Source organism: Oncorhynchus tshawytscha, linkage group LG18 (genome assembly GCF_018296145.1).
Source record: "Oncorhynchus tshawytscha isolate Ot180627B linkage group LG18, Otsh_v2.0, whole genome shotgun sequence".
Classification (NCBI taxonomy): Eukaryota; Metazoa; Chordata; class Actinopteri; order Salmoniformes; family Salmonidae; genus Oncorhynchus; species Oncorhynchus tshawytscha.
The window spans coordinates 30,421,498-30,493,586 of record NC_056446.1 but is presented as its reverse complement, the minus strand read 5'-3'; positions in this window follow the sequence as shown (position 1 = coordinate 30,493,586).

The following is a 72,089-nucleotide window of genomic DNA, read 5'->3' as shown; positions in this document are numbered from 1 at the left end:
GCCAGCCCCTCTATGTTTGTCCTGTTACACAAGAGTGTAATGGAAATGCTTTTTTACATATCCCAACTCCCCCGCAGAGAAGTGAGGTCATGGCCAGGTCTACTTGCACAGCGACATTATCTTTATCTGCTCCAGGATTCTCAGTTACTAGCCCAACGCTCTAACATCGAGGCTAACTGTCGACTGGGGCAGTTCTGAGGTTCATCAGTCGACTGGGGCAGTTCTGAGGTTCATCAGTCGACTGGGGCAGTTCTGAGGTTCATCAGTCGACTGGGGCAGTTCTGAGGTTCATCAGTCGACTGGGGCCAGTTCTGAGGTTCATCCCTCAACTGGGGCAGTTCGGAGGTTCATCACTCCAGTGGGGCAGTTCTGAGGTTCATCCCTCAACTGGGGCAGTTGGGAGGTTCATCACTCCAGTGGGGCAGTTCTGAGGTCCATCACTCCAGTGGGGCAGTTCTGAGGTTCATCACTCCAGTGGGGCAGTTCTGAGGTTCATCATTCCAGTGGGGCAGTTCTGAGGTTCATCCCTCAACTGGGGCAGTTCTGAGGTTCGTCACTCCAGTGGGGCAGTTCTGAGGTTCATCACTCCAGTGGGGCAGTTCGGAGGTTCATCACTCCAGTGGGGCAGTTCTGAGGTTCATCACTCCAGTGGGGCAGTTCTGAGGTTCATCACTCCAGTGGGGCAATTCTGAGGTTCATCACTCCAGTGGGGAAGTTCTGAGGTTCATCACTCAACTGGGTCAGTTCTGAGGTTCATCATTCCAGTGGGGCAGTTCTGAGGTTCATCCCTCAACTGGGGCAGTTGGGAGGTTCATCACTCCAGTGGGGCAGTTCTGAGGTCCATCACTCCAGTGGGGCAGTTCTGAGGTTCATCACTCCAGTGGGGCAGTTCTGAGGTTCATCATTCCAGTGGGGCAGTTCTGAGGTTCATCCCTCAACTGGGGCAGTTCTGAGGTTCGTCACTCCAGTGGGGCAGTTCTGAGGTTCATCACTCCAGTGGGGCAGTTCTGAGGATCATCACTCCAGTGGGGCAGTTCGGAGGTTCATCACTCCAGTGGGGCAGTTCTGAGGTTCATCACTCCAGTGGGGCAGTTCTGAGGTTCATCACTCCAGTGGGGCAGTTCTGGGGTTCATTACTCCAGTGGGGCAGTTCTGAGGTTCATCACTCCAGTGGGGCAGTTCTTAGGTTCATCCCTCAACTGGGGCAGTTCTGAGGCTCGTCACTCCAGTGGGGCAGTTCTGAGGTTCATCACTCCAGTGGGGCAGTTCTGAGGTTCATCACTCCAGTTGGGCAGTTCGGAGGTTCATCACTCCAGTGGGGCAGTTCTGAGGTTCATCACTCCAGTGGGGCAGTTCTGAGGTTCATCACTCCAGTGGGGCAGTTCTGGGGTTCATTACTCCAGTGGGGCAGTTCTGAGGTTCATCACTCCAGTGGGGCAGTTCTTAGGTTCATCCCTCAACTGGGGCAGTTCTGAGGTTCGTCACTCCAGTGGGGCAGTTCTGAGGTTCATCACTCCAGTGGGGCAGTTCTGAGGTTCATCACTCCAGTGGGTCAGTTCGGAGGTTCCTCACTCCAGAGGGGCAGTTCTGAGGTTCATCACTCCAGTGGGGCAGTTCTGAGGTTCATCACTCCAGTGGGGCAGTTCTGAGGTTCATCACTCCAGTGGGGAAGTTCTGAGGTTCATCACTCCAGTGGGGCAGTTCTGAGATTCATCACTCCAGTGGGGCAGTTCTGAGGTTCATCACTCCAGTGGGGCAGTTCTGAGGTTCATTACTCCAGTGGGGCAGTTCTGAGGTTCATCACTCCAGTGGGTAGTGGGGCAGTTCTGAGGTTCATCACTCCAGTGGGGCAGTTCTGAGGTTCATCACTCCAGTGGGGCAGTTCTGAGGTTCATCACTCCAGTGGGGCAGTTCGGAGGTTCATCACTCCAGTGGGGCAGTTCTGAGGTTCATCACTCCAGTGGGGCAGTTCTGAGGTTCATCACTCCAGTGGGGCAGTTCTGAGGTTCATCACTCAACTGGGGCAGTTCTGAGGTTCATCACTCCAGTGGGGCAGTTCTGAGGTTCATCACTCCAGTGGGGAAGTTCTGAGGTTCATCACTCCAGTGGGGCAGTTCTGAGATTCATCACTCCAGTGGGGCAGTTTTGAGGTTCATCACTCCAGTGGGGCAGTTCTGAGTTTCATTACTCCAGTGGGGCAGTTCTGAGGTTCATCACTCCAGTGGGTAGTGGGGCAGTTCTGAGGTTCATTACTCCAGTGGGGCAGTTCTGAGGTTCATCACTCCAGTGGGGCGGTTCTGAGGTTCATCACTCCAGTGGGGCAGTTCTGAGGTTCATCACTCCAGTGGGGCAGTTCTGAGGTTCATCACTCAACTGGGGCAGTTCTGAGGTTTGTAGCTCCAGTGGGTAGAGGGGCAGTTCTGAGGTGCATTACTCCAGTGGGGCAGTATTGAGGTTCATCATTCCAGTGGGGCAGTTCTGAGGTTCATCACTCCAGTGGGGCAGTTCTGAGGTTCATCACTCCAGTGGGTAGTGGGGCAGTTCTGAGGTTCATTACTCCAGTGGGGCAGTTCTGAGGTTCATCACTCCAGTGGGGCAGTTCTGATGTTCATCACTCAACTGGGGCAGTTCTGAGGTTTATCACTCCAGTGGGGCAGTTCTGAGGTTCATCCCTCCAGTGGGGCAGTTCTGAGGTCCATCACTCCAGTGGGGCAGTTCTGAGGTCCATCACTCCAGTGGGGCAGTTCTGGGGTTCATTACTCCAGTGGGGCAGTTCTGAGGTTCATCACTCCAGTGGGGCAGTTCTTAGGTTCATCCCTCAACTGGGGCAGTTCTGAGGTTCGTCACTCCAGTGGGGCAGTTCTGAGGTTCATCACTCCAGTGGGGCAGTTCTGAGGTTCATCACTCCAGTTGGGCAGTTCGGAGGTTCATCACTCCAGTGGGGCAGTTCTGAGGTTCATCACTCCAGTGGGGCAGTTCTGAGGTTCATCACTCCAGTGGGGCAGTTCTTAGGTTCATCCCTCCAGTGGGGCAGTTCTGAGGTTCATCACTCCAGTGGGGCAGTTCTGAGGTTCATCACTCCAGTGGGGCAGTTCTGAGGTTCATCACTCCAGTGGGTCAGTTCGGAGGTTCCTCACTCCAGAGGGGCAGTTCTGAGGTTCATCACTCCAGTGGGGCAGTTCTGAGGTTCATCACTCCAGTGGGGCAGTTCTGAGGTTCATCACTCCAGTGGGGCAGTTCTGAGGTTCATCACTCCAACTGGGGCAGTTCTGAGGTTCATCACTCCAGTGGGGCAGTTCTGAGGTTCATCACTCCAGTGGGGAAGTTCTGAGGTTCATCACTCCAGTGGGGCAGTTTGAGATTCATCACTCCAGTGGGGCAGTTTTGAGGTTCATCACTCCAGTGGTGCAGTTCTGAGTTTCATTACTCCAGTGGGGCAGTTCTGAGGTTCATCACTCCAGTGGGTAGTGGGGCAGTTCTGAGGTTCATTACTCCAGTGGGGCAGTTCTGAGGTTCATCACTCCAGTGGGGCGGTTCTGAGGTTCATCACTCCAGTGGGGCAGTTCTGAGGTTCATCACTCCAGTGGGGCAGTTCTGAGATTCATCACTCCAGTGGGGCAGTTCTGAGGTTCATCACTCCAGTGGGGCAGTTCTGAGGTTCATCACTCCAGTGGGTAGTGGGGCAGTTCTGAGGTTCATCACTCCAGTGGGGCAGTTCTGAGGTTCATCACTCAACTGGGGCAGTTCTGAGGTTCATCACTCCAGTGGGGCAGTTCTGAGGTTCATCACTCAACTGGGGCAGTTCTGAGGTTCATCACTCCAGTGGGTAGAGGGGCAGTTCTGAGGTGCATTACTCGAGTGGGGCAGTTCTGAGGTTCATCATTCCAGTGGGGCAGTTTTGAGGTTCATCACTCCAGTGGGGCAGTTCTGAGTTTCATTACTCCAGTGGGGCAGTTCTGAGGTTCATCACTCCAGTGGGTAGTGGGGCAGTTCTGAGGTTCATCACTCCAGTGGGGCAGTTCTGAGGTTCATCACTCAACTGGGGCAGTTCTGAGGTTCATCACTCCAGTGGGGCAGTTCTGAGGTTCATCCCTCCAGTGGGGCAGTTCTGAGGTCCATCACTCCAGTGGGGCAGTTCTGAGGTCCATCACTCCAGTGGGGCAGTTCTGAGGTTCATCACTCCAGTGGGGCAGTTCTGAGGTTCATCACTCCAGTGGGGCAGTTCTGAGATGCATCACTCCAGTGGGGCAGTTCTGGGGTTCATTACTCCAGTGGGGCAGTTCTGAGGTCCATCACTCCAGTGGGGCAGTTCTGAGGTTCATCACTCCAGTGGGGCAGTTCTGAGGTTCATCATTCCAGTGGGGCAGTTCTGAGGTTCATCCCTCAACTGGGGCAGTTCTGAGGTTCGTCACTCCAGTGGGGCAGTTCTGAGGTTCATCACTCCAGTGGGGCAGTTCTGAGGTTCATCACTCCAGTTGGGCAGTTCGGAGGTTCATCACTCCAGTGGGGCAGTTCTGAGGTTCATCACTCCAGTGGGGCAGTTCTGAGGTTCATCACTCAAGTGGGGCAGTTCTGGGGTTCATTACTCCAGTGGGGCAGTTCTGAGGTTCATCACTCCAGTGGGGCAGTTCTTAGGTTCATCCCTCAACTGGGGCAGTTCTGAGGTTCATCACTCCAGTTGGGCAGTTCGGAGGTTCATCACTCCAGTGGGGCAGTTCTGAGGTTCATCACTCCAGTGGGGCAGTTCTGAGGTTCATCACTCAAGTGGGGCAGTTCTGGGGTTCATTACTCCAGTGGGGCAGTTCTGAGGTTCATCACTCCAGTGGGGCAGTTCTGAGGTTCATCACTCCAGTGGGGCAGTTCTGAGGTTCATCACTCCAAGTGGGGAAGTTCTGAGGTTCATCACTCCAGTGGGGCAGTTCTGAGAACCATCACTCCAGTGGGGCAGTTCTGAGGTTCATCACTCCAGTGGGGCAGTTCTGAGGTTCATTACTCCAGTGGGGCAGTTCTGAGGTTCATCACTCCAGTGGGTAGTGGGGCAGTTCTGAGGTTCATCACTCCAGTGGGGCAGTTCGGAGGTTCATCACTCCAGTGGGGCAGTTCTGAGGTTCATCACTCCAGTGGGGCAGTTCTGAGGTTCATCACTCCAGTGAGGCAGTTCTGAGGTTCATCACTCCAGTGGGGCAGTTCTTAGGTTCATCCCTCAACTGGGGCAGTTCTGAGGTTCATCACTCCAGTGGGGCAGTTCTGAGGTTCATTACTCCAGTGGGGCAGTTCTGAGGTTCATCACTCCAGTGGGGCAGTTCTTAGGTTCATCCCTCAACTGGGGCAGTTCTGAGGTTCGTCACTCCAGTGGGGCAGTTCTGAGGTTCATCACTCCAGTGGGGCAGTTCTGAGGTTCATCACTCCAGTGGGTCAGTTCGGAGGTTCCTCACTCCAGAGGGGCAGTTCTGAGGTTCATCACTCCAGTGGGGCAGTTCTGAGGTTCATCACTCCAGTGGGGCAGTTCTGAGGTTCATCACTCCAGTGGGGAAGTTCTGAGGTTCATCACTCCAGTGGGGCAGTTCTGAGATTCATCACTCCAGTGGGGCAGTTCTGAGGTTCATCACTCCAGTGGGGCAGTTCTGAGGTTCATTACTCCAGTGGGGCAGTTCTGAGGTTCATCACTCCAGTGGGTAGTGGGGCAGTTCTGAGGTTCATCACTCCAGTGGGGCAGTTCTGAGGTTCATCACTCAACTGGGGCAGTATTGAGGTTCATCATTCCAGTGGGGCAGTTCTGAGGTTCATTACTCCAGTGGGGCAGTTATTGAGGTTCATCATTCCAGTGGGGCAGTTCTGAGGTTCATTACTCCAGTGGGGCAGTTCTGAGGTTCATCACTCCAGTGGGGCAGTTCTGAGGTTCATCACTCCAGTGGGGCAGTTCTGAGGTTCATCCCTCCAGTGGGGCAGTTCTGAGGTTCATCCCTCCAGTGGGGCAGTTCTGAGGTTCATCACTCCAGTGGGGCAGTTCTGAGGTCCATCACTCCAGTGGGGCAGTTCTGGGGTTCATTACTCCAGTGGGGCAGTTCTGAGGTTCATCACTCCAGTGGGGCAGTTCTGAGGTTCATCCCTCCAGTGGGGCAGTTCTGAGGTTCATCACTCCAGTGGGGCAGTTCTGAGGTTCATCACTCCCAGTGGGGCAGTTCTGAGGTTCATCACTCCAGTGGGGCAGTTCTGAGGTTCATCACTCCAGTGGGGCAGTTCTGAGGTTCATCACTCCAGTGGGGCAGTTCTGAGGTTCATCACTCCAGTGGGGCAGTTCTGAGGTTCATCACTCCAGTGGGGCAGTTCTTAGGTTCATCCCTCAACTGGGGCAGTTCTGAGGTTCATCACTCCAGTGGGGCAGTTCTGAGGTTCATCACTCCAGTGGGGCAGTTCTGAGGTTCATCACTCCAGTGGGGCAGTTCTGAGGTTCATCCCTCAACTGGGGCAGTTCTGAGGTTCATCACTCCAGTGGGGCAGTTCTGAGGTTCATCACTCCAGTGGGGCAGTTCTGAGGTTCATCACTCCAGGGGCAGTTCTGAGGTTCATCACTCCCAGTTCTGAGGTTCATCACTCCAGTGGGGCAGTTCTGAGGTTCATCACTCCAGTGGGGCAGTTCTGAGGTTCATCACTCCAGTGGGGCAGTTCTGAGGTTCATCACTCCAGTGGGGCAGTTCTGAGGTTCATCACTCCAGTGGGGCAGTTCTGAGGTTCATCACAGTGGGGCAGTTCTGAGGTTCCAGTGGGGCAGTTCTGAGGTTCATCACTCCAGTGGGGCAGTTCTGAGGTTCATCACTCCAGTGGGGCAGTTCTGAGGTTCATCACTCCAGTGGGTCCAGTGGGGCAGTTCTGAGGTTCATCACTCCAGTGGGGCAGTTCTGAGGTTCATCACTCAACTGGGGCAGTTCTGAGGTTCATCACTCCAGTGGGGCAGTTCTGAGGTTCATCACTCCAGTGGGGCAGTTCTGAGGTTCATCACTCCAGTGGGGCAGTTCTGAGGTTCATCACTCCAGTGGGGCAGTTCTGAGGTTCACTCCAGTCAGGTTCTCCAGTGGGGCAGTTCTGAGGTTCATCACTCCAGTGGGGCAGTTCTGAGGTTCATCACTCCAGTGGGGCAGTTCTGAGGTTCATCACTCCAGTGGGGCAGTTCTGAGGTTCATCACTCCAGTGGGGCAGTTCTGAGGTTCATCACTCCAGTGGGGCAGTTCTGAGGTTCATCACTCCAGTGGGGCAGTTCTGAGGTTCATCACTCCAGTGGGGCAGTTCTGAGGTTCATCACTCTGGGGCAGTTCTGAGGTTCATCACTCCAGTGGGGCAGTTCTGAGGTTCATCACTCCAGTGGGGCAGTTCTGAGGTTCATCACTCCAGTGGGGCAGTTCTGAGGTTCATCACTCCAGTGGGGCAGTTCTGAGGTTCATCACTCCAGTGGGGCAGTTCTGAGGTTCATTCCAGTGGGGCAGTTCTGAGGTTCATCACTCCAGTGGGGCAGTTCTGAGGTTCATCACTCCAGTGGGGCAGTTCTGAGGTTCATCACTCCAGTGGGGCAGTTCTGAGGTTCATCACTCCAGTGGGGCAGTTCTGAGGTTCATCACTCCAGTGGGGCAGTTCTGAGGTTCATCACTCCAGTGGGGCAGTTCTGAGGTTCATCACTCCAGTGGGGCAGTTCTAGGACTGGGGCAGTTCTGATCACTCCAGTGGGGCAGTTCTGAGGTTCATCACTCCAGTGGGGCAGTTCTGAGGTTCATCACTCCAGTGGGGCAGTTCTGAGGTTCATCACTCCAGTGGGGCAGTTCTGAGGTTCATCACTCCAGTGGGGCAGTTCTGAGGTTCATCACTCCAGTGGGGCAGTTCTGAGGTTCATCACTCCAGTGGGGCAGTTCTGAGGTTCATCACTCCAGTGGGGCAGTTCTGGTTCATCACTCCAGTGGGGCAGTTCTGAGGTTCATCACTCCAGTGGGGCAGTTCTGAGGTTCATCACTCCAGTGGGGCAGTTCTGAGGTTCATCACTCCAGTGGGGCAGTTCTGAGGTTCATCCCTCACTGGGGCAGTTCTGAGGTTCATCACTCCAGTGGGGCAGTTCTGAGGTTCATCACTCCAGTGGGGCAGTTCTGAGGTTCATCACTCCAGTGGGCAGTTCTGAGGTTCCTCACTCCAGTGGGGCAGTTCTGAGGTTCATCACTCCAGTGGGGCAGTTCTGAGGTTCATCACTCCAGTGGGGCAGTTCTGAGGTTCATCACTCCAGTGGGGCAGTTCTGAGGTTCATCACTCAACTGGGGCAGTTCTGAGGTTCATCACTCCAGTGGGGCAGTTCTGAGGTTCATCACTCCAGTGGGGAAGTTCTGAGGTTCATCACTCCAGTGGGGCAGTTTTGAGATTCATCACTCCAGTGGGGCAGTTTTGAGGTTCATCACTCCAGTGGTGCAGTTCTGAGTTTCATTACTCCAGTGGGGCAGTTCTGAGGTTCATCACTCCAGTGGGTAGTGGGGCAGTTCTGAGGTTCATTACTCCAGTGGGGCAGTTCTGAGGTTCATCACTCCAGTGGGGCGGTTCTGAGGTTCATCACTCCAGTGGGGCAGTTCTGAGGTTCATCACTCCAGTGGGGCAGTTCTGAGATTCATCACTCCAGTGGGGCAGTTCTGAGGTTCATCACTCCAGTGGGGCAGTTCTGAGGTTCATCACTCCAGTGGGTAGTGGGGCAGTTCTGAGGTTCATCACTCCAGTGGGGCAGTTCTGAGGTTCATCACTCCACTGGGGCAGTTCTGAGGTTCATCACTCCAGTGGGGCAGTTCTGAGGTTCATCACTCACTGGGGCAGTTCTGAGGTTCATCACTCCAGTGGGTAGAGGGGCAGTTCTGAGGTGCATTACTCCAGTGGGGCAGTCCAGTGGGGCAGTGGGGCAGTTCTGAGGTTCATCATTCCAGTGGGGCAGTTTTGAGGTTCATCACTCCAGTGGGGCAGTTCTGAGGTTCATTACTCCAGTGGGGCAGTTCTGAGGTTCATCACTCCAGTGGGTAGTGGGGCAGTTCTGAGGTTCATCACTCCAGTGGGGCAGTTCTGAGGTTCATCACTCAACTGGGGCAGTTCTGAGGTTCATCACTCCAGTGGGGCAGTTCTGAGGTTCATCCCTCCAGTGGGGCAGTTCTGAGGTTCATCACTCCAGTGGGGCAGTTCTGAGGTTCCATCACTCCAGTGGGGCAGTTCTGAGGTTCATCACTCCAGTGGGGCAGTTCTGAGGTTCATCACTCCAGTGGGGCAGTTCTGAGATGCATCACTCCAGTGGGGCAGTTCTGGGGTTCATTACTCCAGTGGGGCAGTTCTGAGGTCCATCACTCCAGTGGGGCAGTTCTGAGGTTCATCACTCCAGTGGGGCAGTTCTGAGGTTCATCATTCCAGTGGGGCAGTTCTGAGGTTCATCCCTCAACTGGGGCAGTTCTGAGGTTCGTCACTCCAGTGGGGCAGTTCTGAGGTTCATCACTCCAGTGGGGCAGTTCTGAGGTTCATCACTCCAGTTGGGCAGTTCGGAGGTTCATCACTCCAGTGGGGCAGTTCTGAGGTTCATCACTCCAGTGGGGCAGTTCTGAGGTTCATCACTCAAGTGGGGCAGTTCTGGGGTTCATTACTCCAGTGGGGCAGTTCTGAGGTTCATCACTCCAGTGGGGCAGTTCTTAGGTTCATCCCTCAACTGGGGCAGTTCTGAGGTTCATCACTCCAGTTGGGCAGTTCGGAGGTTCATCACTCCAGTGGGGCAGTTCTGAGGTTCATCACTCCAGTGGGGCAGTTCTGAGGTTCATCACTCCAGTGGGGCAGTTCTGGGGTTCATTACTCCAGTGGGGCAGTTCTGAGGTTCATCACTCCAGTGGGGCAGTTCTGAGGTTCATCACTCCAGTGGGGCAGTTCTGAGGTTCATCACTCCAGTGGGGAAGTTCTGAGGTTCATCACTCCAGTGGGGCAGTTCTGAGAACCATCACTCCAGTGGGGCAGTTCTGAGGTTCATCACTCCAGTGGGGCAGTTCTGAGGTTCATTACTCCAGTGGGGCAGTTCTGAGGTTCATCACTCCAGTGGGTAGTGGGGCAGTTCTGAGGTTCATCACTCCAGTGGGGCAGTTCGGAGGTTCATCACTCCAGTGGGGCAGTTCTGAGGTTCATCACTCCAGTGGGGCAGTTCTGAGGTTCATCACTCCAGTGAGGCAGTTCTGAGGTTCATCACTCCAGTGGGGCAGTTCTTAGGTTCATCCCTCAACTGGGGCAGTTCTGAGGTTCGTCACTCCAGTGGGGCAGTTCTGAGGTTCATTACTCCAGTGGGGCAGTTCTGAGGTTCATCACTCCAGTGGGGCAGTTCTTAGGTTCATCCCTCAACTGGGGCAGTTCTGAGGTTGAGGTCACTCCAGTGGGGCAGTTCTGAGGTTCATCACTCCAGTGGGGCAGTTCTGAGGTTCATCACTCCAGTGGGTCAGTTCGGAGGTTCCTCACTCCAGTGGGGCAGTTCTGAGGTTCATCACTCCAGTGGGGCAGTTCTGAGGTTCATCACTCCAGTGGGGCAGTTCTGAGGTTCATCACTCCAGTGGGGAAGTTCTGAGGTTCATCACTCCAGTGGGGCAGTTCTGAGATTCATCACTCCAGTGGGGCAGTTCTGAGGTTCATCACTCCAGTGGGGCAGTTCTGAGGTTCATTACTCCAGTGGGGCAGTTCTGAGGTTCATCACTCCAGTGGGTAGTGGGGCAGTTCTGAGGTTCATCACTCCAGTGGGGCAGTTCTGAGGTTCATCACTCAACTGGGGCAGTATTGAGGTTCATCATTCCAGTGGGGCAGTTCTGAGGTGCATTACTCCAGTGGGGCAGTATTGAGGTTCATCATTCCAGTGGGGCAGTTCTGAGGTTCATTACTCCAGTGGGGCAGTTCTGAGGTTTATCACTCCAGTGGGGCAGTTCTGATGTTCATCACTCAACTAGGGCAGTTCTGAGGTTCATCCCTCCAGTGGGGCAGTTCTGAGGTTCATCCCTCCAGTGGGGCAGTTCTGAGGTCCATCACTCCAGTGGGGCAGTTCTGAGGTCCATCACTCCAGTGGGGCAGTTCTGGGGTTCATTACTCCAGTGGGGCAGTTCTGAGGTTCATCACTCCAGTGGGGCAGTTCTTAGGTTCATCCCTCAACTGGGGCAGTTCTGAGGTTCATCACTCCAGTGGGGCAGTTCTGAGGTTCATCACTCCAGTGGGGCAGTTCTGAGGTTCATCACTCCAGTGGGGCAGTTCTGGGGTTCATTACTCCAGTGGGGCAGTTCTGAGGTTCATCACTCCAGTGGGGCAGTTCTTAGGTTCATCACTCAACTGGGGCAGTTCTGAGGTTCATCACTCCAGTGGGGCAGTTCTGAGGTTCATCACTCCAGTGGGGCAGTTCTGAGGTTCATCACTCCAGTGGGGCAGTTCGGAGGTTCATCACTCCAGTGGGGCAGTTCTGAGGTTCATCACTCCAGTGGGGCAGTTCTGAGGTTCATCACTCCAGTGGGGCAGTTCTGAGGTTCATCACTCCAGTGGGGCAGTTCTGAGGTTCATCACTCCAGTGGGGCAGTTCTGAGGTTCATCACTCCAGTGGGGCAGTTCTGAGGTTCAGTTACTCACCAGTGGGGCAGTTCTGAGGTTCATCACTCCACTCTCCAGTGGGGCAGTTCTGAGGTTCATCACTCCAGTGGGGCAGTTCTGAGGTTCATCACTCCAGTGGGGCAGTTCTGAGGTTCATCACTCCAGTGGGGCAGTTCTGAGGTTCATCACTCCAGTGGGGCAGTTCTGAGGTTCATCACTCCAGTGGGGCAGTTCTGAGGTTCATCACTCCAGTGGGGCAGTTCTGAGGTTCATCACTCCAGTGGGGCAGTTCTGAGGTTCATCACTCCAGTGGGGCAGTTCTGAGGTTCATCACTCCAGTGGGGAAGTTCTGAGGTTCATCACTCCAGTGGGGCAGTTCTGAGATTCATCACTCCAGTGGGGCAGTTTTGAGGTTCATCACTCCAGTGGGGCAGTTCTGAGGTTTCATTACTCCAGTGGGGCAGTTCTGAGGTTCATCACTCCAGTGGGTAGTGGGGCAGTTCTGAGGTTCATTACTCCAGTGGGGCAGTTCTGAGGTTCATCACTCCAGTGGGGAGTTCTGAGGTTCATCACTCCAGTGGGGCAGTTCTGAGGTTCATCACTCCAGTGGGGCAGTTCTGAGGTTCATCACTCCAACTGGGGCAGTTCTGAGGTTTGTAGCTCCAGTGGGTAGAGGGGCAGTTCTGAGGTGCATTACTCCAGTGGGGCAGTATTGAGGTTCATCATTCCAGTGGGGCAGTTCTGAGGTTCATCACTCCAGTGGGGCAGTTCTGAGGTTCATCACTCCAGTGGGTAGTGGGGCAGTTCTGAGGTTCATTACTCCAGTGGGGCAGTTCTGAGGTTCATCACTCCAGTGGGGCAGTTCTGATGTTCATCACTCAACTAGGGCAGTTCTGAGGTTTATCACTCCAGTGGGGCAGTTCTGAGGTTCATCGCTCCAGTGGGGCAGTTCTGAGGTCCATCACTCCAGTGGGGCAGTTCTGAGGTCCATCACTCCAGTGGGGCAGTTCTGGGGTTCATTACTCCAGTGGGGCAGTTCTGAGGTTCATCACTCCAGTGGGGCAGTTCTTAGGTTCATCCCTCAACTGGGGCAGTTCTGAGGTTCATCACTCCAGTGGGGCAGTTCTGAGGTTCATCACTCCAGTGAGGGGGCAGTTCTGAGGTTCATCACTCCAGTGGGCAGTTCTGAGGTTCATCACTCCAGTGGGGCAGTTCTGAGGTTCATCACTCCAGTGGGGCAGTTCTGAGGTTCATCACTCCAGTGGGGCAGTTCTGAGGTTCATCACTCCAGTGGGGCAGTTCTGAGGTTCATCACTCCAGTGGGGCAGTTCTGAGGTTCATCACTCCAGTGGGGCAGTTCTGAGGTTCATCACTCCAGTGGGGCAGTTCTGAGGTTCATCACTCCAGTGGGGCAGTTCTGAGGTTCATCACTCCAGTGGGGCAGTTCTGAGGTTCATCACTCCAGTGGGGCAGTTCTGAGGTTCATCACTCCAGTGGGGCAGTTCTGAGGTTCATCACTCCAGTGGGGCAGTTCTGAGGTTCATCACTCCAGTGGGGCAGTTCTGAGGTTCATCACTCCAGTGGGGCAGTTCTGAGGTTCATCACTCCAGTGGGGCAGTTCTGAGGTTCATCACTCCAGTGGGGCAGTTCTGAGGTTCATCACTCCAGTGGGGCAGTTCTGAGGTTCATCACTCCAGTGGGGCAGTTCTGAGGTTCATCACTCCAGTGGGGCAGTTCTGAGGTTCATCACTCCAGTGGGGCAGTTCTGAGGTTCATCACTCCAGTGGGGCAGTTCTGAGGTTCATCACTCCAGTGGGGCAGTTCTGAGGTTCATCACTCCAGTGGGGCAGTTCTGAGGTTCATCACTCCAGTGGGGCAGTTCTGAGGTTCATTCACTCCAGTGGGGCAGTTCTGAGGTTCATCACTCCAGTGGGGCAGTTCTGAGGTTCATCACTCCAGTGGGGCAGTTCTGAGGTTCATCACTCCAGTGGGTAGTGGGGCAGTTCTGAGGTTCATCACTCCAGTGGGGCAGTTCTGAGGTTCATCACTCCAACTGGGGCAGTTCTGAGGTTCATCACTCCAGTGGGGCAGTTCTGAGGTTCATCACTCAACTGGGGCAGTTCTGAGGTTCATCACTCCAGTGGGTAGAGGGGCAGTTCTGAGGTTCATCACTCCAGTGGGGCAGTTCTGAGGTTCATCATTCCAGTGGGGCAGTTTTGAGGTTCATCACTCCAGTGGGGCAGTTCTGAGGTTCATCACTCCAGTGGGGCAGTTCTGAGGTTCATCACTCCAGTGGGTTCTGAGGTTAGTGGGGCAGTTCTGAGGTTCATCACTCCAGTGGGGCAGTTCTGAGGTTCATCACTCCAGTGGGGCAGTTCTGAGGTTCATCACTCCAGTGGGGCAGTTCTGAGGTTCATCACTCCAGTGGGGCAGTTCTGAGGTTCATCACTCCAGTGGGGCAGTTCTGAGGTTCATCACTCCAGTGGGGCAGTTCTGAGATCATCACTCCAGTGGGGGCAGTTCTGGGGTTCATCACTCCAGTGGGGCAGTTCTGAGGTTCATCACTCCAGTGGGGCAGTTCTGAGGTTCATCACTCCAGTGGGGCAGTTCTGAGGTTCATCATTCCAGTGGGGCAGTTCTGAGGTTCATCCCTCAACTGGGGCAGTTCTGAGGTTGATCACTCCAGTGGGGCAGTTCTGAGGTTCATCACTCCAGTGGGGCAGTTCTGGGGTTCATCACTCCAGTGGGGCAGTTCTGAGGTCCATCACTCCAGTGGGGCAGTTCTGAGGTTCATCACTCCAGTGGGCAGTTCTGAGGTTCATCACTCCAGTGGGGCAGTTCTGAGGTTCATCCCTCAACTGGGGCAGTTCTGAGGTTCATCACTCCAGTGGGGCAGTTCTGAGGTTCATCACTCCAGTGGGGCAGTTCTGAGGTTCATCACTCCAGTGGAGGTTCATCACTCCAGTGGGGCAGTTCTGAGGTTCATCACTCCAGTGGGGCAGTTCTGAGGTTCATCACTCCAGTGGGGCAGTTCTGAGGTTCATCACTCCAGTGGGGCAGTTCTGAGGTTCATCACTCCAGTGGGGCAGTTCTTGAGGTTCATCCCTCACTCCAGTGGGGCAGTTCTGAGGTTCATCACTCCAGTGGGGCAGTTCTGAGGTTCATCACTCCAGTGGGGCAGTTCTGAGGTTCATCACTCCAGTGGGGCAGTTCTGGGTCCAGTGGGGCAGTTCTGAGGTTCCTCACTCCAGAGGGGCAGTTCTGAGGTTCATCACTCCAGTGGGGCAGTTCTGAGGTTCATCACTCCAGTGGGGCAGTTCTGAGGTTCATCACTCCAGTGGGGCAGTTCTGAGGTTCATCACTCCAGTGGGGCAGTTCTGAGGTTCATCACTCCAGTGGGGCAGTTCTGAGGTTCATCACTCCAGTGGGGTTCAGTTCTGAGGTTCATCACTCCAGTGGGGCAGTTCTGAGGTTCATCACTCCAGTGGGGCAGTTCTGAGGTTCATCACTCCAGTGGGGCAGTTCTGAGGTTCATCACTCCAGTGGGGCAGTTCTGAGGTTCATCACTCCAGTGGGGCAGTTCTGAGGTTCATCACTCCAGTGGGGCAGTAGGTTCATCCCTCAGGGGCAGTTCTGAGGTTCATCACTCCAGTGGGGCAGTTCTGAGGTTCATCACTCCAGTGGGGCAGTTCTGAGGTTCATCACTCCAGTGGGGCAGTTCTGAGGTTCATCACTCCAGTGGGGCAGTTCTGAGGTTCATCACTCCAGTGGGGCAGTTCTGAGGTTCATCACTCCAGTGGGGCAGTTCTGAGGTTCATCACTCCAGTGGGGAAGTTCTGAGGTTCATCACTCCAGTGGGGCAGTTCTGAGGTTCATCACTCCAGTGGGGCAGTTCTGAGGTTCATCACTCCAGTGGGGCAGTTCTGAGGTTCATTCACTCCAGTGGGGCAGTTCTGAGGTTCATCACTCCAGTGGGTGGGGCAGTTCTGAGGTTCATCACTCCAGTGGGGCAGTTCTGAGGTTCATCACTCCACTGGGGCAGTTCTGAGGTTCATCACTCCAGTGGGGCAGTTCTGAGGTTCATTCAGTGGGGCAGTTCTGAGGTTCATCACTCCAGTGGGGCAGTTCTGAGGTTCATCACTCCAGTGGGGCAGTTCTGAGGTTCATCACTCCAGTGGGGCAGTTCTGAGGTTCATCACTCCAGTGGGGCAGTTCTGAGGTTCATCCCTCCAGTGGGGCAGTTCTGAGGTTCATCACTCCAGTGGGGCAGTTCTGAGGTTCATCACTCCAGTGGGGCAGTTCTGAGGTTCATCACTCCAGTGGGGCAGTTCTGAGGTTCATCACTCCAGTGGGGCAGTTCTGAGGTTCATCACTCCAGTGGGGCAGTTCTGAGGTTCATCACTCCAGTGGGGCAGTTCTGGGGTTCATTACTCCAGTGGGGCAGTTCTGAGGTTCATCACTCCAGTGGGGCAGTTCTTAGGTTCATCCCTCAACTGGGGCAGTTCTGAGGTTCATCACTCCAGTGGGGCAGTTCTGAGGTTCATCACTCCAGTGGGGCAGTTCTGAGGTTCATCACTCCAGTGGGGCAGTTCTGGAGGTTCATCACTCCAGTGGGGCAGTTCTGAGGTTCATCACTCCAGTGGGGCAGTTCTGAGGTTCATCACTCCAGTGGGGCAGTTCTGAGGTTCATCACTCCAGTGGGGCAGTTCTGAGGTTCATCACTCCAGTGGGGCAGTTCTGAGGTTCATCACTCCAGTGGGGCAGTTCTGAGGTTCATCACTCCAGTGGGGCAGTTCTGAGGTTCATTATTCCAGTGGGGCAGTTCTGAGGTTCATCACTCCAGTGGGTGGGGCAGTTCTGAGGTTCATCACTCCAGTGGGGCAGTTCTGAGGTTCATCACTCCAGTGGGGCAGTTCTGAGGTTCATCACTCCAGTGGGGCAGTTCTGAGGTTCATCACTCCAGTGGGGCAGTTCTGGGGTTCATTACTCCAGTGGGGCAGTTCTGAGGTTCATCACTCCAGTGGGGCAGTTCTGAGGTTCATCCCTCCAACTGGGGCAGTTCTGAGGTTCATCACTCCAGTGGGGCAGTTCTGAGGTTCATCACTCCAGTGGGGCAGTTCTCGGAGGTTCATCACTCCAGTGGGGCAGTTCTGAGGTTCATCACTCCAGTGGGGCAGTTCTGAGGTTCATCACTCCAGTGGGGCAGTTCTGAGGTTCATCACTCCAGTGGGGAAGTTCTGAGGTTCATCACTCCAGTGGGGCAGTTCTGAGATTCATCACTCCAGTGGGGCAGTTCTGAGGTTCATCACTCCAGTGGGGCAGTTCTGAGGTTCATTACTCCAGTGGGGCAGTTCTGAGGTTCATCACTCCAGTGGGGCAGTTCTGAGGTTCATCACTCCAGTGGGGCAGTTCTGAGGTTCATCACTCACTGGGGCAGTTCTGAGGTTCATCACTCCAGTGGGGCAGTTCTGAGGTTCATCACTCCAGTGGGGCAGTTCTGAGGTTCATCACTCCAGTGGGGCAGTTCTGAGGTTCATCACTCCAGTGGGGCAGTTTTGAGGTTCATCACTCCAGTGGGGCAGTTCTGAGTTTCATTACTCCAGTGGGGCAGTTCTGAGGTTCATCACTCCAGTGGGTAGGGGCAGTTCTGAGGTTCATTACTCCAGTGGGGCAGTTCTGAGGTTCATCACTCCAGTGGGGCAGTTCTGAGGTTCATCACTCCAGTGGGGCAGTTCTGAGGTTCATCACTCCAGTGGGGCAGTTCTGAGGTTCATCACTCAACTGGGGCAGTTCTGAGGTTTGTAGCTCCAGTGGGTAGAGGGGCAGTTCTGAGGTGCATTACTCCAGTGGGGCAGTATTGAGGTTCATCATTCCAGTGGGGCAGTTCTGAGGTTCATCACTCCAGTGGGGCAGTTCTGAGGTTCATCACTCCAGTGGGGCAGTTCTGAGGTTCATTACTCCAGTGGGGCAGTTCTGAGGTTCATCACTCCAGTGGGGCAGTTCTGATGTTCATCACTCAACTAGGGCAGTTCTGAGGTTTATCACTCCAGTGGGGCAGTTCTGAGGTTCATCCCTCCAGTGGGGCAGTTCTGAGGTCCATCACTCCAGTGGGGCAGTTCTGAGGTCCATCACTCCAGTGGGGCAGTTCTGGGGTTCATTACTCCAGTGGGGCAGTTCTGAGGTTCATCACTCCAGTGGGGCAGTTCTTAGGTTCATCCCTCAACTGGGGCAGTTCTGAGGTTCGTCACTCCAGTGGGGCAGTTCTGAGGTTCATCACTCCAGTGGGGCAGTTCTGAGGTTCATCACTCCAGTTGGGCAGTTCGGAGGTTCATCACTCCAGTGGGGCAGTTCTGAGGTTCATCACTCCAGTGGGGCAGTTCTGAGGTTCATCACTCCAGTGGGGCAGTTCTGGGGTTCATCACTCCAGTGGGGCAGTTCTGAGGTTCATCACTCCAGTGGGGCAGTTCTGAGGTTCATCCCCAGTGGGGCAGTTCTGAGGTTCATCACTCCAGTGGGGCAGTTCTGAGGTTCATCACTCCAGTGGGGCAGTTCTGAGGTTCATCACTCCCAGTGAGGTTCCTCACTCCAGTGGGGCAGTTCTGAGGTTCATCACTCCAGTGGGGCAGTTCTGAGGTTCATCACTCCAGTGGGGCAGTTCTGAGGTTCATCACTCCAGTGGGGAAGTTCTGAGGTTCATCACTCCAGTGGGGCAGTTCTGAGGTTCATCACTCCAGTGGGGCAGTTCTGAGGTTCATCACTCCAGTGGGGCAGTTCTGAGGTTCATCACTCCAGTGGGGCAGTTCTGAGGTTCATCACTCCAGTGGGGCAGTTCTGAGGTTCATCACTCCAGTGGGGCAGTTCTGAGGTTCATCACTCCAGTGGGGCAGTTCTGAGGTTCATTACTCCAGTGGGGCAGTTCTGAGGTTCATCACTCCAGTGGGGCAGTTCTGAGGTTCATTACTCCAGTGGGGCAGTTCTGAGGTTCATCACTCCAGTGGGGGCAGTTCTGAGGTTCATCACTCCAGTGGGGCAGTTCTGAGGTTCATCACTCCAGTGGGGCAGTTCTGAGGTTCATCACTCCAGTGGGGCAGTTCTGAGGTTCATCACTCCAGTGGGGCAGTTCTGAGGTTCATCACTCCAGTGGGGCAGTTCTGAGGTTCATCACTCCAGTGGGGCAGTTCTGAGGTTCATCACTCACTGGGGCAGTTCTGAGGTTCATCACTCCAGTGGGGCAGTTCTGAGGTTCATCACTCAACTGGGGCAGTTCTGAGGTTCATCACTCCAGTGGGTGGGGCAGTTCTGAGGTGCATTACTCAGTGGGGCAGTTCTGAGGTTCATCATTCCAGTGGGGCAGTTTTGAGGTTCATCACTCCAGTGGGGCAGTTCTGAGGTTCATTACTCCAGTGGGGCAGTTCTGAGGTTCATCACTCCAGTGGGTAGTGGGGCAGTTCTGAGGTTCATCACTCCAGTGGGGCAGTTCTGAGGTTCATCACTCCAGTGGGGCAGTTCTGAGGTTCATCCCTCCAGTGGGGCAGTTCTGAGGTCATCACTCCAGTGGGGCAGTTCTGAGGTCCATCACTCCAGTGGGGCAGTTCTGAGGTTCATCACTCCAGTGGGGCAGTTCTGAGGTTCATCACTCCAGTGGGGCAGTTCTGAGATGCATCACTCCAGTGGGGCAGTTCTGGGGTTCATTACTCCAGTGGGGCAGTTCTGAGGTCCATCACTCCAGTGGGGCAGTTCTGAGGTTCATCACTCCAGTGGGGCAGTTCTGAGGTTCATCATTCCAGTGGGGCAGTTCTGAGGTTCATCCCTCAACTGGGGCAGTTCTGAGGTTCGTCACTCCAGTGGGGCAGTTCTGAGGTTCATCACTCCAGTGGGGCAGTTCTGAGGTTCATCACTCCAGTTGGGCAGTTCGGAGGTTCATCACTCCAGTGGGGCAGTTCTGAGGTTCATCACTCCAGTGGGGCAGTTCTGAGGTTCATCACTCCAGTGGGGCAGTTCTGGGGTTCATCACTCCAGTGGGGCAGTTCTGAGGTTCATCACTCCAGTGGGGCAGTTCTTAGGTTCATCCCTCAACTGGGGCAGTTCTGAGGTTCATCACTCCAGTGGGGCAGTTCTGAGGTTCATCACTCCAGTGGGGCAGTTCTGAGGTTCATCACTCCAGTGGGTCAGTTCGGAGGTTCCTCACTCCAGAGGGGCAGTTCTGAGGTTCATCACTCCAGTGGGGCAGTTCTGAGGTTCATCACTCCAGTGGGGCAGTTCTGAGGTTCATCACTCCAGTGGGGAAGTTCTGAGGTTCATCACTCCAGTGGGGCAGTTCTGAGATTCATCACTCCAGTGGGGCAGTTCTGAGGTTCATCACTCCAGTGGGGCAGTTCTGAGGTTCATTACTCCAGTGGGGCAGTTCTGAGGTTCATCACTCCAGTGGGTAGTGGGGCAGTTCTGAGGTTCATCACTCCAGTGGGGCAGTTCTGAGGTTCATCACTCCAACTGGGGCAGTTCTGAGGTTCATCACTCCAGTGGGGCAGTTCTGAGGTTCATCACTCCAGTGGGGCAGTTCTGAGGTTCATCACTCCAGTGGGGCAGTTTTGAGGTTCATCACTCCAGTGGGGCAGTTCTGAGGTTCATTACTCCAGTGGGGCAGTTCTGAGGTTCATCACTCCAGTGGGTAGTGGGGCAGTTCTGAGGTTCATTACTCCAGTGGGGCAGTTCTGAGGTTCATCACTCCAGTGGGGGGTTCTGAGGTTCATCACTCCAGTGGGGCAGTTCTGAGGTTCATCACTCAACTGGGGCAGTTCTGAGGTTTGTAACTCCAGTGGGTAGAGGGGCAGTTCTGAGGTGCATTACTCCAGTGGGGCAGTATTGAGGTTCATCATTCCAGTGGGGCAGTTCTGAGGTTCATCACTCCAGTGGGGCAGTTCTGAGGTTCATCACTCCAGTGGGGCAGTTCTGAGGTTCATCACTCAACTGGGGCAGTTCTGAGGTTTGTAACTCCAGTGGGTAGAGGGGCAGTTCTGAGGTGCATTACTCCAGTGGGGCAGTATTGAGGTTCATCATTCCAGTGGGGCAGTTCTGAGGTTCATCACTCCAGTGGGGCAGTTCTGAGGTTCATCACTCCAGTGGGTAGTGGGGCAGTTCTGAGGTTCATTACTCCAGTGGGGCAGTTCTGAGGTTCATCACTCCAGTGGGGCAGTTCTGATGTTCATCACTCAACTAGGGCAGTTCTGAGGTTTATCACTCCAGTGGGGCAGTTCTGAGGTTCATCCCTCCAGTGGGGCAGTTCTGAGGTCCATCACTCCAGTGGGGCAGTTCTGAGGTCCATCACTCCAGTGGGGCAGTTCTGGGGTTCATTACTCCAGTGGGGCAGTTCTGAGGTTCATCACTCCAGTGGGGCAGTTCTTAGGTTCATCCCTCAACTGGGGCAGTTCTGAGGTTCATCACTCCAGTGGGGCAGTTCTGAGGTTCATCACTCCAGTGGGGCAGTTCTGAGGTTCATCACTCCAGTGGGGCAGTTCTGAGGTTCATCACTCCAGTGGGGCAGTTCTGAGGTTCATCACTCCAGTGGGGCAGTTCTGAGGTTCATCACTCCAGTGGGGCAGTTCTGAGGTTCATTACTCCAGTGGGGCAGTTCTGAGGTTCATCACTCCAGTGGGGAAGTTCTGAGGTTCATCACTCCAGTGGGGCAGTTCTGAGGTTCATCACTCCAGTGGGGCATATCTGAGGTTCATCACTCCAGTGGGGCAGTTCTGAGGTTCATTACTCCAGTGGGGCAGTTCTGAGGTTCATCACTCCAGTGGGTAGTGGGGCAGTTCTGAGGTTCATCACTCCAGTGGGGCAGTTCTGAGGTTCATCACTCAACTGGGGCAGTTCTGAGGTTCATCACTCCAGTGGGGCAGTTCTGAGGTTCATCACTCCAGTGGGGAAGTTCTGAGGTTCATCACTCCAGTGGGGCAGTTCTGAGATTCATCACTCCAGTGGGGCAGTTTTGAGGTTCATCACTCCAGTGGGGCAGTTCTGAGTTTCATTACTCCAGTGGGGCAGTTCTGAGGTTCATCACTCCAGTGGGTAGTGGGGCAGTTCTGAGGTTCATTACTCCAGTGGGGCAGTTCTGAGGTTCATCACTCCAGTGGGGCGGTTCTGAGGTTCATCACTCCAGTGGGGCAGTTCTGAGGTTCATCACTCCAGTGGGGCAGTTCTGAGATTCATCACTCCAGTGGGGCAGTTCTGAGGTTCATCACTCCAGTGGGGCAGTTCTGAGGTTCATCACTCCAGTGGGTAGTGGGGCAGTTCTGAGGTTCATCACTCCAGTGGGGCAGTTCTGAGGTTCATCACTCAACTGGGGCAGTTCTGAGGTTCATCACTCCAGTGGGGCAGTTCTGAGGTTCATCCCTCCAGTGGGGCAGTTCTGAGGTCCATCACTCCAGTGGGGCAGTTCTGAGGTTCATCACTCCAGTGGGGCAGTTCTGAGGTTCATCACTCCAGTGGGGCAGTTCTGAGGTTCATCACTCCAGTGGGGCAGTTCTGAGATTCATCACTCCAGTGGGGCAGTTCTGGGGTTCATTACTCCAGTGGGGCAGTTCTGAGGTTCATCACTCCAGTGGGGCAGTTCTTAGGTTCATCCCTCAACTGGGGCAGTTCTGAGGTTCGTCACTCCAGTGGGGCAGTTCTGAGGTTCATCACTCCAGTGGGGCAGTTCTGAGGTTCATCACTCCAGTGGGGCAGTTCGGAGGTTCATCACTCCAGTGGGGCAGTTCTGAGGTTCATCACTCCAGTGGGGCAGTTCTGAGGTTCATCACTCCAGTGGGGCAGTTCTGAGGTTCATCACTCCAGTGGGGAAGTTCTGAGGTTCATCACTCCAGTGGGGCAGTTCTGAGATTCATCACTCCAGTGGGGCAGTTCTGAGGTTCATCACTCCAATGGGGCAGTTCTGAGGTTCATCACTCCAGTGGGGCAGTTCTGGGGTTCATTACTCCAGTGGGGCAGTTCTGAGGTTCATCACTCCAGTGGGGCAGTTCTTAGGTTCATCCCTCAACTGGGGCAGTTCTGAGATTCATCACTCCAGTGGGGCAGTTCTGAGGTTCATCACTCCAGTGGGGCAGTTCTGAGGTTCATTACTCCAGTGGGGCAGTTCTGAGGTTCATCACTCCAGTGGGGCAGTTCTGATGTTCATCACTCAACTGGGGCAGATCTGAGGTTCATCACTCCAGTGGGGCAGTTCTGAGGTTCATCACTCCAGTGGGGAAGTTCTGAGGTTCATCACTCCAGTGGGGCAGTTCTGAGGTTCATCACTCAACTGGAGCAGTTCTGAGGTTCATCACTCTAGTGGGTAGTGGGGCAGTACTGAGGTTCATCACTCCAGTGGGGTAGTTCTGAGGTTCATCACTCCAGTGGGGTAGTTCTGAGCTGATGCAGAACAGACGTCTCCCCATTACATTTGACTGATCTGGTCCTTTACCATAGCACACACGTCTCTCTCTCTGTCTCTCTCTCTGTCTCTCTTTCTGTCTCTCTCTCTCTCGCTCTCTATCTCTCTCTCTCTCTCCCTCTCTCTCTCTCACACACACACACAACATCACCCTCCTCACACTACCCCCCCATGAGTGATTAGTCCCATATCAGGCGTGAACCAAATATTTCCAAGGGCCATTTGACTTTGTGAAACTCCAACAAGACATTTAACCAGGTGGTAAAGATGAACCAGGGTTGAACACATGTTTGTCTGATGTCTATAGGAGAGTGTAGAAGCTCGGGGCTTGAGGCTGATATTTAGGTTGGCTAACATTAGATTACAATAGAATTGTCTCAGTTGGTGATTGCTACTGAGTACCTCAGATTCCTGGGCATATTCTGCTGCGGTGCACTACCTCTCTCTACTGGCCACATATGGAACTGAGCCAACCACCAACACTATTGCTTAATATTCACAAACAATGCCTCAAATCCTGCAGCATTTAATTCTAGCAACTTTCAGGGAGATGATATATCTATTGTTTAGTAAAATAATCTAATAAAATCACATTATCCAGAACTGATGTGGAGAGGGATAACCTTTGAAATCAAGGTTCTCGACTTGTTTATTTCCCACAAACATGCTGAGTAAACATGATCACATGCACACACAAAGACATGTATGCACACGTGCAAACACACAAACAACTCACACATCACTGAGCGCTTTGAACTTGAAGGACAGTCCTAGAATAATCGTAGTAATGTGGCTTCAGGTCAAAGCGTGAGAAGCCTCTATCCAGTCCTGACCTTAACTGTCAGTAATATGAAAGAAGAGGGATGGAAGGATGATGGGATGAATAAACAAACAGAATAGGTGAATGGAGGTCATCTGAGGACAGCCCCAGAGAGGCCTGTACCGCCAGTGTAATGGGCTATACATTAAACCACAGGGGGGCGTCGCTAATTTGTACTAACAACCAACTAGACGCCAATCATCATAAAGATCTGTGAACATTTGGGTATAAGGGCTTCTCCTGGAAACTGGGCTCTCTAACAAAGACATAGTTGATGAAATTCTAGGTATTACAGACTGTGTATTGTGAAACACGAAAAACCCTGAATGTTTCCTTTGTTCTCTGCTCATAATTAAACCCTGCATGTCTTTTCCCCTTATGCAACGAAAACGGCGTGCAATTACGCAGGCTTCTACAGATCTCACTGAGCTAAGTTACAAGCTGGCTAACAACGCACCACACTACTTTTGGACAGGGATAGATTTATTCATTTGTAACCTATTGAAAATGTGTTCATGTTCAAGTCTCTACTTGCATTCCCTGTTGCTAAGGCCAAAGGCATGAAGCCACATCAGAATAGAAGAGTGGCCTAATCAGAGGCCATTGTGGTGCTTGGTGCAGCTACACAGACCTTTCTTACAACTACGTCAGCTGCTCATTGTGGATTGGACTGATTGAAGAGGGTTGAACAATGAATACTGGAGATTACATGTCTGGTCTGCATGTGGACAGTCAGTGAGTACGTTTACATGCACACTAATGATTTAATATTAAACTGATAATGGCAGTAGGCCGAGTATTGGCATTAGTCATGGAAACACCTGACTCTGTTTATCTTAATCGGCGTCAGGTCATAATCGAAGTAAGCATACGGCGATTAAAACACCTGGTTTTCTGAGCAATGTTTCTAAATATTATGACGTGTAAACAGCTTAATCAGCGTTCCAGTGGTGTATTTGATCTGCACATGTACCAGCACCGGGTAGCTTCCCTCTTATCCATGAGAGAAGTGAGTTCAGAAACACTGAAAGTATGCACCTTGTAAATAGTTTTCACATACACACTTTTATGTCAATACTCAAAAAAAGAAGTCACTTGTAGAAGGTTTATTTTGATTGGTGATTTTCTGCATTTATAAAAAGTCCCATCAGTAGCTAGTAGATGTGTCCATGTAAACAGGATTATTAGGGAAATCATTCTTCTTGCAAAGCATGTAAACATTTTAAACAAACAATAATATTAACTTGACTATCCACAATAATCACATTATTATGTGCATGTAACCATGCTCAATATTATGCCCTCCACAACATTCCAGCCACAGCCTGTCTATGTGTTGTGTGGCTGCTTGAACAGGCTGGCTTTGAACACTGGTTGCCTGTGTGCCACAAGACTGTCAGCTCACTTTGCTTATATACAGATACACAAACTCATCCAAGATCCGTGAATGTCATTTAGATGGTAAGATAGGTCATTATGAATGCCTCCTCTCAGATCACGTTAGGCCAAAAGAAGAAAGAGATAAGAAAATGCCACTGAGATCTTTGACGGACAAGCTGAGCACATGAAACAGCTCAGCCTAGTCAGCGTACTGGCCCTAGGTTGAGATTTCTTTCACTAAGCCAATATTGAATACTCCCCCCAGAGTGAGGCTTTATATCAACCCCAACTGGCATGACTTTGCCAACATTCTTAATCAACGTGTGCCATTTCTGTAAACTGAGAAATAAATATGCTCAGAGTTGTTTCCAAACACCAGCTCTCATCTCCTCCCTCTGCAGTGCAGTAGCAGGCTGTCTAACATCACCATAGAAAATATGAGATAATTTGAGGGGGCTGGGTGGAGACAGACACTTGTTCACATCCGGTTTGAAAAGCTCAATTTTGTTGTCAGAATCAGTCCTTGGTAAGCAGCACTTAGGTCCCCATTCACCCAGTGCTATTTTGGGCGTTCTGCGCTTCCCCGGTGGTGACGTGTGCTGCTGAGTAAATCTGCAGCTCCGACGGCCCCGGCCTGTTACCTCAGATGGCACTGAGAGAATGACAGTCAGGAGAGAGGGATGGGGAGGAGAAGAAACAGTTGTCTGCTTGATTGGGAGACCATGGCTCTGCAGAGGACAAGATGTTGTTTTTAGTTTCCCATAGTTTATATAGCTGTATGTTCACTCAGCTAGCAGGGTTCCACATGACAGACATGATAAATGTTTAACAGATGCTAGTCTGGGCTGAGCGTATGGGGCCAATGAAAAGAGAGCTAGATGTACAGACAACCATATCAGACCCATATCAAGGCAGGTAAATCAGTAGGGCTTCATATCATGTACCTGGTGTCTGTTTGAAGAGTTTCAGAGAAAGATAACAGTGGAAAAAAGAGAGGGAGCTGAGCAAAGACAGAGTGGATCATGAGCCAAGTGGGTCTCATGCCACGGCAGACTTGATGATGTTAGTCCTTCCCACTCGAGAGAGAGAGTGAGAGAGAGAGAGAGAGAGAGAGAGAGAGAGAGAGAGAGAGAGAGAGAGAGAGAGAGAGAGAGAGAGAGAGAGAGAGAGAGAGAGAGAGAGAGAGAGAGAGAGAGAGAGAGAGAGAGAGAGAGAGAGAGAGAGAGATGCACTATGGTTGAGGGTTCAGCTTATAGGTCAGCTACTCACAGATCAGAGAGCATGAATCTGGATCTGCACACATACATGTATACACTGCTCAAAAAAATAAAGGGAACACAATGTAACTCCAAGTCAATCACACTTCTGTGAAATCAAACTGTCCACTTAGGAAGCAACACTGATTGACAATAAATTTCACATGCTGTTGTGCAAATGGAATAGACAACAGGTGGAAATTATAGGCAATTAGCAAGACACCCCCAATAAAGGAGTGGTTCTGCAGGTGATAACCACAGACCACTTCTCAGTTCCTATGCTTCCTGGCTGATGTTTTGGTCACTTTTGAATGCTGGCAGTGCTTTCACTCTAGCGGTAGCATGAGACGGAGTCTACAACCCACACAGGTGGCTCAGGTAGTGCAGCTCATCCAGGATGGCACATCAATGCGAGCTGTGGCAAGAAGGTTTGCTGTGTCTGTCAGCGTAGTGTCCAGAGCATGGAGGCGCTACGAGGAGACAGGCCAGTACATCAGGAGACGTGGAGGAGGCCGTAGGAGGGCAACAACCCAGCAGCAAGTGTGATTGACTTGGACTTACACTGTGTTGTTTAAGTGTTCCCTTTATTTTTTTGAGCAGTGTACATACAGGAGGGGAGAGGTACTCACAGATCAAAGAGCATGAATCTGGATCTGCACACATACAGGAGGGGAGAGGTAGAGGAAGTGTAATATATATAAACCATATGTTAAATAGATTTATACACACCCTATTGAGCCAAGCCAAAAGTTGCTTAACCCTTTAAACATATATTTTCTTATGTGTTTAATACTTTCCTCTGTTATTCTAGATATCTCTGTGTTGTTCATCACATTCTGTCCCTGTTTCGTCTCCCACAGTAGACTCTAGGAGGCTGTCATAGCTGGGTTGCACATTTCTTGGCCACCGCCATATTGGATAATCAGCTATATCATTAAGAGGACATGATGACTGACTCACCATACAGCTCACCATACAGCAGTCCTGTAAACCATTGCTTCTCTATACATTTCTACACTAGTATGACATGTAGTGACTCCCTGACCTCTGGCAGCTTTGATGATGTGAGGATGACACCTGTCAATCATTCACAAGAAGGTAAATAAATACAAGATCTGTGGGCAGAGTTGGTGTGTGTGGTGCATGTGTTGAAGTAGCAGAGGTTGTTCACCTTGCATTGCCTGTGAGGAGAAAACCTGGTAAGTAACCCACTCCCCCCTCTGTGAAAGGTCAGGGTTGAGGTTGGGTTTGTGTGTGCATGTTCCCTTCCCACAGATACAGCTCGCTACCCGCTCTGCCCTCTACTCCACGTGGTGCTGTTCCAACTGTTCCAATGCAGGGGACAAACGAGGACAGCACTTGGGAGAGGAGAGGACATCAAGGGTGTATTAACCCCCACTTCTGGACCCATATGAACCTGCATACACATGCCTGCAGCACAGCATCTCTGCTCTGTATCAAACTTCCTCAATGGTACAGTTAAAATGATAAATGAATCATGATTATCCCATTTAGCAGATGCTTTTATCCAAAGTGACTTTCAGTAGTACGTGCATACATACGTGCATACATACGTGCATACATTTCCGTATGGGTGAACCCAGCGGGAAAATAACCTGTTTCCATGTGACCTGACCAGGAAAAATTGTCTTTCCAAATGGGACTTCCTAAAAACACAGCACTTAGAAACATCTATGACTGGAAGTGACTTTTCCATAGCAGGTTAGGAGAGCATTTTCGCTAACTCTAACCCAAACCCTTTTCCTAACCTTAACCTAATTATCATAACCTGCTATGTTAATTCTCCTAAAATGCCTCTTAAGTTCTCCAAACCTGCTACGAAAAAAAGTCATTTCCAGTCATCTATCTCAAGGCCATCAGACTGTAAACAGCCACCACTAACATTGAGTGGCTGCTGCCAACACACTGACTCAACTCCAGCCACTTTAATAATGGGAATTGATGGGAAATGATGTCAAATGTATCACTAGCCACTTTAAACAATGCTACCTAATATAATGTTTACATACCCTACATTATTCATCTCATATGTATATGTATATACTATACTCTATATCATCTACTGCATCTTTATGTAATACATGTATCACTAGCCACTTTAACTATGCCACTTTGTTTACATACTCATCTCATATGTATATACTGCACTCAATACCATCTACTGTATCTTGCCTATGCCGTTCTGTACCATCACTCATTTATATATCTTTATGTACATATTCTTTATCCCCTTACACTTGTGTCTATAAGGTAGTAGTTTTGGAATTGTGAGCTAGATTACTTGTTGGTTATTAACACATTGTCGGAACTAGAAGCACAAGCATTTCGCTACACTCGCATTAACATCTGCTAACCATGTGTATGTGACAAATAAAATTTGATTTGATTTTTAGCTGTATCAAGGTGTTTTTTTATCCTTTCCAAACTGCTGCCTGGGCTCAACACTCTAACAGGCATTGAAGAGAAACAACTGTCCCTGCTCCACCTTGCACAATTTCATGTCCATATTACCACAGGATTTGGAGCAAATTGGAACATTGGAACATAACGTTTACATTTTTTTCTCAAAGGGCTTATAGGGTTGAATGTTATAGGGTTAGAGTTTATGGCTTCAAACATGATGCACTGTCACTCATCGATGTGCTCTGGGGGAAAAAAAAGTGTACACATCTTCAGAGAGAAATGAAAGATCTACTAGTGCTTCAGAAGACATGAGTGTCTTATTTTCTGTTGGTCAAATCTTTTGAAGGATAACTTTGTTCCTCCCCCGACGATGGAGTTTCTTTTATCCACCTCCATAGCCTCTGGGGGACAATTGCAAATTGTAAAAGCTGACTGTAAAACATGTCACTGTTGAAACAGATTGGCTTATAAGGTCAAATTTTACAGAGGAAAAAAGGGTCTGTGGCCTCTCTCCTCCAAAGCATTTGCACAACAGTTCTGAGGGCTCACATGAGAAAAACACGCGGAACTATACATTTTCATGCACATTTCCCATTGACATCATTGCATAATTGTTGTCGGAGAAATGGTGATGATGCTGTAATAAAATCTAACGTGTTCTTGAACTTAATCACGGACTTGAACTTGAAACAGAACTATCGTGTGTGTGTGTGTGTGCGTGTGCGTGCGTGTATGTGTGTGCCCCCTGTCTACTTGTTCACAGTATATGTTATTGACCTGAGGACAGTGTTTGAGACATGTGTTGAACGTTTTATTTGGGAATTTGTTGGAAAAACAAAATCACGATGCAGCAGGTCTTCTATAAACTTTAAAACGAACATTGGGCTGTGCACATACGGCATCCCATAGGATAAACCATTGGCTGTTTGAGGACTAGCCCACATTAGCAAACTATTCCAACTGTTCCAGTCAGATACAACATACAGGACATGTGAGGTGGCCTGCCCTGCATCCTGTGTGGAAAGCATAGCCAGTACTTATGTATCACCAGGTAGTAGTAATAATAATATTGATAAATATAGCACCGAGCAGCAATGAACAGGGTGCACAAGATGATTTAAAGGACACAAGATAAGTAGGATAACAAAGCAAGCACTCTAGCACTCTATCATACAGTATATGATGTATGATATTTGACATTGTTCATCTGCATAATAATTTACATGAAACGAAGTCCACAAGATCAATAGATATTGCACCATAGTATCCTATGGTGCCACTGGTGCCAATGACATCTAAAGTGCCACCAACTGGTCTGGTGACCAGTGGTGAAGATGGTGAAGATTTTAGAGGTATTTGTAGCATATTTTTACACATTAGTGTATATTCTAATATGCATCTTTTGGTATGTTTGACCATCTTTGAATGCATCAAACGTATTACCTCAAACTCTTTAGGGACTATTGTGATGAGTCTAAATACGGAATTTAGAGTGTGTGACTTTTAGTCCATCAGAAGAAGATATTTTCGGATTATTTTAAGCATTAGCGTTACATACTCCAAAAAGTTCCTTTTTAATATAGTTTCCTTATTTTTTAAGATATCTTTGCCAAACTTAAAATGGTTCATCATGGTAATCTCTTTGATGAGCCTAAATAGTTGTGGAGTGGATTTACGAAAGATTTAAATGGACACATTCAAATCTGATTTCCTGATGTATCAATAACTCAGCCATCTCTTAACCAATCCCTTTTGGACATACAGTTCATGAGAAGAAGCTTTTCAAAGGTTTTAAAAAATGTCCAAGATCTATCCTGATGGCCTTGAGGCAAATTTGTTCAGCATGAGGAAAGACAGGTCTCTAGGTCAAATGGGGTGATGGATCTTCAGGACGTTTCGCTAATGTAGGCTAATGCGATTAGCATGAGGTTGTAAGTTACACAAACATTTCCCAGGACATAGACATATTTGATATTGGCAGAAAGCTTAAATTCTTGTTAATCTAGCTGCACTGTCCAATTTACAGTAGCTATTACAGTGAAATAATACCATGCTATTGTTTGAGGAGAGTGCACAGTTTTGAACATGAAAAGTTATTAATAAACAAATTAGGCACATTTGGGCAGTCTTGATACAACATTTTGAAAATTTCAGCTGGGCTGGAATAATACATGATGGCCTTTCTCTTGCATTTCAAAGATGATGATACCAAAAAAAATACAAAAGAATGGTTGGTTTTTTCTTTGTATCATCTTTTACCAGATCTATTGTGTTATATTCTCTTACATTCATTTCACATTTCCACAAACTTCATAGTGTTTCCTTTCAAATGGTACCAAGAATATGCATATCCCTTGCTTCAGGGCCTGACCTACAGGCAGTTAGATATGGGTATATAATTTTAGGTGAAAATTGAAAAAAAGGGTCCTATCCTAAAGAGTGAGAATGTCACGGTCTTCCTCCTCTTCATCTGAAGAGGAGAGGCGAGAAGGATCGGAGGACCAAAATGCGGCGTGGTATGTATTCATGATGAATATTTAATTAAAGAAAGTACTGAACACTGAATACAAAAACAATAAACCAATAACGACCGTGAAGCTATAAATGAGACCTGTGCTGACACAAGCAACTAACATAGACAATCACCCACCAACAAACAGTGCAACCCAGGATACCTAAGTATGATTCTCAATCAGAGACAACTAATGACACCTGACTCTGATTGAGAACCATACTAGGCCAAAACATAGAAATCCCAAAATCATAGAAAAACAAACATAGACTGCCCACCCCAACTCATGCCCTGACCATACTAAATAATGACAAAACAAAGGAAATAAAGGTCAGAACGTGACAGAGAATGCTAATAACAGTGCCTCCTATTGGCCAATCAGTGGCATTATGTTTGTCTAAGTCACTCATGGTCTCTAGTAACTGTTCAAATGTGAAAAAAGTTATCAATCTATGCTTGAGTTATTTTACCATGTCAAGGAAAAAAATAAACAATTTGGTGAGTGCTTATACCGTGCATTCAGGAAAGTATTGAGACAGTATTTTCAACATTACAGCCTTAATCTACAGTAGCTATTACAGTGAAAGAATACCATGCTATTGTTTTTATCTTTATTTTACTAGGCAAGTCAGTTAAGAACAAATTCTTATTTTCAATGACGGCCTAGGAACAGTGGGTTAACTGCCTGTTCAGGGGCAGAACGACAGATTTGTACCTTGTCAGCTTGGGGATTTGAACTTGCAACCTTTTGGTTACTAGACCAACACTCTAACCACTAGGCTACCCTGCCGTTTGAGGAGAGTGCACAGCTTTGAACATGAAAAGTTAATTAATAAACCACCAAGACTCTTCTTAGAGCTGGCCGCCTGGCCAAACAGAACAATCGGGGTAGAAGGGCCTTGGTCAATCCGATGGTCAATCTGCTCCAGAGTTCCTCTGTGGAGATGGGATAACCTTCCAGAAGGGCAACCATCTCTGCAGCACTCCAACAATCAGGCCTTATGGCAGAGTGGCCAGACGGAAGCCACTCCTCAGTAAAAGGCACATGACAGCCTACTTGGAGTTTGCCATAAGGCACCTGAATGACTCTCAGACCATGAGAAACAAGATTCTCTGGTCTGATGAAACCAAGATTGAACTCTTTGACCTGAATGCCAAGCATCACGTCTGGAGGAAACCTGGCACCATCCCTACGGTAAAGCATGCGGGTGGCAGCATCATGATGTGGGGATGTTTTTCAGTGGCAGGAACTGGGAGACTAGTCAGGATCGAGGGAAAGATGATTGGAGCAAAGTCCAGAGAGATTCTGCTCCAGAACTCTCAGACTGGGGCTTAGGTTCACCTTCCATCAGGACTAAAACCCTAAGCACACAGCCAAGACAATGCAGGACTGGCTTTGGGACAAGTCTCTGAATGTACATGAGTGGCCCAGCCAGATCCCGTACTTGAACCCGATCGAACATCTCAGGAGAGACCTGAAAATATCTGTGCAGCGACACTCCCCAATCAACCTGACAGAGCTTGAGGGGATCTGCAGAGATGATTGGGAGAAACTCCCCAAATACCTGTACATGTGCACCAAGCTTGTAGCGTCATACCCAAGAAGTCACACGGCTGTGATCGCTGCCAAAGGTGCTTCAACAAACTACTGAGTAAATGGTCTGATATTTCCGTTAAAAAAAAAAATCAATTTGCAAACATTTCTAAAAACCTGTTTTTGCCTTGTCATTATGGGTTATTGTGTGTAGATTGATGAGGAACCTTTTTTTAAAATCAATTTTAGAATAAGGCTGTAATGTAACAAAATGTGGAGAAAGTCAAGGGGTCTGAATATTTTCCAAAAGCACTGTATTTGTCCTATTTCACACATGTACAAGTGTGTATTATACAAACGTATGAATTGGAAATATATGTGTTTTTTTGTCCATATACCAACTCCCCCTGAGACACACTTGGAGAGTGGGGTCACGGCAGGGGTAACCATTATCAACGGCGACGTGACCTGACCCCTGTGAGATGTTCATTCATAGCAGCTTTCATCACAAGATAAGAAGCTCAATGCATCTGAGGACAGTCAGGAGGAAGAGCAGTAAATAGACTCACTGACGGAGGCATGAGGGCCTTTGGACAAGGTGGCAAATTAACTTAGAGAGACACACCGTCAGAACTGGTAACTGGGTGTGTTCAGAAGGGAGGGAGATGTGCATTGAGGTACTGTAAATCTCAGGTTATGGTTAGGTCTGGTCAAAGGAGTGCTCTTACCACACTTCAAGATGGCGCCGATACACATGAAAGCTCTGCATCTACCTCCTAAACTACTTTGCAGTATTTAGTTTTTTTGTATGTTACTTCTAACATTATGAGCCCACAAAGTTTTTGTGTTATTACATACAGTTGGAATCAGTTGGAATACAGTTGGAATCAGAGCAACAATAAGCATTACGACCAGGAATACGACTTTCCCGAATTGGATCCTTTGTTCGTACCCCCCACATGCATTGTAGCTGGGGATTTTAACAAATCAAATTGGAGGAAAACACTACTGAAGTTATATCAACTCATTGACTGTAGTACTCACGCTGCTAAAACACTCAACCACTGCTACTCCAACTTCCGGGATGGCCCTCCCCTGCCCTTCCATAGGCAAATCAGATCATGACTCTATTTTGCTCATTCCTTCCTATAGGCAGAAACTCAAACAGGAAGTACCCGTTCTATGGTCTATTCAACGCTGGTCTGACCAATCGGAATCCAACCTTCAAGATTATTTTGATAACGCTGACTAGGATATGTTCCGGGTAGCTTCTGAGAATAACATCGACATATACACTGACACAGTGACTGGATGTGTATAGCGGATGTGTAGCGGCTGTTGGTGAAAGAAGGTGAGGAACAAGGTGCAGCGTGATACGTGTTCATCCTTTTTTATTTGAACTGAACACTGAATAACAAAAAAACAAAGAGAATGAACGAAATCAAAACAGTTCTGTTTGGTGCAGACACAAAAACAGATAACAACTTCGCACAAAACCCAGGTGGGAAAAGGCTACATAAGTATGGTTCTCAATCAGAGACAACAATAGACAGCTGCCTTTGATTGAGAACCACACCCGGCCAAACAACTAAGAAATCCAAAACATAGAAAATGAACATAGAATGCTCACCCTAGTCACACCCTGGCCTAACCAAAATTAGAGAATAAAAGCCTCTCTATGGCCAGGGCGTAACAGGATGTTATTCCCACTGTGACTATTAAAACCTAGCCAAATTAGAAACCATGGATAGATGGCAGGTGACTTAACTATGGCACGGTGACTGGGAATATGGTTGAATACAAACAGTGTAGTTATTCCCTCCGTAAGGCAATCAAACAGGAAAAACGTCAGTTCAGTCACAATTCAATGGCTCAGACATGAGACGTGGGTGGCAGGGTCTACAGACAATCATGATTACAAAGGGAAAACCAGCCACATCGCAGACACCGACGACTTGCACCCGGAGAAGCTAAACACCTTCTTCGCCCTCCACACTACCTGACACCCTAGACCCACTCCAATTTGCTTACCGCACAAATAGGTCCACAGACGATGCAATCTCAACCACACTGCACACTGCCCTAACCCATCTGGACAAGAGGAATAGCTATGTGAGAATGCTGTTCATCGACTACAGCTCGGCATTCAACACCATAGTACTCTCCAAGCTCGTCATCAAGCTCGAGACCCTGGGTCTCGACCCCGCCCTGTGCAACTGGGTACTGGACTTCCTGACGGGCCGCCCCCAGGTGGTGAGGGTAGGCAACAACATCTCCTCCCCGCTGATCCTCAACACTGGGGCCCCACAAGGGTGCGTTCTGAGCCCTCTCCTGTACTCCCTGTTCACCCACGACTGCGTGGCCACGCACGCCTCCAACTCAATCATCAAGTTTGCGGACGACACAACAGTGGTAGGCTTGATTACCAATAACAACGAGACGGCCTACAGGGAGGAGGTGAGGGCCCTCGGAGTGTGGTGTCAGGAAAATAACCTCACACTCAACGTCAACAAAACTAAGGAGATGATTGTGGACTTCAGGAAACAGCAGAGGGAACACCCCCCTATCCACATCGATGGAACAGTAGTGGAGAGGGTAGCAAGTTTTAAGTTCCTCGGCATACACATCACAGACAAACTGAATTGGTCCACTCACACAGACAGCATCGTGAAGAAGGCGCAGCAGCGCCTCTTCAACCTCAGGAGGCTGAAGAAATTCGGCTTGTCACCAAAAGCACTCACAAACTTCTACAGATGCACAATCGAGAGCATCCTGGCGGGCTGTATCACCGCCTGGTACGGCAACTGCTCCGCCCTCAACCGTAAGGTTCTCCAGAGGGTAGTGAGGTCTGCACAACGCATCACCGGGGGCAAACTACCTGCCCTCCAGGACACCTACACCTCCCGATGTTACAGGAAGGCCATAAAGATCATCAAGGACATCAACCACCCGAGCCACTGCATGTTCACCCCGCTATCATCCAGAAGGCGAGGTCAGTACAGGTGCATCAAAGCTGGGACCGAGAGACTGAAAAACAGCTTCTATCTCAAGGCCATCAGACTGTTAAACAGCCACCACTAACATTGAGTGGCTGCTGCCAACACACTGACACTGACACTGACTCAACTCCAGCCACTTTAATAATGGGAATTAATGGGAAATGATGTAAATATATCACTAGCCACTTTAAACAATGCTACCTTATATAATGTTACTTACCCTACATTATTCATCTCATATGCATACGTATATACTGTACTCTATCATTGACTGCATCCTTATGTAATACATGTATCACTAGCCACTTTAACTATGCCACTTTGTTTACATACTCATCTCATATGTATATACTGTACTCAATACCATCTACTGTATCTTGCCTATGCTGCTCTGTACCATCACTCATTCATATATCCTTATGTACATATTCTTTATCCCCTTACACTGTGTATAAGACAGTAGTTTTGGAATTGTTAGTTAGATTACTTGTTGGTTATTACTGCATTGTCGGAACTAGAAGCACAAGCATTTCGCTACACTCGCATTAACATCTGCTAACCATGTGTATGTGACAAATAACATTTCATTTGATTTGATTTTGATTTGATTTTGATGTGATTTGAGGATGCCACCGATGCGGCCCGCTCCCAAGGACTGTGGGCTCTCGTTCTCCGGGGCCGATGTGAGTAAGACATTTATACGTGTTAAGCCTCGCAAGGCTGCCGGCGCAGACCAGCTTGCTGGAGTGGTTACGGACATATTCAATCTCTCCCTATCCCAGTCTTTGGTCCCCATTTGCTTCAAGATGTCAACCATTGTTCCTGTACCTAAGAAAGCAAAGGTAAATGAACTGAGTGACTATCGCCCATAGTCATCCTGAAGTGCTTTGAGAGACTAGTCAAGGATAATATCACCTCTATCTTACCTGACACCCTAGACCCACTTCAATTTGCATACCTCCCCAATAGATCCACAGACGATGCAATTGCCATCGCACTGCACGCTGCCCTATCACATCTGGACAACAGGAATACCTATGTAAGAATGCTGTTCATTGACTATAGCTCAGCCTTCAACACAATAGTACCCTCCAAGCTCATCATTAAGCTTGGGTCTGAACCCCGCCCTTTGCAACTGGGTCCTGTACTTCCTGATGGGCCGCCCCCAGGTGGTGAAGGTAGGAAACAACACATCCACTTCGCTGATCCTTAACACAGGTGCCCCACAAGGTTGCGTGCTCAGCCTCCTCCTGTACTCCCTGTTCACCCAGGACTGCGTGGCAACGCATGCCTCCAACTCAATCATCAAGTTGAAGACGACACAACAGTTGTAAGCCTGATTACCAACAATGATGAGATACAGAGAGGAGGTGAGGACCCTGGGGGAGGGGTGCCAGGAAAATAACAAAATGAAGGAGCTGATTGTGGACTTCAGGAAACAGCAGAGAGAGCATGCCCCTAACCAAATCACAGATGATCTGAAATGTTCCACCCACACAGACAGTGTTGTGAAGAAAGCGCAACACTGTCACTTCAACCTCAGGAGGCTGAAGAAATTTGTTTTGGCCCCTAAGACCCTCACAAACTTTTACAGATGCACAATTGAGAGCATCCTCTTGGGCTGTATCACCGCCTGGTACGGCAAATGCACTGCCCGCAACAGCAAGGCTCTCCAGAGGGTGGTGCGGTCCGCCCAATGCTTCACCGGGGGCACACTGCTGCCCTCCAGGACACCTACTGCACCCGATGTCACAGGAAGGCCAAAAAGATCATCACGGACATCCACCACCCGAGCCACGGCCTGTTCACCACGCTACCATCCAGACTGTATCACATCCAGCCGTGATTGGGAGTCCCATAGGGAGGCACACAATTGGCCCAGCTTCGTTTGGCCCAATTAGCCCAGACCCGGTTACTCAACCCTGCACCTTAGAGGCTGCTTCCCTATATACATAGACATGGAATCACTGGTCACTTTAATAATGGAATACTAGTCACTTTAATAATGTTTATATACTGCTTTAGTAATTTCATATGTAAATACTGTATTCTTTTCTACTATATTATAGTCAATGCCACTTAGACATTGCTCGTCCTAATATTTATATATTTTCTAACTCTGTTATTTGACTTTATATTTGTGTGTATTGTTGTGAATTGTTAGATATTACTGCTCTGTTCGAGCTAGGAACACAAGCATTTCTCAACAACGACAATAACATCTGCTAAATATGTGCATGTGACCAATAACATTTGATTTGATTTGAAGAGGGCATGTATGAATGTGTGCATTCAGTTGGAAAATCAAACAGGCATTCTCACTGTACTAAACAAATGTCTTAGCCTAGAACAAATCATAAGAGGAAAATGTCAACTCACACAAATTCCTTATCTCCCTGGCGATACATGTCATGTGACCTAATAAAAAGGAAAATCAAGTCATCGTTTATTGGTCGCATACACAGATTTGCAGATGCTATCGCAGGTGCAACAAAATGCTTGTGTTTCTAGCTCCAACAGTGCAGCAATATACTAATACGTTAATATGAATAATACTGGTGTTACTGTGGCATTTCACATACCAACACACTGATAAATCAAGTACATGACAACTATATTGAGGATATATTGTAAATAAATACATGTGGGAACTTCCCATGGCCATTGCGATAAGCGTTGCCGTTACAACGTTTTTTCCAATATTCTCTGTTTGGTGCAGTGGCTTGCAAAAGTATTCACCTCCCTTGGCATTTTTCCTATGTTGTTGCCTTACAACCTGGAATTCAAATTGATTTTGGGGAGGTTTGTATCATTTGATTTACACAACAAGCCTACCACTTTGAAGATGCAAAATTTGTTTTATTGTGAAACAAATAAGAAACAAGACAAAAAAACTGAAAACTTGAGCGTGCATAACTATTCACCCCCCAAAAGCCAATACTTTGTAGGGCCACCTTTTGCAGCAATTACAGCTGCAAGTCTCTTGATATATGTCACTATAAGCTTGGTACATCTAGCCACTGGGATTTGCCCATTCTTCAAGAATAAACTCCTCCAGCTCCTTCAAGTTGGATGGATTCCTGCTGGTGTACAGCAATCTTTAAGTCATACCACAGATTCTCAATTGGATTGAGGTCTGGGCTTTGACTAGACCATTCCAAGACATTTAAATGTGTCCCCTTAAACCACTCGTTGTTGCTTTAGCACTATGCTTAGGGTCATTGTCCTGCAGGAAGGTGAACCTCCGTCCCAGTCTCAAATCTCTGGATAACTGAAACAGGCTTCCCTCAAGAATATCCCTGTATTAAGCGCCATCCATCATTCCTTCAATTCTGACCAGTTTCCCAGTCCCTGCCGATGAAAACCATTCCCACAGCATGATGCTGCCACCACCATGCTTCACTGTGGGGATGGTATTCTCAGGGTGATGAGAGGTTGGATTTGCACCAGACATAGAGTTTTCCTTTATGTCCAAAAAGCTCAATTTTAGTCTCATCTGACCTTCTTTAATATGTTTGGGGAGTCTCCCACATGCCTTTTGGCGACCCCAAACATGTTTGCTTATTTTTTTCTTTAAGCAATTCCTTTTCTCTGGACACTCTTCCGTAAAGCCTAGCTCTGTGGGGTGTACGGCTTAAAGTGGTCCTATGGACAGATACTCCAATCTCCGCTGTAGAGCTTTGCAGCTCCTTCGGGGTTATCTTTGGTGTCTTCGGTGCCTGATTAATTCCCTCCTTGCCTGGTCTGTGAGTTTTGGTGGGCAGCCCACTCTTGGCAGGTTTGTTGTGGTGCCATATTCTTTTCATTTTTTTAATCATGTATTTAAATTGTGCTCCTTGGGATGTTCAAAGTTTCAGATATTTTTTATAACCCAACCCCGATCTGTACTTCACCACAACTTTGTCCCTGACCTGTTTGGAGAGCTCTGTGGTCTTCATGGTGTCTCTTGCTTGGTGGTGTCCCTTGCTTAGTGGTGTTGCAGACTCTGGAGCCTTTCAGAACAGGTGTATATATACTGAGATCATGTGACAGATCATGTGACACTTACATTGCACACAGGTGGACTTTATTTAACTAATTATGTGACTTCTGAAGGTAATTGGTCGCACCAGATCTCATTTAGGGGCTTCAAAGCAAAGGGGGTGAATACATATGCACTCACCAATTTTCCAGGTTTTTTAAATTGTTTACATTTTTTAAAATTTCACATCACCAATTTGGACTATTTTGTGTTTATCCGTTACATGAAATCCAAATAAAAATCCATTTAAATTACAGGTTGTACTGCAACAAAATAGGAAAAACACCAAAGGGTGAATACTTTTGGCACTGTATAAATTATGAATTAGACTGGGCCACAGAGATGTAAAGATCACCAGGTGAATCCATACAGATGTAAGATCCTAATTTGAGCCAGTTTGCTACAGAAGGAAAATTATACAGCAGCAACAGGAAATGTGAATTATTATGTGGATGATAATTATTGGACATTTTTTTGGGGGGGGTTGATACATTTTTCGTAAGGGAAAATCAAGTCTGAAATTAAAAAGTGCGACTTATAAACCTTTTCATACCTCAAACATACTACACATGTTCAATGTCCTTCATTGAAGGAAAGATCTGCTGCAACAGGGTGACCAAATTAAGATCCTACTGATCTGTGATCGGTGTTTTGTGAGATAACAAGACATCCCTGGAAAATCCAGAGCACAGTAAATATGACGTGAGATTGCCAATAATTGGTTTAACCTTTCAGATGGCAGGATTGGATTATTTGGTCTTCAACTTCGTTGTGGCTTACAATGCTATTTAGAGTCTTCAAAACAGAGGAGGATTTGGTCGACATCTCAAATCGCACCCTATTCCCTATATAGTGCACTACTTTTGACAAAAGCCCTAGTGAAAAGAAGTGCACTACTGTACATAGGGAATAGGTTACCTTTTGGGACACAGACTTGGAGATGTGGGAAACAAAGTGAACAAAGTAGGTACACGTACCTGAAGAGGGGACAACACAGCATAACACAAGGAAAAACAACAACAAAAGGCAATCAATTTGTTTTGTATCTTCCTCAAATTATCCTCAGCCACAGATCTCACGTCTCTTTGACATAATACACTGAGTGCACAAGCTGGTTTAGGACACAAATGTTATTTCCACGCCACCCACTGTAAGTGAGCTGTTTCTTTCAAAGCTGTGGCTTATGGATTGTGTGCCTAGAACCTAAACTTTGTATCCAGGCATATCACCACCAATCTCAATATTTGTTATTACACTGAATTATGTTCTCGTTCTTTTATAAGATGCCAAATAACGGTGCCCACCCACACACTAGCTTCATTGAAAATGTTTCACTGTGCACTTTTTCATTTCAAAACAGGATACAAGTCTTGTTAAGAATTTATATTCAATCTTCAACTCACCATCCTATCATAAATGAACTGTATAAGCAAAAATCAAACAAGGATAAACACTAACTACAGTTGCCATTTAAAGTCCAGGCAGAAGGATAGGATACTGTATACAGAGCCATTCTGGTTCAAAATATTTTTCATATGTTGGTCAAATATGGATGCCTGGAGGGAAATAAGTTGTTCTCTGCTCTGCTCGGTTCTGGACTACAGGACTGAGGACTCTGCGCTTGTTGACAGAGAACCTTTGTGTCCTTTTGGACCACGGCATCAGGTCACAACCTTACCCATTGAGCCCAGGGCTCTGTATGCCTGGTACAGACTAAAACGTACCTATCAACACACACACATGGACGAACACACATACACTGACGCACACAGGGGCTCACACACACACACACACACACACACACACACACACACACACACACACACACACACACACACACACACACACACACACACACACACACACACACACACACACACACACACACACAATGGTTCTGTGTGTTCAAGAACATGTTCGATTTTATTACAGCATCATCACCATTTCTCCTACAACAATTATACAGTGATGTCAATGGGAAATGTGCACGAAAGTGTATAGTTCTGCGTGTTTTTCTCATGTGTCTCCCCATCGCCATACTACTCAGATTGGATAGACTTAGGGACATTACAGAGAGTTCATATAAAAGTCAAATTAGTCATAGGCCATTCCAAAACATCAAATTTGTTGCTTTTTAACCATTTTTATGTCAAATCAAATCAAATGTTATTGGTCACATACACATGGTTAGCAGATGTTATTGCGAGTTTAGCGAAATGCTTATGATTCTAAATCCAACAGTGCAGCAGTATCTAACAGGCAATATCTAACAATTCCACAACAAAAGCTAATATCTTACAAATTCCACAACAAAACCGAATACACACAATCTAGTAAAGGAATGGAATGAGAATATATAAGTATAAAATATATGGAAGAGGAGTGACAGAGCGGCTAAGATGCAATAGATAGTAAAGAATAGATAGTGAAGGATACAGTATACAGTATATACATACTGCATGAGATGAGTAATTTGAGATATGTAAACATTCTTAAAGTGGCATTATTAAAGTGACTAGTGTTCCATTTATGAAAGTGGCCAATGATATCAAGTCTGTAAGTAGGCAGCCGCCTCTCTGTGCTAGTGGTGGCTGTTTAACAATCTGATGGCCTTGAGATAGAAGCTGTTTTTCAATCTCTCTGTCCCAGCTCTGATACACCTGTACTGACCTAGCTTTCTGGATGGAAGCGGGGTGAACAGGTAGTGACTCGCGTGATTATTGTCCTTGATGATCTTTTTTGCCTTCCAGTGACATCAGGTGTTGTAGTTGTCCTGGAGGGCAGGTAGTTTGCTCCCGGTGATGCATTGTGCAGACCGCACAACCCTCTGGAGAGCCCTGCGGTTATGGGTAGTGCAGTTGCCGTATCAGGCGGTGATACAGCCCAACACGATGCTCTCAATTGTGCACCTGTAAACGTTAGTGGGGTTTTAGGTGACAAGTCCAATTTTTTCAGCCTCCTGAGGTAGACTTGATTGTGTGTTTTGGATCTTTGTCTTGCTGCATGACCGGATGGCCTGACATTCTCTTGTAGAATTCTCTGATACAGAGCAGAATTCATGGTTCCTTCTATTTAAGGCAAGTCATCCAGGTCCTGAGGCAGCAGAACATCCCCAAACCCTCTCACTACCACCACCATGCTTAACCGTTGGCATGAGGTTCTTACTGTGGAATGCAGTGTTAGGTTTTCACCAGACATAATGGGAACCATCTCAAACAAAAAGTTGACTGAAGTTTGCCAAAAAGCCCCCGGAAGCACCTGGATTATCATCAAGACTATTGGAAAAATGTTCCATGTACAGATGAGTCAAAAGTACAACTTTTTGGAAGACATGGGTGCAGCCTTGGGGGAAGTAATGAGCTTTGAATTGTTTTGGTGGTGTCAAATTAAACACATACGCATGAATGAATGCATTCATGCACACTGACATACACTGACACACACAACATTTTTCATTGACAATTGATATTAGTTAGTAAATGCTATTTTGTCATTGAGAAAGGTAGCCTTCATACTGTAGATTTAGAACTGCACATCTAAGCCACTTTGTGTCAAGATGTTCCCTTTTATAATGTCAATGCGATGGCACAGAAAGGTTCTCAGCAGAATGTTGAGAGGGCCTTCTCTGACCAGGCTTTCAGGCATTTTCAAGTTCAGTCGTCTGCCACAACCTGAAGTCGCGTCATGGCATATTTTAAGGAGACCATGAAGGAGATTCTGAAGGACATGCTAAAGAAAAGTATATATTTCAAATGTACCATTCTTCACTGTAGATTATATGGCCACATTTGGAATCCTTTGCTTATATCATTGTTTAGGAGGGTCATCTATTTTCAATCGGAAATATCATGGCGGATTAAACCATTACAAAGAAAATCCAAAAACAACATTTTTGCAGTCCTGTATTACCCCAGTTATTTCCTTGTGCCCATTTCTACTGGCTGGTCAAAGCCCTTTCACAAGACAGACACCGTAAACAACATTACCGCTTTGTCGTCATTGTGCTTGTGTGCCCTCCTAAAATAATTCCCCCGCAACATTTAATAATGATAGAAAGGGACCCATTGTTTGATCCCTTCCAAGTCGTACAACAAACCTCTGTCATTAGAGGCTGTATGTTCCGGGTGGAGAACTGTGCTTGGAGTGCAGTGGCTGACAGACGGTCGTGAGGTGGCTGTCATTATTAGATTATGATGTCCTAATTGTGGTGTGCATCTCTCTGCCGCAGACCTGGGTTCAAATACTATTTGAAATCGTTCAAATACTTTGAGTGTTTCCTTTAGCCTGCCTGGAATGTCAGATGGTTTTTGATTTTCAGGTTTGCCACCATTCTATTGGTTCCATTGCACCAGGCAAGCTCAATTAAACATTTTTATTTATTTAACTAGGCAAGTCAGTTAAGAACAAATTCTTATTTACAATGACAGTCTAGGAGTGGGTGGGTTAACTGTGGGTTAATTGCATTGTTCATGGGTAGGACAACAGATTTTTACCTTGTCAGCTCGGGGATTCGATCTAGCAATCTTTCAGTTACTGGCCCAACACTCTAACCACTAGGCTACCTCAGGCTGTTCGACCCCAGGCTGTGTCCCATGAGGCGGCGCACAATTGGCCCAGCGTTGTTTGGGTTAGGCGGGTCGTGTGCCTGCAAGCTGACTTCGGTCGCCAGCTGGAAGGTGTTTCCTCCGACACATTGGTACTGCTGGCTTCTGGGTTGAGCGAGAAGTGTGTCAAAAAGCAGTGTGTCTTGGCAGGGTCATGTTTCGGAGGACTCATGGCTCTCAACCTTTGCCTCTCCTGTGTCCGTAGGGGAGTTGCAGTGATGGGACAAGACAAGACTGTAAGTATCAAATTGGATTTCACGAAAAAGGCGTTAAAAAATAAAAGTAGGGTTGCTAACCCTGGTGTCCTGGCTAAATTCCCAATCTGGCTCTCATCTCATCATGGCCACCTAATCATTCCCAGCTTCCAATTGTCTCATTTATACCTCCTCCTTTCCCTTGTAACCATTCCCCAGGTTGTTGCTGTAAATGGGAATGTGTTCTCAGTCTACTTACCTGGTAAAATAAGGGTTAAATGGAGGCGCTAGAGTTAACCAATCCTGTGAACGGGTTAGGCAACTCAGGTGTTTATACTTCAACAGCAAAGTTAGATAAAATGGAAGTTTATAAAGTAGGGCCTTGTAAACAAAATGTCACAGTGGCAGTGTGTTCCAACAGCAGAGAGGACATGATGCTCAGATGGAGATAGAGGACACCGTACTGATCATTTCAAGTACAGTACAGTGTCCCCCAAGATCCTGAATTTTTCTCTTTTCAAAAATAGTGGATATACTTGTAGAGGTTATAAAGGAATGTTTATAGGTTTGTAGAATGAAGGTTGTAATTCAAACCTCTGGACAGCGGTTATATCTGCAAGACATAAATATCTGAATGACATCTAATTTCCTGCCTGGCATGATGAACATTTTTAGTAGTAAGCGGAGAGCCTTCAGAGTGAATCGTCTGTCTACGCTCAAACTGCATAGCGTTTTACATGGAGCTAGGGTGTCATAAAGAGTACTGTGTAGCTAGGGTGTCATAGAGAGAGCTGCGTAGCTAGGACATCTGCCAAAGTTGCCATTTCTCTATTTTTACCAGTATGGGGTTAGACATATACTGTACTCTACTGCAGTGGTTCCCAACCTTTTTCGGTTACTATACCACCAACTGAATTTGACTCTGCCTGAAGTACCCCTCATGTACATTTTACTAGTAGGCCTATGTTCTCATGGGTTTTATCAAATACCCCCTGTAGATAGGGCAAGTAACCCCCAGAGATCCTAGTACCCCTGTAGATAGGCCAAGTACCCCCAGAGGTCCTAGTACCCCCTGTAGATAGGCCAAGTACCGCCAGAGGTCCTAGTACCCCCTGTAGATAGGCCAAGTAACCCCCAGAGATCCTAGTACCCCCTGTAGATAGGCCAAGTACCCCCAGAGGTCCTAGTACCCCCTGTAGAGAGGCCAAGTACCGCCAGATGTCCTAGTACCCCTGTAGATAGGCCAAGTACCCCCAGAGGTCCTAGTACCCCTGTAGATAGGCTAAGTACCCCCAGAGGTCCTAGTACCCCCTGTAGATAGGCCAAGTATCCCCAGAGGTCCTAGTACCCCCAGTACCGCCAGAGGTCCTAGTACCCCCTGTAGATAGGCCAAGTACCCCCAGAGCTCCTAGTACCCCCTGTAGATAGGCTAAGTACCCCCAGAGGTCCTAGTACCCCCCTGTAGATAGGCCAAGTACCCCCAGAGGTCCTAGTACCCCCTGTAGATAGGCCAAGTACCCCCAGAGATCCTAGTACCCCCTGTAGATAGGCCAAGTACCCCCAGAGGTCCTAGTACCCCTGTAGAGAGGCCTACCGCCAGATGTCCTAGTACCCCCTGTAGATAGGCCAAGTACCCCCAGAGGTCCTAGTACCCCCTGTAGATAGGCAAGTACCCCCAGAGGTCCTAGTACCCCCTGTAGATAGGCCAAGTACCCCCAGAGGTCCTAGTACCCCTGTAGATAGGCCAAGTACCCCCAGAGATCCTAGTACCCCCTGTAGATAGGCCAAGTACCCCCAGAGGTCCTAGTACCCCCTGTGTACCGCCAGATGTCCTAGTACCCCCTGTAGATAGGCCAAGTACCCCCAGAGGTCCTAGTACCCCCTGTAGATAGGATACCCCCAGAGGTCCTAGTAAGTATAGGCCAAGGTATCCCCAGAGGTCCTAGTACCCCCTGTAGATAGGCCAAGTATCCCCAGAGGTCCTAGTACCCCTGTAGATAGGCCAAGTACCCCCAGAGGTCCAGATAGTCCTAGTACCCCCTGTAGATAGGCCAAGTACCCCCAGAGGTCCTGGTACCCCCTGTAGATAGTAACAATGCACAAAGAGATGTAGAGTTTGAACCTCAACTCTAAATGAATTGTAGTGTCCCAAGTGCAAGGGAAGTCACATGTGTAATATAACTTGATGCTTGATGTCTCTATTTGAAAGAGGCGAAGTGAGGTCACATGAACCCTGGCAGGTGGGCTGCTGTCCTCGCCAGCCATCACTGAGACTCTTTTTAAGGAGATGGATGCGCCAAACCAAAGGGAAAGGAGGTCATGGCACTGGACACGCTGTGCTCTATTATTCCACACACAATAGCTCTGTACTGGACAGCCCTCTGGTTTCACTAACTCGCTGGAATGTCCTATCTGGGTTTTGTATGTGGAGAATGTACACAGTAGATGCTTAGAAAGCCACTGTGCTCCAGTTCCTCTGTGCTGACCCTCACTTCCATAGGAATTATGGGGCCTCTATTGTCAGCCAGCCTGGGGTCAAGGCCATCTAACACCTAATGACCAGAATGCTATTTTTCTGCCACAGAATGCCACTTTTGGAGGAAAACACAGGAGCCTGATTAGAAAAGATGGATGCAGACCCTCGAGGGCAGGCCAATCCAAACACAAACAGAAATGCTTCTTGACTCTGAATGAGCACCAGAGCCGGCTTTAGGGGCTGGCAAAGCCAGGTATGGTCCCCCAAATAGAATTTGTGCCCCCCCCAGTTTTGCTTCACCATAAATATAACAAACGGTATATGAATTACCCTGCCTGGTTTTGCCAGTTGTGCAGACCGGGACAGAGGCTATATCTGAGGACAGGTGGGGATGTAATAATGTCTTTTTTTAATGCATTCTGATTGGGTACCTAGCCGTGCAATGTCATTAGGAACTGCCTTCAGTACCTTGTTTAGGAAACTCATTGGATACAGTGCGGGGGGTGTTTTTACTGTTAAGCCTCCCCCCTACTTTTTCGGAAATTCTGTTAAAAATCGCGCAACATTTTGGCGTCCTGCTACTCAGGCCAGGAATATAGTATATGCATATGATTAGTATGTGTGTATAGAAAACACTCAGACGTTTCCAAAACTGTTTAAATCACGGCTGTGACTATAACAGAACGTCTGTTTCATCGAAAAGCGCAGGAAAATCTGATCACTGGAGATGGAAAAAAATATCCATGCGCCACTCCCAGGAATTGTTAAAGGTGAACCGTATTAAATGAGGCCGAGCTTGCAGTACCTACAGCTTCCACAGGATGTATAGAGTCTCCTCATTTGATTCTGATTTGATTCTTGGTAGATCCGACCAAAGGGAACCGATTCCCTCCGACCACCAACCTGAGGCATTGTCTCTGTGTTTTTCCGGACATTTTTCCACACGACCAACTATCGAATTTACATCGCCTCCTGATGATTTTTATAGCTTATTAACGTGTAGTTATACCTAAAGTTGCATTAGAAAGGTATTTGAAGTCTTTTGTGAAAGTTTATCGTCGAATTTTTAACTTTTAAAAAATGACGTTACGTTATGAAACGCTATTTTTTTTTCCGTTTATCACACAGTCTTCATAGATCGATATCTAGGCTATATATGGACCGATTTAATCCAAAAAAGACCCAGTATTGATTATGGGACATCAAGGTGTGCCAAGAAAGAAGATGGTCAAAGGTAATTAATGTTTTATATTTTATTGTGCGGTTTGTGTAGCGCCGACTATGCTAATTCTTTTGTTTACATCCCCTACGGGTCTTTTGGGGTGTTGCATGCTATCAGATAATAGCTTCTCATGCTTTCGCCGAAAAGCATTTTAAAAATCTGACTCGGTGGCTAGATTCACAATGACTGTAGCTTTATTTCAATACCAAGCATGTGTATTTTAATGAACGTTTGCGTTTTAACTAATACTATTAGCGTGTAGCGTAGCGCATTTGCATTTCCAGAGCTCTAGGTGGGACATCTGCGTCTCAAGTAGGCTCAAGAGGTTCAGACCGCTGTGCCAAAAATATTATTTCTTCATTCATTTGCTTTTTAGGTCAATGCAGTTTATTTATTTATTTATGTGATTCTTAATGTCATACCTTACTTTTGCAGGTCTAATTGTTATTGATAGATATACCGCTTTGAGTTATTTGAGGGGTATAGGAACAATGACCAACTTAGCCTATTGGTTGTGCTCTGAGGTGAAGCTAAAATTGAGAGTGCATCTAACATTATCCTTTTATTGCACTGACTGGCTGTAGCCTTCTGGCCTGAATACATGGATACAGTGTGTGCTGTTTAAATGAGCGTATTTTGGGCCGCCAGTCTTCACGGGGCTTCTCTTCAAAATTGCATGCTTTCCTGGGTGCAAACAGGCCTACATTTTTTACATTTTGTATGTAAGATCAATACTGTGTAGCCTCTCAAACTGTTATCATCCCTTTCCTGCAGTCAAATGACCAAATTCCCCTCTAGCGGCCTCATGGGTGGAATGTTATTTATATTTCCCAAAATGTCATAATAAATCAACTAAAAAAAATTAACACAGAAAATCTGGTGTTTCTACATCAAACTATTTTGTTATATTTCAGTCTTTTGTGATGTAGAGTACCAGTCAAAAATGTGGACACACTTACAGTTGAAGTCAGAAGTTTACATACACTTAGGATGTCATTAAAGTCATTAAAACTAATTTTTCAACCTCTCCACAAATTTCTTGTTAACAAACTATAGTTTTGGTAAATCAGTCAGGACATCTACTTTGTGCATGACACAAGTAATTTTTCCAACAATTGTTTATAGACAGATTATTTCACTTATAATTCACTATATCACAATTCCAGTGGGTCAGAAGTTTACATACACTAAGTTACATACATTAAGTTGACTGTGCCTTTAAACAGCTTGGTAAATTCCAGAAAATAATGTCATGGCTTTAGAAGCTTCTGATAGGCTAATTGACATAATTTGAGTCAATTGGAGATGTACCTGTGTATGTATTTCAAGGCCTACCTTGACATCATGGGAAAATCAAAAGAAATCAGCCAAGACCTAAGAAAAATAATTGTAGACCTTCACAAGTCTGTTTCATCCTTGGGAGCAATTTCCAAATACCTCCAAATGAAGGTACCACATTCATCTGTACAAACAATAGTACGCAAGTATAAACACCATGGGACCACACAGCCGTCATACCACTGAGGAAGGAGACGTGTTCTGTCTCCTAGAGACTAATGTACTTTGGTGCGAAAAGAACAAATCAATCCCAGAACAACATCAAAGGACCTTGTGAAGATGCTGGAGGAAACAGGTACAAAAGTATCTATATCCACAGTAAAACGAGTCCTATATCGACATAACCTGAAAGTCAACTCAGCAAGGAAGAAGCCACTTCTCCAAAACCGCCATAAAAAAGCCAGACCACCGTTTGCAACTGCACATGGGGACAAAGATCGTACTTTTTGGAGAAATGTCCTCTGGTCTGATGAAACAAAAATAGGGCTGTTTGGCCATAACGACCATCGTTATGTTTGGAGGAAAAAGGGGGAGGCTTGCAAGCCGAAGAACACCATCTCACCCGTGAAGCACGGGGGTGGCAGCATCATGTTGTGGGGGTGCTTTGCTGCAGGAGGGACTGGTGCACTTCAGAAAATAGATGGCATCATGAGGCAGGAAAACTTTGTGGATATATTGAAGCAACATCTCAAGACATCAGTCAGGAAGTTAAAGCTTGGTGTCATGACTTCCGCCGAAGTCGCTAACTCTCCTTGTTCAGGAGGCGTTTGGGCGGTCGACGTCACCGGTCATCTAGCCATCGCTGATCCACTTTTCATATTCCATTTGTTTTGTCTTTGTTTTCTACACACTTGGTTTCATTCCCCAATTACATGTTCATGTATTTAACCCTCTGTTTCCCCCATGTTTTTGTTTCTATGTTCATTCGGTACGTTATGGCTGGTTTTCGACGGGTGCTGTTTTCACCCGTGCGTAATTGATTACCGTTTATTGTTGGTCAAGTGTATTGTTACCATGTGCCTTTATTTTGAGTAAAGTACATTGCGCACTCATTCTGCTCTCCTGCTCCTGACTTCATCCACCAGCTACACCCACCTTCTGACACTTGGTTGCAAATGGGTCTTCCAAATGGACATGGCCCCAAGCATACTTCCAAAGTTGTGGCAAATTGGCTTAAGGGCAGCGAAGTCAAGGTATTGGAGTGGCCATCACAAAGCCCTGACCTCAATCCTATAGAAAATTTGTTGGCAGAACTGAAAAAGCGTGTGCGAGCAAGGAGGCCTACTAACCTGACTCAGTTACACCAGCTCTGTAAGGAGGAATGGGCCAAAATTCACCCATCTTTTTGTGGGAAGCTTGTGGAAGGCTACCCGAAAGGTTTGACCCAAGTTAAACAATTTAAAGGCAATGCTGCCAAATACTAATTGAATGTATGTAAACTTCTGACCCACTGGGAATGTGATGAAAGAAATAAAAGCTGAAATAAATAATTCTGTCTACTATTATTCTGACATTTCACATTCTTAAAATAAAGTGGTGATCCTAACTGACCTAAAACAGGGAATTTTATGATTAAATGTCAGGAATTGTGAAAAACTGAGTTTAAATGTAGTTGGCTAAGGTGTATTCAAACTTCCGACTTCAACTGTACTCATTCAAGTGTTTTTCTTTATTTTTTTAAATGTTCTGCATTGTAGAATAATAGTGAAGACATCAAAACTATGAAATCACACATATGGAATCATGTAGTAACCAAAGAATTGTTAGATTCTTCAAAGTAGCCACCCTTGATGACAGCTTTGCCCACCCTTGGCATTCTCTCAACCAGCTTCACAAGGAATGCTTTTCCAACAGTCTTGAAGGAGTTCCTGCATATGCTGAGCACTTGTTGGCTGCTTTTCCTTCACTCTGTGTTCCAACTCATCCCAAACCATCTCAGTTGGGTTGAGGTCAGGTTATTGTGGAGGCCAGGTCATCTGATGAAGCACTCCATCACTCTTCTTCTTGGCCAAATAGCCCTTTCACATCCTGGAGGTGTGTTTTGGGTCATTGTCCTGGTGAAAAACAAGTGATAGTCCAACTAAGCGCAAACCAGATGGGATGGCGTATGGCTGCAGAATGCTATGGTAGCCATGCTGGTTGAGTGTGCCTTGAAATCTAAATAAATCACTGACAGTGTCAGCAGCACACCATCACACCTCCTCGTCCATGCTTCACGGTGGGAACCACACATGCTGAAATCGTCCGTTCACCTACTCTGTGTCTCACAAAGACATGGAGGTTGGAACCAAAAAGCTCAAATTTGGACTCATCAGACCAAAGGACAGATTTCCACCTGTCTTATGTCCATTGCTCGTGTTTCTTGGCCCAAGCAAGTCTCTTCTTCTTATTGGTGTCCTTTAGTAGTAGTTTCTTTGCAGCAATTCAACCATGAAGGCCTGATTCACGCAGTTTCCTCTGAACAGTTGATGTTAAGATGTGTCTGCTCATTGCGTAGTTTCACAAATTCAAACAGAAATTTTGCCTATAGTTCTAATGATTGACGTTTAAGCTATGAAGCTTGTAATAATCTTTCATAAGCTATTGGTGCTCATCGTGTCGAGCTGTTCTGTGCTTGGTGGTAGATGCTACGGCTGCATTTCAGTCGTAGCATCTAGTGGGGTGAATATCTTTCTTGTGTTATTATATAAAGCGACGGTTGTTGATGTGTATGGCTACATTTGAACGATAGTAGGACTAAATTACCTCGTGTTTTAGGGCTCTAAAGCAATACTAGTTGTGCCCCCACATGGATTTAAAATTACCCCTCGGTCTTCTCATCCTGGAGCCGGGCCTAATGAGCACAGGTTATTTTGGGGGGTAAGAGACCCAGTTTAGTGGACTATGGTGAGGTTGGAGTCTCACTAGCCTGATTTACCCTTTCCCGATTTTTGGCATTCGCAAAGTATACATGATCCAAATTCTATCTCTGACACCGGCAAAAAAGAAGAAGATTGTGCTGAATAATGGGCGCACTGAACCATGTCACGTGTTGTAGTTAAAAAACTCTGTGCATAGATCTTAAACAATGACATCATATCTGTTCACCATTCTTCTCAATTTGCCTGTCTGTCCCAACAGCCTCGTTCCCACATGCAGAACTGTATTTTGTAAACAGAGCACCCTGCCATCAACAAGCAAGGCTTATTTTCATTGGGAGAACAGAGTAGCTACCTTTGTCTCATTAAGGCGGTAACATGCAGGGCCCATAGCACAGAGGAGAGGAGGAACTGGAGTTCTGAATAACCTTACACTACTTTGTTCCCTCACTCCATCTTTCTCTCTCTCAATCTTTCACACTCTCCCTCGATCAAAAACAATAACAACAGGATGGTAGGAAAATATGTAGAATAGCAAGAGGACATATTTTTTCTGAACATGTGAACGTTGATGTCGAGAGCTGTTGCTGGATTGATTTCCCTATAGGGTTATAAACGCAGCCTCTCTTTCTTAGTTTATGACTGAGATTCCACTGAGTTATGTTTTATTTGCACTTTTACAGGCCGCAAAACACTGAGTTCTCCATCTGGAGGGCCAAAAGGGGATCTGTGCATTCATGAAACACACACACACACCCCTGTTTTATTACTATGATTATTATTACCAATAGTATTCGTTTTCTTTGGTGTTATTTTCACACACGTAGTGAATTTTCTAAACTCTTAGTACAAAACTCAAAACAGATCATCAAAAATGCTTTTTTTCAAAAACTTGAAGCACATTTTCAATTGACTAAGTACAACACACACAATCATACAGTAACTTTTTCACCAAACCTAATCAGTTTCATCTAGAAATACCTTTCATATAAAGTAATTGCCTTTCACAACGCAGTGCTCACAATGGTTTTCATATGATTCTCTTCTCATTTGGTTAAATACATTTGTCCATCACTTAATCCAACAGTGCTTAATGGTTAATCACTTAACCGTTTGGTAAACCTATACATTTTAAACTAGTTTGTCTACTATATATATCGATTTTGAGAACTACAGAAATAGAACATCTAAATTACATGTATAATAACATGATAACTACTAGTTATTGATAATTGATTTCAGAATTTGTCACCATATTAAAGGGGATGTGTGAACACTTGCAATTTCTTTCAACATGGAGCAGGATAGACAGCAAAGGAGAGGAATAAATCAAAGAGCTCGTGGACAAAGGGATTGGAGAGGTGGGCATGGGCTCCGTCAAAGAGATGGACATCAGAGAGCGGGAGGGAACAGTTGTGTCTAATGAAGTCCAGGGCAGGGTTTTTTCAAAGTATCCAATTTTCATACCTGAATAAACATAAAGATACCTTAATAGGAAATGACTCAAGTAAAATATAAGTCACCCAGTAAAATACTACTAGAGTAAAGTTTTTGGTTTGAAATTTTCATAAGTGTCAAAAGCAAATGTCACTGCAAAAATGTACTTTAGTCTCAAAAGCAAAAAATATAAATCATTTCAAATTCCTTTTTTTTGCAGATAGCCAGGGGCACACTCCAACCCTCAGACATCATTCAGAAACAAAGCATTTGTGTTTAGTGAGTCCTCCAGATTTGTATTTACTGATAGCCAACACTCAGACATAATTTACAAACAAAGCATGTGGGTTTAGTGAGTCCGAAAGATCAGAGGCAGTAGGGATAACCAGGTATGTTCGGTTGATAAGTGTGTGAATATGACTATTTCCCTGTCCTATTAAGCATTCAAAAGGTAACAGGTATTTTTGGTTGTCATAGAACATTTATGGAGTAAAAAGTACAATAATTTCTTAAGGAATGTAGTGAAGTAAAAGTAAAAGTAGTCAAAAATATAAATAGTAAATAAAAAGTACAGATACCCCAAAACACTACTTAAGTAGTACTTTAAAGTACTTATACTTAAGTACTTCACACCACTGTTTAGAAGGAAACCCAGATCCATTTTGGTGAAAAAGTGACTGTATGATATTCTGTGTTGTACTTAGTCAATTGAAAATGTGCTTAGAGTTCTAATGTGCAGCCGTCTTCTTCGATCTGGCCAAGGCTTTCGACTCTGTCAATCACTGTACTCTTATCGGCAGACTCAACAGCCTTGGTTTCTCAAATGACTGCCTCGCCTGGTTCACCAACTACTTCTCAGATAGAGTGTCAAATCGGAGGGACTGTTTTCCAGACCTCTGGCAGTCTCTATGGGGGTACCACAGGGTTCAATTCTCGGGCCGACTCTTTTCTCTGTATATATCAACGATGTCGCTCTTGCTGCAGGTTATATTCTCTGATCCACCTCTACGCAGATGACACCATTCTATATACATCTGGCTCTTCTTTGGACACTGTGTTAACAATCCTACAAATGAGCTTCAATGCCATACAACACTCCTTCCATGGTCTCCAACTTTCTTAAACTCAAGTAAAACTAAATGCATGCTCTTCAACCGATCGCTGCCCGCACCCGCCCGCCCGACAATCATCACTACTCTGGACGGTTCTGACTTAGAATATGTGAACAACTACAAATACATAGGTGTTTGTGTAGACTGTAAACTCTCCTTCCTGACTCATACTAATCTTCTCCAATCCAAAATTAAATCTAGAATCTGCTTCCTATTTCGCAACAAAGCCTCCTTCACTCACACTGCCACATATACCCTCGTAAAACTGACAATCCTACCGATCCTTGACTTCAGCAATGTCATTTACAAAATAGCCTCCAACACTCTACTCAGCAAACTGGATGCAGTCTATCACAGTGGCATCCGTTTGGTCACCAAAGCCCCTTATATCACCCACCACTGTGAACTGTATGCTCTAGTCGGCTGGCCCTTGCTACATTTTCATCGCCAGACCCACTGACTCCAGGTCATGTATAAGTCTTTGCTTGGTAAAGCTCTGCCTTATCTCAGCTCACTGGTCACGATAACAACACCCACCCGTAGCACACGCTCCAGTTGGTATACCTCACTGGTCATCCCCAAAGCCAACACCTTCTTTGGCTGCCTTTCCTTCCAGTTCTTTGCTGCCAATGACTGGAACGAATTGCAAAAATTGCTGAAGTTGGAGATTTATATCTCCCTCACTAACTTTAAACATCAGCTATCTGAGCAGCTAACCGATCACTGCAGCTGTACACAGTCCATCTGTAAATAGCCCATCCAATCTACCTACCACATCCCGATATTGTTTTAATTTTCTTTTTTGCTCTTTTGCACACCAGTATTTATACTTGCACATCATCATCTGCACATCTATCACTCCAGTGTTAATTTGATAAATTGTATTTTACTTCACTACTATGGCATATTTATTGCCTTACCTCCTCACGCCATTTGCACGCACTGTATATAGACTTTTTTTCTATTGTGTTATTGACTGTACGTTTGTTTATTCCATGTGTAACTCTGTGTTGTTTGTGTCGCACTGCTTTGCTTTATCTTGGCCAGTTGTAAATGAGAACTTGTTCTCAACTGGCCTACCTGGTTAAATAAAGGTGAAATTAAAAAAAGGTCAAATTTGAAACAGCTGTCTTTTTGATGATCTGTTTTGAGTTTTTTACCATCTGTTGTGAAAATTGCACCAAAGCGATTGAAAATAATCGATATTAGTATTTATCGTGCTACCAGCCTCTTTTTAACCCTGTTTATATGTACACCTACCTCCGCCACTCCAGTATCCCTGCACATTGGAATAATGGTACTGCCACGGACGTTTTTATATAACTTGGATTCTCATTTGTTTTTAGAAATCTATTTTATTACTTGTATTCTGTATAGTTGGGATAGAGCTCGCAAGTAAGCATTTCACTGTACTGTTTTACACCTGCTGTATCTTGTGCACGTGACAAATAAACTTGAAACTTGAACACACACAGGCCGCAATCAGTCCACTGCAGGAAGGAGCCAGAGATAGACGTATCAGAGACCCAGACCACACACTCGTTAACATCTCCGTAAGTCTCTACACAAATTTTCAAGGGAGTACGTTTTGCTGAAATTGTGTGTTACATTTAACATGGAATTGGTTACATATGCCTACCTACAGCGCCGTGAGAACACGGGCCAACTGGGGGAAAGTTACTATGTAGTACATTCTCAATTGTTTCTAGCAATGCCTGCTAAAAATTAGGGCAACTCAATTTCACTTTAGGTCAAACCAGGAGTCCTCTGGGGACTTCAACTTAAACTAGAAAATATCAGAAATATTAATGGGCTATTTCTAATTTCTGTGTCTTTTCTCGGTTCTTGCGAGAAGGACAGATGAACGAAAGATATAGAAGGTTAACCTGAATTTAATCATCGATGTACCTCAGGTGCATACAGCCTAGGGGAACGTACACAATTACGTACAGAACACGTCATGTCCCCATCATTTATTTTGAAAAGAGAAAGACACAACATGAGTCACTCCTTGAGACCAACTTTCTTGTGAAGACCAAGGACTAATGGCAGCATGATGGGAGCTCGAGACCCCTGTTTGTCTGATAAAAACCTCCTCTAGTTCAGACGGTTCAAACAGAATATTAGATATCAAAGAGAAATGTAAGTGCAAAGTCTCAGATGTTCTGCTTGCACCCGTATATACAAACATCAGAGCCAGGGGGCAGAGTGACTGATGGAAATGCTTTTTAAGTAGAGTAGTGTTCTCCACAGTCATTAGTCTCTCTAGTACTCTGACCAAAGTTGCAAAATGTTGGTAACTTTCACAAAATTCCCAGGTTTCCCTTCTTATTCCCTCCAACTAGGATTTCTGCAAAATCTCAGAATTTTGTGAATGCTCCCGGAATTTCAGAAACCACCGTCACCTTTGGCTAAAACTCATACTGTAGTGTTGTTACACATGTACTGTACTGAGCATTTCAACAGTTAAAAGGTAACACATTACAGTGGGAGCAGTGTTTGTTGTTTATGCTGCTGTGGAGCATTTACTAGTTCTGGTCTGGCTGACTGACAATGTTGTTCACTTCATAACTCGAAAAGGATATTTCCTTATGGGTTAATGAACAATCAAAATCATTGTTTTTCATGAAATTTTATTATATTTGAAGGAAACCAGATCAAAGTAGGATGACCAAAGTACGAAGAATGACTGTTGCTTCTACATTGATCAAGTTTGATCATAAAGTTACTGGTCCCCTCCCCCATGTCAAACAATTGGATTCATTATTAAGGGGACAAGGTGACATCACCTTAATTCTCATTTTAATACAGCAATGGTAACATAATATTCTCTTACCTAATTTAAATAAGTACCACCTTGTAACCAACATCGGAGAAGGCATGTTTGTAGAGGGACGTGGTTTATATAGCTCGATAGCTACTCTACTGGTGCCAAAATGTGACTATACGATATCAGCAAATAGAATTAAAAGTTTACCCTATTAATCTATGGCAAAGATACTTATATCTTTCCCATTTCATATGTTTCTGGTGTTAGCTAGTTACTGGCTAGCTAGGTCTTCAGCCAGCTTTGAACAAAAGGGGGGGAAGGGTCATTCAATACTCCGATGCAGTTGTCATGTCAAAATATCCGTCAGTTCTGCTGTGAACTGCATCAGAGGAGAAATGCTGAACGGGAGATGTCAAAAATATACTGCTCACTGCTCAAAAAAGTTAAGGGAACACTTAAACAACACAATGTAACTCCAAGTCAATCACACTTCTGTGAAATCAAACTGTCCACTTAGGAAGCAACACTGATTGACAATAAATTTCACATGCTGTTGTGCAAATGGAATAGACAACAGGTGGAAATTATAGGCAATTAGCAAGACACCCCCAAAAAAGGAGTGGTTCTGCAGGTGGTGACCAGACCACTTCTCAGTTCCTATGCTTCCTGGCTGATGTTTTGGTCACATTTGAATGCTGGCGGTGCTTTCACTCTAGTAGTAGCATGAGACGGAGTCTACAACCCACACAAGTGGCTCAGGTAGTGCAGCTCATCCAGGATGGCACATCAATGCGTGCTGTGGCAAGAAGGTTTGCTGTGTCTGTCAGCGTAGTGTCCAGAGCATGGAGGTGCTACCAGGAGATAGGCCAGTACATCAGGAGACGTGGAGGAGGCCGTAGGAGGGCAACAACCCAGCAGCAGGACCGCTACCTCCACCTTTGTGCAAGGAGGAGCAGGAGGAGCACTGCCAGAGCCCTGCAAAATGACCTCCAGCAGGCCACAAATGTGCATGTGTCTGCTCAAATGGTCAGAAACAGACTCCATGAGGGTGGTATGAGGAACCGACGTCCACAGGTGGGGGTTGTGCTTACAGCCCAACACCGTGCAGGACGTTTGGCATTTGCTAGAGAACACCAAGATTGGCAAATTCGCCACTGGCGCCCTGTGCTCTTCACAGATGAAAGCAGGTTCACACTGAGCCAATGTGACAGACGTGACAGAGTCTGGAGATGCCGTGGAGAACGTTCTGCTGCCTGCAACATCCTCCAGCAAGACCGGTTTGGCGGTGGGATTCGAGAAGGTCAGTGATCTGTTTGTTGACTTGGCTTTCGAAGACCTTAGATAGGCAGGGCAGCATGGATATAGGTCGTAACAGTTTGGGTCCAGGGTGTCTCCCCCTTTGAAGAGGGGGATGACCGCGGCAGCTTTCCAGTCCTTGGGGATCTCAGACGATATGAAAGAGAGGTTGAACAGGCTGGTAATAGGGGTTGCGACAATGGCAGCGGATCACAGAAGCACAGAATATACTTTACACTTGTATACTTTATACTTGTATGAACTGAAACTCAGTAAAATCGTTGAAATGGTTGCATGTTGCATTTATATTTCTGTTCAGTATTGTTAGCAGTTGATGTTATTCTTTAATAACACAGACCCCAAAGCAAATCAGGGGGAGGAAAATAGGTTTATTCAAATAGGACAACTCATGTCTGGAAGTAGATGGTCATTCTCCCCTGTCCTCAGTGATTCTCTCATGTGATTCTTTCCACAGAACAAAGGGACAGCATGTAGTTTTATAACCCAGCCTTAGCCTGTAGTTGACCAAGTAGAATTTCTTGCAATAAAACTGGGCTAGTTGCCAAATAACAAGTTTCCTATTTCAGACTCAATATATAGACAAATTCCTCCCATGTCTCTGCATTAATCCCCTATTACAGAAAAAACAATATTCCCTTGATTGTTAGTATTGTATTGACCTTTCGTCCTCTGTGTTGTGTATTTATCTTTGTAATATTCTTACAGTATATATCCCAGACAAAACCAGACAAAAAATGAGACAAATAGGCTACGTTTAGACAGGCAGTCTTTTGACCAATCAGATCAGCTCTGAAAAATATCTGACATAAAAAATTCTAATGTGATTGATCAAAAGAAAAAAATAGCTTTGGGCTGCATGTCTAAACACAACCAGGGACAAGTGAATATAAGTTAGTTGTGTTCGTAGCAGTTTGTAGGAATTTGAGTTGTTACATACAGTATATGTTAAATGACTATAAGATAGAGATAAGGAGACTCTTGCTGTAATCAAAGGGTAAGATACCACTGAATGCCCCAGTATTCAGTCAGGCAGGTTGAAGCAGATCTGTGTCACCAACAGGCCGTTGTCACAGCATGACAATGAATACATTATGTACCTTTCATCACCAAAGCCGTGTAAGCATTTACTGCACGTTACTGAACCATGCAACCATTTTGTTAGTGTCATTGATATAAATAGGAAATTCACATACAATATCCAGTTCATAAGCATTGACTAATACCTCTAGGGTCCTGTGGTGGTCTGAACACATGCTGTTTTCTAGTGATCTCTACCTGAAATGCAAAAACAACAAAATCATTTATAACAATTAGTCAGTATTTTGGCTAATCAGCCAAATGATACCCAACCAATACAGCTGTCGTGACTCTACTTTCATTAATCTGATGACTGTTATTTATTTAATCTACTAACTATGTTTAACTGTTACCCGATTAAATTAATCATGTAACAATTAACTCATTAGGATTTGGGGCACCACAGAAGAGGTTGTTTAAAGAGTTACCTTCTCCCGAATTAAACCCAATAAGGTCTTTACCTATTACATTGATAAACAGTCATCTTATTAATCATTGCCTCTTATCAAATATTCATTCTGAACAATTGTAACCTTCTTGGATCTGCAAAAACCCCAGCCTCAGTACTGCACAATGACTCAGTACTACACAAATTAGTTTACTTATTTATTTAGTAGCTAAATAAACAATAACACAGGGTAAATATACACCCTTTACATGAGGTTGACATGAGACAAAGTGGACTGACAAAATATAACGGCTTATACACAACGAATTAAGAGGGGTGGGGAGGAGAGAGAGAGAAAAAGGACACTTATCATGGATACGTTCAAGGACTGTTCTCACATGAATCATATACTTTGCATACAAATTGCCGCCTGGTTGGAATGAGAAATCATGAATGTATTTACTTGTGAGTGCCCTTTTTCGCCATCTATCTCTGTCGGAATCAGGTCTTCTTAGGAGGGAGGTGGGTTGGCCTTTCAGCTGCAGGCTTGTAAGGGTCTGGACCTCCCTCTTCTACTGTTGTTCACTCTGGAAGACAGCCAGCCGTGCTGACGATTCTCATTAGTGATGTAAGTCAGAGAATATGGTGATTTGAGACTCGTAGTAGGATGGGATGGTTTTATGGGGAGTAGGATGGTCCCTCTCTTATTCGCTTTCCTCTATATCTGACTTAAGACAGCTAATCAGGCATACCAGTGTTTGTCTAAGAAGCGAGTTTGTTGCCTCTCCTCCTCCTGCTGATTATTCAGGGGCTCAGGATTCAGAGCACTATAGACATGAGCTGCAGCTCTTCGTCTCTCTGGTCTAAAGGTAGGTGAGTTTATTTATTCACCTCGTGTTGAGGTTCAAAGTTTCAACCATTACAAACATGTAGCTAACGCCTCATGTTTCCTGGACTGAAGGTTAATTTCTCTTCCAAGCCTTTATGCACACTTGGTAAAAAGGGCGTTCCGTCATGCTGACAAGCTCTCTGACCTCACTAGTGGCTAGTTACTGTGCAAAGTATTATCAAAATTAAATTACCTTATTAGAAAACTGAAATGTCATTATTATCTTAACAGAAATATTTTCATAATTTTTCATATTATATGCACAACATATTGGATGAAAACTTGACAGATAAAGGGGATATACTTTTCAAGTTACAGTATTTCCATTTTACAGTTTATAATGACATCACAAAATGAAAACCAATCTTACATTCATTTCCCATAGTTCCCCACTGACCATTCTATCAATTGTTACGTTAGAAATATTGTTTCCGGTATTCACGTTTTGGACGTTAGACTTTTGGCGGTGACAAGTCTGTGAAACAAAGGCATATTCCTTTCACCAATACTGGAAAGTAGAGAGAGAGTCCTCTCCTGCTTAATTTACAACTGGATGTGGAGGTGTCATTGCCTACACACCAGTTCCCTCCTCCTTTCTGAGGGTGAGAGAAGGTCTGGTTATTGCCAGCCTTTGCCAAGCTGATCTGACCCATTGTGATCCTCATATGGCAGTCATGACACAGCCTAGTAGTCTATTTGCAGTGAAATTGGGAGGGGCATTTTTCTTACAAACTTGTTCAGTCACCAATTAATCAATAAACAGGCAGTGGAATTAAGTCATTTCACAAAAAGGGTTTGAAAGTCAGTAACAAGTCTTTAAAATATAGTTAGCAAATAGAGCTATAGTTTTTATTTTCTAGAAACATAGCTAACATTAGCTACACTGCAGTGATGGTGTTGGGAGTTAGCTAGCTACCATTTCCCAGAAATTTAGCTAGCTATCGACTTCATCAATCAGATGGTTAACTAGCAAATACTGTATGTTTGTTTTCCCCTCATATCTAAAGCTGCCTTATAAAGCTAACCAGTTGATAGTAAAGCTAGGATGAATGTCAGAGTCTAGCTAGCTAGCTAATGCAATAAAGGCTGTCAATGCAATGGCTAATCTGTTGTTCATCTGAAATGTAGCTACCATTATATTTCACATGATAAGCAAACTACTATCATGCCTTTTCACAAAAATATTGATGTACACAGATAAAAGAGATGAATACCTTCAATTATATAATTTGGGTTTTATTTACCTCATCCTTTTTGGCTCATGTGAGTAGCTACTTCCTGATATTTGATTGATTGGAACAATCCAGCCAATGTACTTTTCAGAATGACTGTTCAGGGCCTTTAAGAAAATGTGTGGTTGTACAACACGCTGTGTTGGATAAATTTAGCAAACTCACTAATAACCTCTTTATTGATGTTTAGTTCAGTGTGTCCAATTTAGCAACTTCTGCCCAAACATTGATTGGAGTGCATTTTGTAAGTATACTTTGGCCACCCAAGTTGATGTACTGGTTAAAATAACACATGAATACAACTGTGGATATTTCAAGCAGTAGCGTTACTACTAATTATTATTCCAGCACCCGTTTTTTCCCTACTGAATATTGAATCATGAAATGATATTATTTTTATGTCCTGAAGTAAAAGTAATATATTCTTGAGAGACATGGTTTATATAAACTAAAAAGAAACATTCCTCTTTCAGGACCCTGTCTTTCAAAGATAATTAGTAAAAATCCAAATAACGTCACAGATCTTAATTGTAAAGGGTTTAAACACTGTTTCCCATGCTTGTTCAATGAACCATAAACAATGAATGAACATGCACCTGTGGAACGGTTGTTAAGACACTAACAGCTTACAGATGGTAGACAATTAAGGTCACAGTTATGAAAACTTAGGACACTAAAGAGGCCTTTCTACTGACTCTGAAAAACACCAAAAGAAAGATGCCCAGGGTCCCTGCTCATCTGCGTGAACGTACCTTAGGCATGTTGCATGGAGGGATGAGGACAGCAGATATGGCCAGGGCAATAAATTGCAATGTCCGTACTGTGAGACGCCTAAGACAGTGCTACAGGGAGACAGGATGGACAGCTGACCGTCCTCGCAGTGGCAGACCACGTGTAACAACACCTGCACAGGATCGGTACATCCGAACATCACACCTGCGGGACAGATACAGGATGGCAACAACAACTGCCCGAGTTACACGAGGAACGCACAATCCCTCCATCAGTGCTCAGACTGTCTGCAATAGGCTGAGAGAGGCTGTACTGAGGGCTTATAGGCCTGTTGTAAGGCAGGTCCTCACCAGACATCACCGGCAACAACGTCGCCTATGGGCACAAACCCACTGTCACTGGACCAGACAGGACTAGCAAAAAGTGCTCTACACTGACGAGTTGCGGTTTTGTCTCACCAGGGGTGATTGTCGGATTCGCGTTTATCGTCAAAGGAATGAGCGTTACACCGAGGCTTGTACTCTGGAGCGGGATAGATTTGGAGGGGGAGGGTCCATCATGGTCTGGGGCAGTGTATCACAGCATCATCGGACTGAGCTTGTTGTCATTGCAGGCAATCTCAATGCTGTGCTTTCCCTCATGTGGTTCCCTTCCTGAAGGCTCATCCTGACATGACCCTCTGGCATGACAATGCCACCAGCCATACTGCTCATTCTGTGCATGACTTCCAGCAAGACAGGAATGTCAATGTTCTGCCATGGCCAGCGAAGACCCCGATCTCAATCCCATTGAGCACGTCTGGGACCTGTTGGATCAGAGGGTGAGGGCTAGGGCCATTCCCCCCTGAAATGTCTGGGGACTTGCAGATGCCTTGGTGGAAGAATGGGGTAACATCTCACAGCAAGATCTGGTGCAGTCCATGAGGAGGAGATACACTGGAGTACTTAATGCAGCTGGTGGCCACACCAGATACTGACTGTTACTTTTGATTTTGACCCCCCCTTTGTTCAGGGACACATTATAAAATTTCTGTTAGTCACATGTCTGTGGAACTTATTCAGTTCATGTCTCAGTTGTTAAATCTTGTTATGTTCATACAAATATTTAGACATGTTAAGTTTTCTGAAAATAAATGCAGTTGACAGTGGGAGGACATTTCTTTTTTTACTGAGTATAGTTTATAGTCAGGGTTCTCCTAAAGCATCTCTTTGCACCTTTGTTTAAGTTTCATAAAGTCTGTTTTGTAGTGTAACACAATATATGATATATTACACTGTATAGTGAATGTCTACCTCCAGTGGCAGTCTCAGAAGTAGTGGTGGAGGCCTATCCATTTTCATCTGATATGCTCCATAAAATGAAACCCTCCTTACATTAAACCATATCTTAATATCACCGCTCTCCTCAGGGTCTCTGGCTCCAGTTCATCTATAAATGATCTATCAATTGTTGGAGATTTTATTCAAAGCACATGAATGCATTGGTAATAACCCCCAAAGGGTGGTAGGGTGGGGTGCTAAACTGACATATGGAAGTATTTTAAGATGGTCATACTGTGGATCAGGAAATATAACTTTTACTTTTTACACCTATTTAACCCTTTTTGGGGGTAGGCACGAAGCTATATTCATACGTCCATTAGTTTTTTTAAATCCAATACCAGTTACCTTCATTGCTTGTTCCGTGGGACTTGTTGGGGTCATAGAGCAAAGAGTCTCACTAACAGCATCTAATCTTTACATAGAAGGGTAATAATAATTAATATAGGTCAAACCGTTCGGACGCTACATATGTTTTCATGAGAAGACCAATTTTCAGGGTGTCTCAAGCTCTGACAAACACCGCTCTTGCTCTGCCATCTTTCACCGCAGATGTGGAAGTGCAACACTGCCGGATGCGGTGGATTGAGACGCATCCACTGCAAAATAAATATGTATTGCATGTTGTATAAATCCCATTATACAGTACATGAGTGGTAATTTGGTTTCAACCATTTGAAGCTGGGTCAAGTTCAGACGTTAATGGCGCCGATAGAGTAGGCAGCCTTGCTTCTAGCCCCGAGGCAACTTTGCAGTATTTTGTTTTTTCATGTGTTCTTTCTTACATTATTAGGCCGGAAATATTTTGGTGTTATTAAATACAGCCGGGAAGAACTTTTGGATATCAGAGCGGTGGTAGCTCAGTAGCATTACCAGCATTACGACCAGGAATACGACTTTCCCGAATTGGATCCTTTGTTCGTACCCCCCAGGGCAATGGAATTGATTCCAGAGGCTGATCAAAACATTGACAGCGGAGAAGATGTAGTTGGAGTTGCCTTCTAGTCCGACTCATGAGGCACACACACCACCCACCGCTTCTGAGTATGTTACTCAGTAATGTTCAGTCTCTGGATAATAAAGTTGACGAACTGAGGGCGAGGATTTCCTTCCATGGAGACATCAGGGATTGGAACATACTATGTTTCTGTCACGCCCTGGTCTAAGTATTTTGTGTTTTTCTTCATGTATTGGGTCAGGCCAGGGTTTGGCATGGGGTTTTTGTATTGTGGTGTGTTTTGTCTTGGGGTTTTGATGTGTATGTATTGGGAAATCAAATCAAATCAAATTTTATTTGTCACATACACATGGTTAGCAGATGTTAATGCGAGTGTAGCGAAATGCTTGTGCTTCTAGTTCCGACAATGCAGTAATAACGAGCAAGTAATCTAACTAACAATTCCAAAAAAACTACTGTCTTATACACAGTGTAAGGGGATAAAGAATATGTACATAAGGATATATGAATGAGTGATGGTACAGAGCAGCATAGGCAAGATACAGTAGATGATATCGAGTACAGTATATACATATGAGATAAGTATGTAAACCAAGTGGCATAGTTAAAGTGGCTAGTGATACATGGGTTAGGGTTAGGATACATAAGGATGCAGTCGATGATATAGAGTACAGTATCAACGTATGCATATGAGATGAACAATGTAGGGTAAGTAACATTATATAAGGTAGCATTGTTTAAAGTGGCTAGTGATATATTTACATCATTTCCCATCAATTCCCATGATTAAAGTGGCTGGAGTAGAGTCAGTGTCATTGACAGTGTGTTGGCAGTAGCCACTCAATGTTAGTGGTGGCTGTTTAACAGTCTGATGGCCTTGAGATAGAAGCTGTTTTTCAGTCTCTCAGTCCCAGCTTTGATGCACCTGTACTGACCTCGCCTTCTGGATGACAGCGGGGTGAACAGGCAGTGGCTCGGGTGGTTGATGTCCTTGATGATCTTTATGGCCTTCCTGTAGCATAAAGATCATCAAGGATTGTAGGATTGGGATTGTAGCTAGTGGGGTTATCTAGCAAAGTCTATGGCTGTCTGGAGTGGTTCTCAATCAGAGGCAGGTGTTTATCGTTGTCTCTGATTGGGAACCATATTTAGGCAGCCATATTCTTTGAGTTTGTCGTGGGTGATTGTCCTTAGTGTCGTTGTTCCTATCTCTTTATTTATTTACACAAGTATAGGCTTTTTCGGTTTTCGTTACGTTCTTTGTTTTGTAGTGTTTTGTGTTTATTCGTGTTTCACGTTGTTTATTAAACATGGATCTCAATCTACACGCTGCATTTTGGTCCGACTATCCTTCACACCTAGAAAACCGTAACAGAATCACCCACCACCAACGGACCAAGCAGCGTGTCAACAGGCAGGAGCAGCCCAAAGAGGAGATGCGCTATAAGGATTTCTGGACATGGGAGGAAATCCTAAACGGAGAAGGACCCTGGGCTCAGCCTGGAGAATATCGCCGCCCCAAAGAAGAACTGGAGGCGGCAAAAGCGGAGAGGCGCCGCTATGAGGAGGCAGCACGGCGACTCGGAAGGAAGCCTGAGAGTCAGACCCAAAAAATTATTGGGGGGGGACTCAGGGAGAGTGTGGCAGAGTCAGGAGACAGACCTGAGCCAACTCTCCCTGTTTATCGTGAGGAGCCAAGGAGGAGACCAGAACCAGAGCAGAACGTGTCGGGGATTTGATGGCACCTGGGTTAGCGCTCCATACTCGTCCTGAGGTGCGTGTTTTTCGGCTGGTGAAGTTGTTGCCAGCCTCACGCACCAGGCCTCCTGTGCACATCCCTAGCCTTGCACGTCCTGTGCCAGCACTGCTCTCAAGATCTCCAGTACGCCTTCACGGTCTAGCCCATCCTGTGCCACCTCCACACTCCAGCCCTCCGGTAACAGCTCCCTGCACCAGGCTTCCTGTGCGTGTTCTCGGTTCAGTACCACCAGTACCAGCACCACGCATCAGGCCTACAGTGCGCCTCGCCTCTCCAGCACTGCCGGAGCCTTTCTCCTCTCCTGCGCTGCCGGAGTCTCCAGTCTGTTCAGCGCAGCCAGAGCCTCTCTCCTCTCCTGCGCTGCCGGAGTCTCCCGCCTGTTCAGCGCAGCCAGAGCTGCCAGCCTGCATGGAGCAGCCAGAGCTGCCAGCCTGCATGGAGAAGCCAGAGCTGCCAGCCTGCATGGAGCAGCCAGAGCTGTCAATCTGCATAGAGCAGCCAGAGCTGTCAGTCTGCATGGAGCAGCCAGAGCTGCCAGCCTGCATGGAGCAGCCAGAGCTGCCAGTCTGCATGGAGCAGCCAGAGCTGTCAGTCTGCAAGGAGCTGTCAGTCTGCAAGGAGCTGCCAGTCTGCACGGAGCTGTCAGTCTGCAAGGAGCTGTCAGTCTGCAAGGAGCTGCCAGTCTGAAAGGAGCTGCCAGTCTGCAAGGAGCTGCCAGTCTGCACGGAGCTGTCAGTCTGCAAGGAGCTGTCAGTCTGCAAGGAACTGTCAGTCTGCAAGGAGCTGTCAGTCTGTAAGGAGCTGCCAGTCTGCAAGGAGCTGCCAGTCTGCACGGAGCCGCCAGAGCTGCCAGTCTGTAAGAAGCCGCCAGAGCTGTCAGCCTACATGGAGCAGCCAGAGCCGCTAGTCAGCGTGGAGCAGCCAGAGCCGCCAGTCAGCATGGAGCAGCCAGATCTTTCAGTCTGCCAGGATCTGCCAGTCAGCCAGACTCTACCAGATCTGCCAGTCAGCCAGACTCCTCCAGATCTGCCAGTCAACCAGACTCTTCAAGATCTGCCAGTCAACCAGACTCTTCCAGATCCGCCAGTCAGCCGGGATCTGCCAGAACTGCCAGTCGGCCGGGATCTGCCAGTCGGCCAGGATCTGCCAGTCGGCCAGGATCCGCCAGTCGGCCAGGATCCGCCAGATCCGCCAGTCAGCCAGGATCTGCCAGTCAGCCAGGATCTGCCAGTCAGCCAGGATCTGCTGAAACCACCAGCCAGCCAGGATCTGGTAGATCTACCTACCTGCCTGAGCTTCCTCTCACTCCTGAGCTTTCTCTCACTCCCGAGCTTCCCCTCAGTCCCGATCTGCTCCTCAGTCCAGTGGGTTTCTGGGTGAGGACTACTAGGCCATGGTCGGCGGCGAGGGTGGACTCTCCAGGGACGCGAGGAGAGGAGACTAAGACATTGACTGAGTGGGTTCCACGTCCCGCGCCGGAGCCGCCACCATGGACAGACGCCCACCCGGACCCTCCCTATTGTTTTGAGGTGCGTTCGGGAGTCCGCACCTTGGGGGGGGGGGGTTTCTGTCACGCCCTGGTCTAAGTATTTTGTGTTTTTCTTCATGTATTGGGTCAGGCCAGGGTGTGGCATGGGGTTTTTGTATTGTGGTGTGTTTTGTCTTGGGGTTTTGGTGTGTATGTATTGGGATTGTAGCTAGTGGGGTTATCTAGCAAAGTCTATGGCTGTCTGGAGTGGTTCTCAATCAGAGGCAGGTGTTTATCGTTGTCTCTGATTGGGAACCATATTTAGGCAGCCATATACTTTGAGTTTGTCGTGGGTGATTGTCCTTAGTGTCGTTGTTCCTATCTCTTTATTTATTTACACAAGTATAGGCTGTTTCGGTTTTCGTTACGTTCTTTGTTTTGTAGTGTTTTGTGTTTATTCGTGTTTCACGTTGTTTATTAAACATGGATCGCAATCTACACGCTGCATTTTGGTCCGACTATCCTTCACACCTAGAAAACCGTAACAGTTTCATGGAAACATGGCTCTCTCAGGATATATTGTCTGAGTCCGTAAAGCCAGTTGGGTTCTCAGTTAATCACGCAGACAGGAATAAATATCTCTCCAGGAAGAAGGGCATGTCTGTGTGTTTAATGATTAATTACTCATGGTGTGATTGTGATAACATACAGGAACTCAAGTCATTTTGTTCACCTGACCTAGAATACAGTAACTCACAATAAAATCGTGTAAAACTGAAAGTGCGAACCATCGCATTCAACCATGGCAAGGTTACTGGGAATAGGGCCGAATACAAATAGTGTTTTTATTCCCTCCGTAAGACAATCAAACTGGCAAAACTTCAATATAGAGACAAAGTGGAGTCACAATTCAACGGCTCAGACACGAGACGTATATGGCAATCACGGACTACAAAAGGAAAACCAGCAACGTCGCGGACACCGACGTCTTACTTCCAGACATGCTAAACACCTTCGTCGCCCGCTTTGAGTATAACACAGTGCCACCGACGTGGTGAGTAAGATATTTAAGCGTGTTAAACCTCGCAAAGCTACCGCCCCAGACATCATCCCTAGCTGCGTCCTCTGAGCATGCACAGACCAGCTGGCTGGAGTGTTTACGGACATCAATATCTCCATATCCCAGTCTACTGTCCCCACATGCTTCAAGATGGCCACCATTGTTCCTGGTCTCAAGAAAGCTAAGGTAACTGAACTAAATGACTATTGCCCTGTAGCACTCACTTCTGTCATCATGAAGTACTTTGAGAGACCAGTCAAGGATGATATCACCTCTACCTTACCTGCCACCCTAGACCCACTCCAATTTCCTTACTGCCCCAATAGATCAGCAGATGATGCAATCGCCATCGCACTACACACTGCCCTATCCCATCTGGACAAGAGGAATACCTATGTAAAAATGCTATTCATTGACTATAGCTCAGCATTCAACACCATAGTTCCCTCCAAGCTCATCATTAAGCTCGAGGCCCTGGGTCTGAACACCGCCCTGTGAAACTGGGTCCCGGACTTCCTGATGGGCCACCCCCCGGTAGTGAAGGTAGGAAACAACACCTCCACTTTGCTGATCCTCAACACTTGGGCCCTTCAAGGGTGCGCGCTCAGCCCCTTCCTGTACTCCATGACTGCATGGCCATGCACACCTCCAATTCAATCATCAAGAATGCAGACAACACAACAGTATTAGGCTTGATTACCAACAATGACGAGGCAGCCGACAGGGAGGGGGTGAGGGCTCTGGCAGTGTGGTGCCAGAAAAATAAGCTCTCATGAAACATCAGAAAAACAAAGGAGCTGATCGTGGACTTCAGGAAAAAGCAGAGGGAGCACCCCCCTATCCACATCGACTGGACCGCATCGGAGAAGATCGAAAGCTTCAAGTTCCTCGGCATACACATCACTGACAAACTGAAATGGCCCACCCACACATACAGTGTGGTGAAGAAGGAGCAAGAGCGCCCTCCAGGACACCTACAGCACCCGATGTCACAGGAAGGCCAAAAAGATCATCAAGGACAACAACCACCCAATCCATCCCTAAAGTGAAATATGGTGGCTGCAGCATCATGTTGTGGGGATGTTGTTCAGCAACAGAGACTGGGACACTAGTCAGAATCAAGCGAAAGATGAACGTAGCAAAGTACAGACACAGATCCTTGATGAAAACCTGTTCCAGTGCGCTCAGGAAGGCGAAGGTTCACCTTCAAACAGGAGAACAACCCTAAGCACACAGGCAAGACAAAGCAGGAGTGGCTTCGGGATAAGTCTCTGAATGTCCTTGAGTGGCCCAGCCAGAGCACGGATTTGAACCCGATCGAACATCTCTGGAAAGTCCTAAAAATAGCTGTGCAAGCGACGCTCCCCATCCAACCTGAAAGAGATTGAGGGAATCTGCAGAGAAGAATGGGAGAAACTCCACATATACAGGTGTGCCAAACTTGTAGCGTCATTCCCAAGAAGACTTGATGCTGTAATCGCTGCCAAAGGTGCTTCAACAAAATACTGAGTTAAGAGTCTGAATACTGACACTACCGGTCCAAAATGTTAGAACACCTACTCATTCAAGGGGTTTTCTTTCTTTTTACAATGTTCTACATTGTAGAATAATAGTGAAGACATCAAAACTATGAAATAACACATATGGAATCATGTAGTAACACAAAAAGTGTTAAAGAAATCTAAATATATTTTATATTTGAGATTCTTCAAATAGCCACCATTTGCCTTGATGACAGCTTTGCACACTCTCGGCATTCTCTCAACCAGCTTTATGAGGTAGTCACCTGGAAAGCATTTTAATTAACAGGTGTGACTTATTAAAAGTGAATTTGTGGAATTTCTTTCCTTCTTAATGCATTTGAGCTAATCAGTTGTGTTGTGACAAGGTAGGGTTGGTATACAGAGAATATC